The following is a 71,610-nucleotide window of genomic DNA, read 5'->3' as shown; positions in this document are numbered from 1 at the left end:
CTGTAAGGATGGGCAGCCAGGGGAATCTTATCTCAATTTGTTCCTCCAGGTAGCAAAGAAGAAACGGCTGTAATCACTAGAAAGAGAGGACAGTGGCCACCGCCCATCCTCCGGGGATTTCCAATAGAAAGTGTTTTCATGTGGCCTGCTTGGTACTTTCTTATCACTGGAGACGACCTGGCCAAGAAAGTTCAGAGGCCACAGTGGGAAAATCCTTATTTAGGGAATGTTGAATCCATTAACACCATATATTTTTTAAAGTGTCTCAGCTGGAGGAAAATATTTAAATAGAAGTCATTAGTGAGCACATTTTTTTGAAGCCAACAGTACCAAATAAGTCAAAATTGCTTTCCCTAAAAATGAAACCTATTAAAAATTTTCAACGCCTCCCCCAGCCCCGAAATGCTCAATTAGGGTGGAGGAAAAAAAAAAAAAAAAAAAACAATCCGTAGAGCTGCCTGAATTGAAGCTGTTGAAAAGCCAGAGTGCTTTCTGGTTAGGCGCCATCCAACCACAGTGATACAAATCGGGCCTTTAAGGTAATTTATGTCAGGGGCAAGAGTTTGGAAGCGGGTCCACTTGGAGCTAAAAGCATCGTAAATAAGCTGGGTTGGGAGACAGAGATGTGCTGGCCGTGGTGGGAATTAGCGTGGTCTGTGACTGCCCCCTCCAGAGGCACTGAGCCTACTCCCTCTGGGATCTCAAGGGCTGAGAAATGGCAGCACTTGCCCTTGCTGGTTCATACTCAAACTGTGTTCTGGTGGATGCTGAGCTTCAGAGAGGAGCAGAGCCCTGGCCATGCCCTGTGGCCCAGCAGCGGCACAGCCAGTATTAGGTCTTGCTTCCTCCATGATTACAGTGCCTACCAGTGTCGAAATGAGGTGCTGTGACTGCCTCTACCCTGAGGGCCCAGGACTTGAGTTGAGGAGGGAAAGACCATAAACAGAGAGCCCAAACCACTGTAGCAAGAAAAAAAAAAGTCACATACAGTAGTGTCAGGGTGAAATGAGCATATAAACAAAGGAGCATGTACATGCCTGTGTGCATACATGTGTGCAAGCCTGTGGGGTACATGTACTCATGTACCTTTGATACCATGCATGTGGGTATGTGTGTTAGCTTGTGTGCTCCTGTTCAACCACCAAACAGCTTCAACATGCATGTGTGTTGCTTATATATGCATGTGTGCACATGCCTGTATGCACATACAGGGTATGTGTGCATGTGTATGCATGATACAGCATGTGTGTGTACCTGTGTATACATACACTAACACCTCTACCTGATTAGACTGAAAATCTCAGTCTAGGTTTCAGCAAATTTAATGCAGGGCTGAGAGTCACGTCTTGAATAAAGGTAGCACAAACACTGGGTGTGAGTAAGGCTGTTCCAGAAAGGGACTATTATAAATGCCTACATACAAGATGAAGTCCTTTTTCTCCAATGTCTCCCTCTGGAACACTTCCTTCCCAGGTCTGTCATGTAACAAGCGGGGCGCTGTCTAGCCGGTTTCAGAAAGCGACACAGTGCTGTTTGGAGATAGATACTGCAGCCCGAAAAACCTCTCAATCTGTCAGTGAAAATAAAAGGCAACAAAGACATCGAACACAGATGGAGTAATTCATTATTCCTGGGAGTCTGACCCCATAATTGTTAGATGTTATTATAAGCAAGCTCTGTAAAGGTCATCTTTAAAAAAAAAAAAAAGAAGGAGAGTTATTTATTCCTAGGAGACTGAGCCTCAAGATGGGTAAAAGGGTATTTGAGGTTTGCCACAGAAAAGCCAGATGTTTTTATGGACAATGAAAGAGGATTCTGATGGGGCCTAAAGAAGTTCTGAAGATAGGAGACTGTGGCTGTATGGGGCAGCGGCAGTGGACAGGGAGGTGTTCCAGGAAACAGCTGAGCTGGTGGAGGAGGGTACAGCAGGGGCAAGCGAGAGGAAAGGGTGGTACAGACACAGAGTATGGACTTGAACCATAGTCTTGCTTGTCTCAGGCAGATCCTTTAGAGACACAGTGTCTCTGAAGTGCCTTTTTCACTAAGAGCAGCTCTGTCAGCCTGTAAATCAAGGTGACAGAGTCTTGATTTCACTTCTGTCACTTCTCATTTCCCTGCTCCTTACAGGGCAGATAGAACTGAGTAGAAGCTGGCTGGAGAGTCTGACCTTACACTGAAGCCCTGTCATTCCTGACCTGAACCAGGTGGGGCCTTGTGCCCATACCCCAGGGCTTTGTCTCTTGGATGTTGAAACTGTTCCTAACCCAAGGGACCCTCATAGGGAAAAGCAAGTGTCTCAGATATTGGTCCCAAACCCAGCCTGAGACTGTGAGAATCACTTTCATATAAAAGCGAAAGGTATTTCTTCATGTGCCCCACAACTGGTTGTCATGGCAACAGTCAGACAGGCCCAGGAATGATAGTCAGGACCCACCATCCTTCTCTTCTCCAGATCATGGCTCCTGTCCACTATCAAAAGACATGCTGAGGCTCTGGGCTCAGGGAAAAACTCAAATCCTCCAGTAGTCGGTCTCCAGACTGGCCCTGTCCTCCCCAGAGAACACAGTAATTTTCCCCATTTCTAACAGGCCCACACCTTCTCAAATCACTCTAAAATGTTATTCATGAACTAGGAAGATGGCCAGCAATAAGGATTCTTGCCACCAAGCTCCATGACTCGACTTAAATCCCCAGGACCTATGTGGTAGAAAGAGAGAACAGACTTCCACACATTACACATTATCTTCTAACACACACACACAGAGTGAGGGGGGGAGGGAGAGAGGGAGGAAGGGATGGAGGGAGACACACATGCCCACATACACACACAATAAAAATGCAAAAATTACATTTTCCAGACAGTTTTTACTGTAAATATTCTCGAAATCTGTTTTTCCTTTAAAATGTGTTTCCTTCTTTTCTGGGCTGCCCAGTCCAATGAAAGCAAGACTAGAAGGCTCTCCCGAATTACACAGACATGTTCTGTGTCCCCAGGTCCCTTGCCTGCCACTAGCTGTCGTCCACTATCAGTTCTATACCCAGCAAGTGCTCAAATCTCACAGCAGCACAAAGAACCCATTTCTACCTCATACATAATCCTGTGTGGGCAGAAATATAGAGAGGAGAGATCCCTGCAGCACCAGCTATGGATGGACATGCTTTCTCTGTGTCCCATCTATGCAGATGCAGCCCTAGGTTGCAAGGAAGCAGGTGCTGTGAACCCGGCAAGCCTCTTCTAGGAAGGCAGTCTAAAGTCAGAAGTAGATGTGAACTAGCAGGTTTCCAAATGAAAAGAGAGCCATGAAGTATGATAAAATGTTTACAAGAATAGAAATAAGTAAGGTCACACATGTTAGACTGGTGGTACAGTAAGTGCCAAGGACCTGACCAAGCTCCTTCCCTTTAATCTTTATGCTCCCTATCTTTCAGGTGAGGGGACCGAGCCTCTAGGAGAAGGGACGTGGTAGAGGACACACTGTCATATGATTCTGGAGTTGCAGAGTCACCTGGTCTGCTGTAACCCTAGGACAGCATTCAGCCACCTCCTCTCCATTCATCCTTACTGCCTTTCCCTTTTGTTCTGGGAAAAAGCAGGGAGAACACAGAGAAGTCAGAGGGGAAATGGAGGGGCAGGCTTCTCTTTTGGACAAGTATCTTTATGTCCATCTGTGAGGTAGCTTCTGATTGCCTGGGGTTGGGCACCTGGTGGATATGAAGCAGGGGCTGCATGCATGCTTTCCTTCAGCAGCTGCTCTCTCCTTCCCAGAGAGCATCTTGAGCAGAGAGCAGCTCAGTGACCACTGAGAGACCAGTAGCTCCCTCCTCCAGGTCCTCTGTACTCTGGCAGTGATATTGCCATGCCCTTGGTTAGTAAGAACTCAGCAGTCCTTTTCCCTTGAAGTTATTTCCCAATCTGAGAGATTGGTGGAGGGATGGGGAGGAATATGTTTGTGTTGTCTGGAAGCTAACTACACAGGGAATGAGCCCGAGCCTTCTCTGGAAGTTGCTACAAAGATCTTTGTGCCCCAGTGATGATGGGACTGGGTGTAAACGTGTGGATAAACATGGCAACTAAGGTTGAACACATAGGAAAGGGATCCTTTGGATTCAAATACACAAACGCTCTAGTCCTAGCATTTGTAGGCATAATGTTTTTGTGTCCTTACTTGGGAACTGGCTAAGTTTAAGAAAAACTGCCATTGTATTAATTTCCTGCATACGTTCATAATAACCTTAGTTGTTACACAGCATTGCTACTTTCTAGTTGTGCAGTTTTGGCTAGTCACTTAGCCCCTCTCCTATGAGATACAATTTTCTCGTCTGTACAAAGGAACTCAAACAGCATGCATTGCATAAAGCTTTAGGGAGAGTTAAATAAAATGATGTGAAAACACCTCTCATAGAACCCAGCAAGCCACAGATTTGCCCTAAGTAATAATACACTTCCTATCTTCATGGCTGAGGAGGAATCAGACAGTAAAGACCAGCGCCAACTACAACACACACAGAAACACATGTACACACACCTACTGAAAACATACAACACAGAGATACACACATACACCTCATTTCTCCTTGTTTTGATACCCGTGTCTCTCCATCTTGGTTTTTAGCCTAAGCATAAAACTATCAAAACCCCGACAGAGAGGCAGAGATTTAACGGCAGGTATAGAATCTTGGAGGTCTTATATATAAGATGGAGATAGAAATTTGTCCCAGGACCCTGAACAATGGAAATCTCAGAGATCAAGACAGTGCAGAAATGGGATTTCAGGAAGAAGGAACAGAGGGTTAAAGTGTGAGAAATGGATATCATGCATTGTGAACTGTTTGAAAGAAAATGAAAAAAGAACACAGCATTCTGTGGTCAGGAACTAAAGAGGATGAGTGTAACTTTAATTTTTTCAAATCCTATTTTTAATAATGGTTCTTAAATGCCCTAATCTTCTTTGTAGCCCACCATCCACCAGAGGTAGTGGAAAAGAAAGGATATGGGGGAAGTGGACCTGTTTAGAAAGGTTCTTTTGAGCAACTCCTGTGTGTGTTGTCTAGAAATCGGCAGTTCAGTTCACAGGTTAGCAGGGAGCGGCAGCTTGATCCACTAACAAACACTTCAGGGATACACCAGCAGTCCAGTTCGGTAGAATCCAGTTAGCAACATCGGTGACATGACCTAGCAGAGATAGCCACCCCTCAGCCTTGGCTCGAGTCAGCAGGCGGGACTCGGAGGGTCACCCGAAGTTCTCAGCTGTGCCTCTCTCAGGGAAGCGACAATCAGCAAAGAAGCAAGACCCACAAGCGTTGCACAGCTAACTGTACCAGCAAGCTAAACTCTGTCTCCATTACTCCATGGAGACCTATACAACACACCTCCAAACATCACGTGTCCTCCACATGCCTTGCCTCAGTACAGGTCTTGCCAAAGCATGTGCATCCTGTCAGTCCATGACTTGGAAGCAGCAACAAACTGCAGTACACCACCAGAAGATTTTTGATGTGTTCTCTCTATGACATACCAACAAAAGCATCTCAACTGTGCAATGTAAAGCAGGCTAATACATCCATATGATTAGCAAAGAATTTCTCATCATGTGTCTTTTCACATGCTTGTTTTAGCAGAACATCCTCTCTCCTGTGTCTGCTTCAGCGAAATACTTCTTCACGTGTCTGCCTTAGCCTTTCACATCTGTATCCACTTTAAGGAAATATTCCTTCATGTGTTTGCCCCAGCAAAACACCATCCAACAGACTTTCCAAAGAACCTTTAAGTCTCCATTTCAGATGAGCTGGGGCTGAAAGGCCTTGGATGCCCAGCCCTACAGGCTGAGCTTATCTGTGCACATTGAGAACACAAGGGTACTTGAGAACTGTCAAGTCCCCATCCATGTTGAGCAGGCAGCACCATAGAGAGAGTCTGAGAAGGTAATAGGTGTCTAAACAGGATTTAGGGGTGTGGGATGGATGGTGGATAGGTGAGAAGATGGGCAAAAGAAGAGGAAACATGGAAGCTTACACTTGGGAGTTTACTTCAGGCCATTGGAAGATGGTAGAGCCATGATTTCAGGGAAGGTATTCAGGGGATAGAAGAGGCTCTGGGACAGGAAAGAGAGGCTCACTGCAAGGTTAGTAATGAGAGGTATTAGATGCCAGTGAGCCTTCTAGAAGAGCTCCTGGGTAGACAGCTGTGGCTAAGGTTAGAGTTGAAGCAGAGAAGAGAATAGGTCTAGTGTAGACAAGCAAATAGAAAAGAGGGTCAGGGACAGAACTTTCAGGATCATCCTTATGGATGAGAAAGAGAAGGGAAACCTGTGAGTGAGACAGGGAACAAGTTGGGAGTGAAGGATATTGGAGCCTCATGTGGCTGCAGAGTAAGGAGTGACCCCCACCACAGAGTGTGGGGAGAGATAGGGAAGCCTCCCTGGACTGACATCAGGAAGGAGTGGCTTGCCTCTGGCTGACATTAGAGAAGAAGGGGACAACTTCTGTCATAGCCAATTAGATGTCTAAGGAAAGGACAGATAGGGACATCTCACTGGTCCACTAGGAGAAGTCGTCCACATAAAGGAGACTTCAGGAAGAAGTGTGCATGAAAGGAGGACTGGAGATACAAGTGGATACACAGAGAAAACAAGAACTCCCGTCACTGAGGAAATGAATGGATCTTTCCAGGGGCAGTGAAGGCTCAGAATTAGACATGGAGGCTGGGCTGAGCTGCTCTTTCCATCAAAAGGCCCCACCAGTACCCTTGGGTCACCTAAGATGTAGAGGAGACAGGGAAAGAATGAGTATCCCCACCCGTGTCCTGAAGATGCCTGGATGCATGAGGCATGGGGAATGAAGACATGGCCCTATATCCTGGCTATATCTCTTGATAATCTGCCAGTGGCACATTCAGAACTTGATATCTCCAGAATATTATTTCAACCTCCAGCCATCTGTCAGCCCTAATTCTGTTAGAACCTCTTCTGTGGAAGCATTTCTTTCCTGTTTTCCCTCAAGACATTGCCTAGCTCTCCCTGCCTGGAGCCAGGGCCTTATGTCCTAGGAGACAGTATCTATGGACACATGATGCCAGGAACTTCAACAACCACCTTAATTTGAGATACCCAGTGATTTGGAATAAGTTTGAAGGATATTCTGCTTAAACAGTGCTCTTGAGATTGTCAAGGTCATGCAAAGCCCAGGCACCATGAGAAACCATCAACAGAGGACACTGTGTAGACAAGACAGTTCATAGCATTCTGCAACCCTGAAAGGCACCCTGGGGCAGAAAAAGGATGTTAATGGGGAAACTGGTGATATCCAAATTAAGTTCTGAGTTTAGCTACCAGCCATGTACCAATGTCAGCCAAGGTCTCACTTCCGACAAAAGTAACCATAGAAATATAAGATGCTGGTCACCGAGAAAATGAATGGAGCTATGGGAGAACCCCATTCTCTGTGCAACTTGACTGTGAGCTTTAGCTTATTCGAAATTGAAACGTGGTCTTTTGTACCGGTGCTATATGTGAGCAGTATGCCAGTAGCTTAATTGAGATCATTTGAAGGTTCAAGACCTTTGGTGACAGACTTACAGAGAAATCTATAAAAGCCAGACAAAGCTGAGCTGCTGCTTCTTTAAGCATCAGTGTCTGATGGGTGCAGATGGGAAAGGCAGTGAGAGAGTAAAACAGGGTGGAGGCATTTGCACATCCTCCTGTAGCAGGGCTTGCTTGCTAGCCTTCCTCTTTCTAGCTGACAGCTGACACCATGGACTTCATGCCTACTCCAGCCCACGCTGGCACGTTGAGGTTCTTCATGGCTCTCTGTTCCTCTGACTCACCCAGTTTCTGCCTTTATATTAATGAAAGATGGAACCAGACATCTGTAACCTACTTCTAAGGACTCTCATTCTAGTACATGCTGTGCTGTTAGGTTCAGTGCTGGGACTGGGATTTAGAAGAATCATCAGAGGTCTCTTACTTCTGTACTCTTCTAGAAGCACAACCCAGGCATCAAATATTCTCCCATGTTGCAGCTTGCACCACAGTGTTGTAGTGTTTCTCCCACAGGAGAATTTCCTTCCAAAGCAGAGCGAACCCTCTGCCTGTCAGCCAAGGTGATGTGACATTCTAGACCCCTTGGTCATTTCAGTAGTGTTCACATTATGGTCACCAGAGCAGATTCCATCTGGAGAAACTGAGTTGGTCATCATGAGACTGGAGCAATTCTGCCCATCCTTGAGCTCCTTGTCCAGTTCTTGTTGCCTAACTTTGGCTTTTTTCCACCACAGCTACAGCTACTGATGTCTTGACCTCCTCAATATATAGATATAGAACAATATATAGATATAGAACAATATATAGATATAGAACAATATATAGATATAGAACAGCTTCTTCCAAACTCTAGCCAATGTTATATTCTGACCTCTTCTGTGAATCCTTAACATTATCAATAGGATCTAACATTCTCAATGGGATCTAGAACCACTAATCCTTTCTAGAAGGTTCTTGGTTGACTTTTCCTGGGTCCACCAGAGATAACACAAGCTGGAGCAGTCATAGCCTCAAAGAAAAGTATTCTTAAATAGTAAGGCCGAAAGTTGAAACTGCTCCTGGATCTTTGAGCTGCAGACTAGATGCTGTGCTGCTGGGAATGAAATTAAAACAAAACTAAGCTAAAACATTATCTCTGAGAGAAGCGATACGCTTTCCTCAGCTAGATACCAGGATCCGGAGGTGTGAGCTTGCACCAGGCATCAAAGCCTTCTCAGACCACACCACCAAAGAAGTCTTTTGCATTGTGCCCCTTGCCACCTCTGGATTTCTGTAACTTTCTAGGGTTTCTGGTCCATGTCTTGAGAATCCATCTTTTCTGAAGTCAGACCAGCACTCAGGAAGACTGCCTGATCCCAGACAGGCCCAGGCTTGCTACCCTGTTGTTGCACACACCCCCACAGCCCTGAGTTCTGCAGGCCCATCTCAGCAGGGGGTGCAATTGCCATCTGTGTGTAGCTAGTATCTTCACAGAGGCACATTTAAGTCACTGCTGCACTCGCAGGAGAAAGCAAATAAATACTTACAGCCCAGCGAAGTGTCGAAGCCAGCCTTGAGTCTCACTGTACATACAGCATGAAGCATTCATGGCACTGTGTGAAAAACTAGGAGGGAGAAAGGAAATTGTGTCTTCTCTTCGGAGATACTGTCAAAGGTTCTCTCCATCTTTGAAGGTCACATCCTAAGAAAATGTGCAGGAGAGAAAGGCAACCTTCACAGACTACTTGAGGACTAACAGCCCTCACATGACCTTAAAGGCCAGGGCAGTGAAGCAACGGCTGCATGGGTAAAGAAGGAAGCATTCAGACATGTATTTCGGCACAGTCTCCTCCCCAGCAGGTAGATGCCATAGAGTGAGCCTCCCCCTTTTCTCCAGGATCTCACTTGTGGTTAGTTGACTCTTGTGATTGGTCCCCAATCACAAGATGGCTGGGGACCAACAGAGATGTCTGCAATCAGAACAAGAGTAAGCACTTTCTTGAGTTCTTCAGAAGAAATACCGCATCCATTAGGGACCTTATCAGGGTTCCTGGAAAATGTCACATTATACACATTGAACCTCAGAAATTGATTATGTTTGAGGCAGGCATGGTGGCTTGTCTTGCTGCTAAGACAAAATATGGAACAAAAGCAACTCAAGGGGTTTATTTTGGCTCACAGTTTTGAGGCATACAGTTCTTCATGGTGAAGAAACTATGGCAGGAGGAACCTGAGGCAGATGGACACATTGTATCAATTTTAGTTAGCAGAGAACACTGAATACAGTGCTCAGATCACTTACTCCTTTCTATATATCTGTTCTGTCTGGTAGAATGGCATCACCCATATTCAGAGTGTGTCTTCTCATCTCAAGATCATCTTGATAATTGTTCACAGCCTGGTCCAGAGAATTACTCTAGATAACTCCTCACAGGTATGCCCAGAGATATCGATGGGTTATTCTAGAGCTTATCAAATTTACAGTGTTAACCATCAAACTGGTTCACACCTGTAACCTTTGCATAGTGGTTTTCAACATTCCGAGTGCTGTGACCCTTTAATATAGTTCCTCATGTTGTGGTGACCCCCAACTATAAAGCTATTTCGTTGCTGCTTCATAACTATAATTTTGCTACTGTTGTGAGTTGTAATGTAAATCTCTGACATGCAACCCCTGTGAAAGGGTCGTTCAACCCTCAAAGGTTGTGATCCACAGGTGGGGAACATGCTTCAGCACTTGGGAAGCTGTGGCAGGAGAATTGCTGGTGAGTTTAAGGCTAACTTAAAGGTGAGAGTTCCAAGCAAGTCTGGAATATGAAGTAAAACTGTCTCAGAAACCAGATGAATGAATGAATGAACAAATAAATAAATAAATAAATAAATATAAATAAATACATAAATAAGTCTTAATGAGTATTGAGCGAGCATGTGTATACACTACGGATTATGTATGGAATATCTATGTGAGAGAAATTCCCCCTGGCTATTTGGCGGCTCAGATCCTAGCTGTGGGACCTTTGAAAGTTTATTAAAGGATGATGAGCCAGCGAAGCCATAAAGTAAAGGTAGTGATCAATCTTGTAAGGACTGGGGAGTGGACAGTGAGCGGGTGCTGCAGCTGGACTTCCCTTGGCCTCCTGGGCAATGTGCCATTTGGAGGAGCAGACACTACAAATCAGGGGGTGGGGGTGGGGGGTTGAGGCAGATCTGAACAGCATGAGGCGTTTCTGGTCCTCAGGAAAAACCCCTGCATGGAATACTTACAAAAATAGATCACATGCGGTGTCTGGTGCTGTTTTATTTACACACATATTGGCCCAGATTTGGGGGTTGTTTCCTTGTCCAGCTGTTCATGCCGGATGCTTCTTTAGTGGACTGGCTCAATAGTGTCCAGTATTCAACAGGAATCTAACACAGGATGGGCGTCTCTCTTGGTGAGTAAAAGAAAGCACAGCATGAAAGGAGAAAGGAGGGGAGGGCAACCAAAGGAAAGGGAGGGAAGGGGAGGAGAGGAGAGAGGAGAGACACGGGGAATGGAGGACAGAAGAGGAGGGGAGGGGAGGGGACAGGAGGGAAGAGAAAGGGGGAATGGAGGAGGGGAGGGGAGGAGAGGGGAAGGGAGGGGAGGGGAAGGGAGGGGAGAGGAGGGGAGGGGAGAGGAGGAGAAAACCCCAGGAGCTGGCTTTAAGTTTGAAGGCAATAGATATACTTGGGATCTAATGATTGAAGTCCAGAAACAGGAGCAGATGGAGTAAACAGGCAGACACAGAGAGACTGGAGTAGTGCGAGCTGAGACTATTTTAATTCTCAGTCAGCCTTGCAGGGGAAGCAAGGGTGACTGCACTACTCAGGAGTAGCTGAATCTGTGTAAACACTGTGGCGAGACCACCATAGAAGTCCCTGAGGCATTAGGATGCCTTTGCCATATGGAAACAGGTGATATGGAGCCGACTACCAGTGGATCTGAGCCACGTGGCAAGGAGATCTAGGCACAGGGAGGGGCTTGGCATAGTTTGAAAGGGACGTTGTTATCAGGGCTATCCAAGGTGGCCTCTTGAACCTTTATCTGCAACCAGTGCTAAAGAGGAGGAGTTCATCCCAGCACAGAAATACTCCTGCCCATTTTGACACCCAAACTGCCTTTCCCATGCCCTTCTCAACTAACGACACTATGGGTTCCTCCGTGCACCTCCTTTCTTAGTGTCTCTTGTCAGAGTCAGCAGGCATACCTACCGGACTCCACACATGGAGACCAGGAGGTGCTTCCTGGAGTGCTGTGCATGGTGGGTGCAGTTGGACACTGAATTCTCCCCTTAACATCGCCTCCACCCTTCATGCACTTCACACAGACAACTCAGCTCAATGGCTCAGGTGGCTGCTGCTCTAGGTGGCATCTCCCAAGTAGCAGCAGCTGCAGGGGAGGGCCTGGAATCCCGAGGAGCTCACCTGGAGGTCCCCAAGGGCTGTCCTCGCTGCAACCCTTGGGTCACCATCTCCTTTTGCACATTAAGAACATCATCTTTGCAGTGGATGCATATAAAGGTAGTTTGCTGTAACTATTAAGTGGGACAAAGGATATACGAGGGCCATAGGTGACTTCATGGGCCTAAGGCCTGTGCAAGACACAAGAGTCTTTGTTTCCCAATGACCCTAAACTCTGTTTAAAAATTACACCTTTGTGTCTTGAAGTTCTAATATTTTTTTTTTAGCATAGAGCCCACATTTTCCTTTTGCACTGGACCTTATAAATTATGCAGTCAGTCCTGAAGAGGGTTCAAACACAAGACAACATTGTAAGAGGGCACAGCGAGTTACAGCTGAAAACAATGATTAAAGGCTATGGAGGGGGTTTGCAGGCCTGGAATGCTGAGCTAGCATAGAATCCTTCCCTCCTGCTCCTACCAAAACTCCCAAGGCTCCAGAGAGTTCATCAGCCTTCATCCCCAGACCCAAGACGCTTCAGTGTAAACTTCAACAAGCCCCTTTCCCCACCAGGATGCCTTGCCAGACCAGAAGCTTTCTACTGGTCCTCTACCAAGCCCCTCTGCTTCCCTGCACCTGTTGAAAGCCCACGTCTCTGAGTGGCTGAGCAGCTCTGCCCCTAGCGGAAGTTGGAAGTAAGAAACTTCCATTCAGGAAGTCGGTTAGAGCCACTGCCACCTGCTCCTGATGCCTCCTCTCATCCTGTTCCCCGCCTCCAGCAGCCTCCAGGAACATCTCGGCTGTCAGTCCTGGGTGAGAACTAGACCCACTGTTGTCCCTGGAAGAGCAGGGTAGATGCTGTGACTTGGGGGCTTTGAGAGGGGGAGCAGGGCTTCTCAGTGGGGTAAGCCTTTATTTAAAGAGGGGGTTGTATATAGACCTATGATCGTTCTCTCTCTCTCTCTCTCTCTCTCTCTCTCTCTCTCTCTCTCTCTCTCGGTGAGGTAATGTCCCTTTACACACTATATCAAGAAGGTCTGTCCCCGTGTGTCAGTGTGGGAAGGGTGATAAGCTGTTGGCAGAACCCCAGGTATATCAAGAGATGGTGTATCTTTGCCATTAGGGTTGTAATTCTGTGATACTGTCTCAAACTGTGTCTCTGTGTGTTTTTCTATCAAGTGCTTGTTTCCGAGTGGATGAGTGACACGGAGGGTTAGGTCAATGTGTCTAGCTCCCCCAGTATGGGACAGTAATCAAGTGTGTGTCTGGGTATTGACATTAGAATGGTACAAACTGCGTGGCTGTGTATGTGTGTGCACCTGCCCGTGTCCTACCTTGTTTCTGAGTGAGTGGAGCAGAGCCCACAGAGTGTGTGGAGCAGAGCCCACAGAGTGTGTGAGTGTGGGTGTCTGGTGATTCAGTGTGTATTTGTATCAGCCACTGTGCGTCTGCCACCACGTCTGCATCTGAGTGTGGCGGTGTACTGCTGCGAGTGGCGATGCCCAGTGTATTCCTGTGTGCGTCTGGTGTGAGCACCACGGTGCGTGCTAGAGCCAGCTAAGCTGCAGTGGTAGGCTGTGGCTGGGCGGGTGCAACAGAGCTTTGTCAGCGTCTTGTCTTGGCGGTGGCGAGTAGTGCGTGTCACCTGCGGTGTATGCGTTGTCTCGCAAGCCCGGACAGATCACCCACACACTTCCCGCTAAGAAGCCAAGCTGCGACCCTTCCTGGGAGCCTCGCAGTGTGGGGTGCGCGGAAGCCTCTAGGACCCGGCGGAGGCCGGCCGCTGTCCCCCGGCCGCGCGAGTGAGCATGTGCAGACCGGGCGCCCGCTAGCCCGCTCCGCGCCCGCCACTCGCTGCACTCCGCGCCCGCGGCTCAGCTCGGCGCCCGCCCGCTCCGCCACTGCTCAGCGCGGAAGTCCGCAGCCTCGGGGAGCAGCGCGACGCGGGCCTGGGAGCGCCGGTGCGCTTGCCACGGACGTCGGGAGCGTGCGGGCGTCTGAGCTTTGGGCACTGCGGGGCCGCGGGCTTGGCGCCCCAGAAGGCAGCTGCCCCAGCCGGCTGTGATCGCGGGGTGAGTCCTGTCTTCGGGGTCTCCCAGCCAGGACCCTACTACGGGCTGCGAGCTGAATCTACCCCCGCCGCGGGCAAACAAGTTTGTGTAGATGCGACTGCGAGCGCGCGGGGTTGCACCTGCTGGGGCGCAGGGCGCGCTGGCTAGGCGCCTTCCCGGGGCCGGCGCGCCAGGACCGTGGCGGTTGTGTGGGTAACATCTCACCACGTCTGGTCTTGGCTGGATGTGCACAGGCAGTTGCACCAGCCGCTTCTCCGCCAGGAGCCCGGGGACGCTCGGTCCGAGTCCCCGGTCAGGCTGAGGGCAGGATTTGGGGTGCGCACTGCCTCCCTTCTAGGTGGAGACATTCGCCAGAAGCTGCTCCCCCTCTCTCGTTACGTTCCCAAGCCAGGCTTCCGGTCAGCTAAGGGTTTTCTCCGGTCTCTTGATGAACTTGAACACAGGCAGAAGCAAAACCGAAACGTATGTATATTGTTGGGAGAATTACCCGGTGTCGCGCTTTACATCTTCCTAAGGTGTAGATGGAAACCCGTGGCTGGATGCTCTCTGTGGTGTTTTTCTTTGCTAGTCAGAAGCATCCCTGGCTGGGTCAGCTGCTTCAGAGTAGCCTGTCTTAACTGCTTTTCTGCGTGTCTGTGCCCCGCTGATGGTTTTAGTCCTACCAGCTAATACACAGGAAGTCAGAATGGGAAGAGGACCTCTGCCTCGTCTGCTTGCTGGCAGACTGGCAGTTTCTAGACCCCACAGCCCTACCTTGGGACCTGGCCCTCACTCTCCATCGCAGGCTATTTTCCAGACAGAATGGACAAACTCGAGACTCCACTGTACTTTTGTCACCTCTTCTCTCCTGTTGCGGGGACAGCATTCTTATGTCTAGGGAGACACCTGGGCTAGCTAGGAACCCATAGGTGGGATCAGGACCCCAGTGTCAGATGCAGGAAGTGAGGGCTGTAGGAATTGTAAGAATTAGAGGAGCTGGGCCGCGTGACTCTTTCTGTCCACAGTGTCCTCACTTGGTGGCTATCTAGCTGAATGGCTACAAGTTCTGGCCAGAGAGCCAGGGAGAACTTTCTTGTTATAGGAGCAGGTTTTGTTTCTTCTAAGCATGACCTCCAACCACACACATAATCTTAACTGAAATCCCCTAAGAAGATGCCTGTGAGGAGGGGCTGCCAAGCAAGCGCCCAGGTTCAGTGAAGAGCCAGGCATCTCCTTAGTATGGTTGAGGGCAGCTTGGCCAGCTGCCGACCCGGGGGTAGTGGAGACAACTGTCCCCTTATCTCCCTGACATCATGACCAACCTCAGCCATCCCAAAATTGTCCTCATAGATCTTTGGAAGAAGTTTATCTTGGGATGAGGGGATCCCTCTTTTCAATGGATGTTGAAGTCCTGGCATAGACATTACTGTCCTATATTCTGACCAGAAGTGGAGAGCAACCTGGATTTAGACAGAAGATGAGACCCCTGTCCTTTTCTCCTATCGCTCCCCCAGCAGGTGGCTCCTTCTGGGCCATCATTTAGCCTGCTGCTAAATGTGAGCCTCAGCCTGGCCAGTTCAACCCAAAGACTGCAGCACAGGTCAGTGAGTCTCACAGATGGTTCTTGTAGAGTCACTGAATAGAGCCTGGGAACCCACACAGCCTTCAGGTCCAGGCTGCACCATATGTGAGCAGGGTCTAATGGGAAAGATACACTTCTCTTTACAGACACTCCCATCTGGCTCCATCTCAGCCAGTCTTCTTGAGACTTGCTCTCTGTGAAATCAAGACCAAGTACTTAGAGGCAGCTCAGCATTTAAACCTTGGGGATCTATGTCCATACAACAGGAGTGGCAGTCATTGTCTCAGGGTGGTATCCAGGTATCTTACCCAGGCAGGTCTGGAGGTCAGCCTTGCTTATTTGGAGGACATGACCTAATCTTTCTCTGGACCTCATAATTTTGCTTTCTCCCTCTCTTCCCTAATTTCTCCACACCTTGACTTCAATAACCACCATATCAACCTGTATCTAAAACACAATCCCTGTGTGCCCCCTTGAAGGGCCATGGCCAGGGAGAAACTCTATGCATGTACTTCCTTCCAGAGGGAATAGAAGTGGATGGCAGTTAGGCTGGGTTAATTTTGTAAATCTTACAATGCTGGATACCTCTGTATCAAGGCTTCTCCTCTCTGCTGGGATGGGAGCTCCCTCCAAGAAGGAAGGACAGGGATGCACACGGTGTCTTGGGCCATCTCCCATAGCATGAGTCCCTGTCTTTGGGCAGGAATGGAGACAGAGAAAGATAGGGCTAACTGACTCACCTGTCCAGATTTATCCAAGTCCCTGAAATATGTTGTAACACCTATTTAACCTGTTGCATTCTGCACAAGGCCCAAGACCATGCTCCTGGCCCCACCATCAGCAAAAGCATGGAGGGAGATGAACAGATTAGAGTGCTGATTTGAAGGGGTTGTGTCATGTAGGATTGAGCCCTGGGCCAACCAAGTAGAGAGGGGGAAATCCCAGCTGCACATGGCACTCAGCACAATGCACAGAAGGGTCCCCAACTGACACTGGGGCCATGTGACAGGCAAGTGATGCCACACCCTTGGAATGGGAAAGCTGGAGTTCCAACTAGCACTAGCTGTTTATCTCTGTTCAAGTTAATTAGCCCCCAGTGTTTTACCTTTTGCCTCTATGTAACAGGGATAACGACTCATAAATTAACGTTATGAGCCTGTGGGAAGACCACTCATTCATTTGTTTATCTGCTTATCCATGTCACACACTTGGTAGTATGTGAAACCGCATATAACCTCTAATATGACTTCTGAAACTTTATTGTTCATAAGGACTTCAGCCTCGAGTCCACTGAAGGCTATGTACCCCATTTGCATTGAATGGAGTTTGACCTTATTAATGCTGTGCTATTTGTGATTGACAGATCATAATGCTATATTTTAACAGGCTACCCTGTGACATTGCACCTATGTATATAATATGAAATGATTAATCTAGTTAACTATTATGTTTTATACTTTTAAAGAAACCATGTGTATGGGTGTGGGGTATGTGTGTGTGCACATCTGTGCGTGCAAGCATCTGCAGAGGCCAGAAGTCAATGCCAGGCGGTCTTCTCTGTTGTTCTCCACATTATCGTTGTTTGGGTTTTGTTTGTTTTGTTTGAGACTGGGTTTGCTACAACACTGGCTGGTTGGAACTCATTTGGCAGACCAGGCTAGCCTCTGCCTCCAGAATGCTGAGATTAAAGGTGTGTGCCACCACATCTGGCCTCTATATTATTTTACAAGCCAGGTTGTCTCACAGAGCTTGTTGCTTCAGCTGTCCTGTCTGGTCTCAAGTCTCTGGGCTCTCCCTCTCTCCACCTCTCCAACACTCGAGTTATAGAAGCCATGCCTGGGGATCTGAACTCATGCTTTCCAGGACAGCACTTTGCTCACTGAGCTATCTCCCCAAACCCCTAGAAACATTTTTATTTGATTTTTTTTTCTTGAGTTCTGAAGTTCAAAGAGTTTTTGCCTCTTCAAAGATGGAGTCCTTACCCCATTTCAGCAAGGGTCTGCAGGTTTGTGTTTTGTGGGTATCTTACCTGCCCCCTACCTTTGCAGCCTCAGACCAGGAGTGGAGGGGACCCTGGAGTGAGGGCAGTATTCCCAGAAGCTTGAGAGATACTGACAGTGCCTGGGAGTGGCTTGCAGGCTGGGAGAGGATGTAGAGATATTAACAAATAGTCAGACTCAAAGTAAAACCCAAGCCCAGCCACAGGCCGCCATGCATCTAGCCCCTCCATCCATACTGGAGAACTACTTTGCTTCAGGGGTTGAGGAGGTTTTAAGGAAGACGTGTTATTGAGCTGAGCCTTGAGGGTGGGGAAGTATTTCAGGCCTGTGAGTTGGGCAGAGCATCCCTGGCTGGCTGAATAACACGCACCATAAGGAAGCTGGAAACATCTCATGCTGGCCAGGAACACTGGTTTGGACATAGGGTTCTGTAATGAGTAGTCTGAGGGAGGGGGCTGGGAGCGAGACCAAGACAGGACACTGAGTGACAGTGGAGGAGTTTGGACCAGTTCCTCCTTGCCCTGTGGCCCTGCAAGCTGTAGCATAACTGGTACTATGTACTAGGATAGATGCTTTCTTGAGATGCTGGGAGAACACAGCCCCTGGAAGAGAGATGGGCTTCAGATGGCAAGCGTTGAACAGAGCATTGGAGGATGGAGAAGGTGAAGTGAGGGCTGAGAGAACATTGTAGCCCAGACCCACTAAGAGCTTCTCTGAGGTCCCAAAGCATAGAGCTGCTAGCTTCTATGTGACCTGGGACTCTGAGCAGCTGGGGCATAGGTCCTTACCTTGCCTGACGAACAGCCTGCTGGACCTTGTGTTTTGTCTTTAGAATCCTCCTCTCTGTGCAAACAGGTTTGAGTCACCCTTGGTGGCCCACAGTGGCTGAGATCCATGTGGGGAGCACTGGTCATTTGCTCTCCCATTAATGCATTTCATCGATAGCCAGGAGGTAGAAGGGAGGTGGAGTCACATGACTGAACCCTAGGGGCCAGTCCTAGCTAGCCTTGGTGACCCCCTTCCCTCCTGTCTTTTTCTTTCCTCTTTCTGCTAACTCTCCTAGGACTCCCACCCCAACTTGGCCCAGAGGTAGGTGCTGTTTGCCTTTTTCCATAGCCCAGGTTTTCTGAGTCTCCCTTGCACTAGGAACTTGCTTTTCTTCTCTGAGACTCCTGAAGCCTCAGTTCAATTGTTCTCCTCTCATTCCTGAGCTATCTCAGGGACTCCTTCCCTAAGCCCTAAAATAATTCCAAAGATGTGGAGAACACTGAGCAGATGGACATTTGCTCAAGTGGAGGTTCTGGGACAGGGGGTACTCAACAGTCCCTCACTGAGGGTTCCAGATCAGGAAAGCAGAGGAAAGAGCTCAAAGGCAGCCTTAGAGCCCGCTTGTGACAGTGCCTCTTAGGTTTGACTGGAAAGGGCAGAACAGGAGGAGCTTCTGGCTGGCATGGTTTCAAATCAGTGATGGAGACACACTAAATTTTTAAGAATAAACCTTACCACATGCAGAGCCAGAACCCAAGCGGGGAAAGGGACAGGGAGATTTTTGGCCACAGAATGGCTCCAGGAGCAGATGGTCTGGATGCGAATACTGACTCTCTAGTCAGGTATGGGGACAGTTCTCAACTGACAGGAAGCAGGCCGTCTGCCTCCCATGAGGATCTAGGGGCCTGTGAGGTACACAGGCCATCTAATCTATTTATTCACACTGCAAGAGCCTAATAAATGGTGTCACTGAAAATTAAGCAGTTGCCAACAGCAGTTAGATCAACTTCAAGCAAGAGGAGGCTATTGGGCCCGTTCTGGGATTAGGAGGTCCAGGAGGAGGGAGACCGTTTCCTAGGAACACCTACTGTGGGTCTGTCCTCCAGCAGCTTCTGTGTGTCTCTTTGGCATTCATAACCAGTATGTGCCACAGTCCAGGCCACCAGAGTATGGCTGTACAACCATTCCCATTTACCCGTGCACAGACAAGAAGCCTGAGGTCCTGCCCTGGGATTAGGTTTGCTATAATGAAGGCCCAATGGCTTTGGGATACAGCGGGTCAGCCAATGGACTTCCACATCCAGTACAGATGAAAAGTGACCAAATTTCTGCCAGGTCTCAGCTGGCTCTGCTGTCTTCCACCTCTAGGCTTGTCTGTGAGCTCTAAGCTGGCAGTCCCTGGCTCGACTGCTTTCCTGGTAACAAATTCTTGCGGATGCTACTCAACTAGCTGTATGCTGGGATCTGGGGAGATAGAGATGGGCCAGATATGATCTGTGACCTGGAGAGGCCTCATCAGCCTAACAGATAAGCAGGAGTGAGCACTAGGTAAAGTGTGGTGGAGGATCAGGACTGGACAAGTTCCAGATGCTTTGAGTGTGTGGCCCCCTGCCGACCTGGGAATCAGCTTTGCCATTTTAAGACCTGAGAATGAAAGTCTGGCTCTGGGGATCTAGCATGTGGAACTCTGGCCTGTAAGTGATTGTCACTGCTACCCCGATTAGAAAACCCACTCCGGGAATGGGTCTAGGGGGTTCTTGGAGGACTTGGTGATTTTGAATCCTGATGGATTCATCTCTGATATCTGACGTCTCCCTCTCACATCCCACCCTACTTGTAGACAAAGAGGCTCCCCTACTGGTTTCACATATGCAGATCCAGCCTGTCACATATGATGGAAGTCACAGCACACGGCTACAGGGGTGGCACCATCACCTATATGTCTGTTCCACCTTACCAGAAGTTTTCTTTCCACAGCAGATGTGCTACCTTTTGCCTGTCATTTAGGTTGTAGGAGTTTACACTAGTAGGATCTCCTGCATCCAGAACCCTCCCATAAACACACCTGAGAACCTTCTTATAGAACAGAAAAGATCCAGTTTTTAGGGGTTTCTAATAATCCATGTGCATCTTACACATCAGCTCTGTGATGCTGAGACCGATGGTTGCTCAGCATCTGTCTAGTTCAGGCTTCTTCACAGCTATGAATGAATGGAGTTTGAAGTTTGGCTGCTCTCAGGCCGCTCAAGAACCTATCAGAGTTCTCCTGCCTACTTAGTCCCCACGCACTGGCAAAGACAATTGAGGTGTGACTTTGTGCCAGGCTTCATGCTGGCTGACAGTGACAGAAGTAAATAGGGGATGGCATCTACTTGAGTTGATCAGAGTCCTTTGGGGGAGCGAGAAGTAGATAGACAATGTTAATTGCACCAAAGTGGTGCATGCTGGGCTGTTGGGAGCCAGGGAGTCTCTCCTCTCTATGGGTGAATGTGATCAGGGAAAGCTTGGAGGAAGTGCCATTAATACTAAGCCTTAGGGGTCATATAGAGATTAACCAGACAGAGGGAGGAAGCAGAGGCTGAGGCACTAGATGCAGGAGGCCCTGCTGTAGTCTTAGAGTATGTATAGGCGTCCATGATGGAGATACCGAGCATAGAGAATGGGGCTCAGTGGGTTGGACCACAAGGAGACCTTCTGTGCCATGTTAAGGCGCTTGCAGTTGATCCCCAAGCTCTGGGGAGCTATTGAAAAGAGGTTTTAAGCAGAAGAACACCAGCCATGATCAGATTCGTGTGGTAAGGAGGCTCTCCCCGGCAGCCTGTGTGCTGTGGATTGGAGGAGCCCAAGCTGGGGGCAGACAGATCAGTCCGGATTTCGTGGGATTTTCTCTGTGGTTTTACAAATCTGAGGCTGGCAGGGGTGGGTCTGGCGACATACCAGCTTAGACAGAAAGGAAAAGCTCTGAGACCATCTGCAAAGGCTTCCCCACTCAGCTGGATTCCACTGTCGTTTTCTGATGAGGACCTGTGTAACCATACCCCTATCCTCCTGAAGGTTTCAGCCCCCTTAGCTCTCAGAACTTAATCCGGAAGGCTCAGGCTGGTCTGAGCCCCCTTGGATGGTCTGCTGGGCCCCCAGCCTCCTTCCAGTCTGAAATGCTGGGCCCCAGAGCCAAAACATTGTCTTTCTTCTCACACCCAGCAGGCCGTGTCTGTGCACAGAACAGCCATTGAAACGCTGCCCTCGCCATGTTAGTTACGGCCAGCGGCTTAGTCACGCTTCCAGGGTCCTTTCTTCTGGGACAAGCCTGTCCTTGTGCTCGGAGCCCTCCTCACACAGCAGCCCAGCTCGTGGCAGCTGCAGAGCCCCCACCAACCTTAATAGCTACTTTAGAGATGCTGCCAGTGGGGACCACAGCTTAACATTAACATGAGCACCGCGCAGGCCTGCCTCTGTCTCAGTGAGAGTCAACGACCAATGTCTGTAGAAGCTGCTCCCAGAATACGGATCACAGCTTCACCGCATCACAGGGAAGCAGGTTGCTGTGTGCGTTTATTGAGCACCTTCAGTATACACCTGCCTGTGTGGAGCACTTTTGTGTTCTAGAGTAAAACTATGTTTCAGGCTGCTGCGTTGTGTAGTAGTTGAGAAAACAGATCTGGAGAAAGACATTGGGATGTTGGCTCTTACGTTTGCCAGCTGTGGCATTTCAGGAAATTACTTTCTTTCTTTCTTTTTTTTTTTTTTCATCTGTATAGTTGGGACATTACAATATCTATCCCATTAGATTGTACAGATGAGAGTATGATGATATGACTTCATAACTCATTTTGATGAGTGCGTGGGATCACTGAGGACTCAATGGAAGCCATGGTCGCTTCCTTCTTCCTCCTTATTGCCATTATCATTAGTGGACCTTCATTGCCACTGTACAAACCAGTATCATTCTAACGTCACAGATGAGGGAGCTGAAGCCTAGAGAGGTTCAGTAATTTCTCTAGTGTCACATAGCTGGCCAGCAGCAGAAGTAGGATCTGAACTCTCTGTCCAGTGTTCCTGACACAGAGCTTACCACTTTGGTAAATCAGTCACAGGGTTGGGGAGTACCCTGGCTCAGGAAGAGGGCTATGGATCCTGTTGCATCTTAATGTTCTTTCTCCACTTTTCTAGGTTCCTGAGACTGATGAGGGCCAGGAGAGCTAAGGGATGGGGGAAATGGTGACCCCTGGGCAGAAGCTACCAACAAGGGGCTTGTGGCTGCTGGAGAGAAGTGATGGTGACATTTGAAACCCACAGGGACAGATCCCACAAGTGTGCTGACGGTGTTAAAAGCCAGGATGCTGGGATGAGGCCCTTGGAGGCCCTGGCGTCCCTCCTGCCCAGGTGCTAGGAGCCATCCCCAGGCTCCGGCTGGGAGCCCTGCTGCCCAGGGGCATGGCCAAACCTTTCTTCAGACTCCAGAAGTTTCTCCGAAGAACACAGTTCCTGCTGCTCTTCCTCACGGCCGCCTACCTGATGACCGGCAGCCTGCTGCTCCTGCAGCGGGCCAGAGTGGCCCTCCCACAGGCCCTCCGGGCTCCTGGCAGCCTGCAGGCCTTACCAGTGGCCACCATGGAACTGGGTGTGGGTCTGCTGGACAGCAGGAGCCTTCGTGATCCCCACAGTAGCCCTGGCCTACTACTTGATGTGGACACACTAAGGAGCCCTCTGGCCAGACTGCCACCTGGAATCCGCTGGCCCCGGAGGAACCGCAGCTCACTGCGGCGGCGTTGGCTCCACCACCTCACCAGTGACCCAAAGGGGCCACCCACCCTGGGCCCGGAGGCCTCTGGACCAGCCAACCATAACCGAGGTAGGTTTTCTGCTGCTGCCACAAGCCCTGCTCAGGGTTATATGTATTGTCCTTTTTCTTGTCCCTGTGGTAGCCAAGGGGTGTGATATTGTCCCCCAGAGCTGTGACTTTGATCTTGGTTCAGGCACAGCTTCCTGGGTGACTTTGATGATGTCACTTGTCTCTGGGTCCTCTCAGGTAGAGACAGAGACATTGATCCCAGGGTTATTATGCAAATGTATTGAGGTGGCTTGGAGCAGTGTATCACAGGGTGTCAAGGGTGGTCCCAGAGCAGCAGCAGCTGCTGCCTGTGGGAACTAGTGACCATACAGTCCCAGGTCCTTATACATTTAACAGAGCAGAATCTCCTACTTTGGTTGCCACCAGCAGTCCCTGTATCTACTCTCTGAGTCAGGGGTTCTCAACCCTCCTACTGCTGTGACCATTAAGACAGTTCCTCATGGTGTGGTGATCCCCAACCACAAAATCATTTCATTGCTACTTCATGACTATAATTTTGAAACTTTTATCAAGAATAATGTAAATATCTGATAGGCAGGGTATCTGATATTGAACCCCTGTGAAAGAGTCATTCAACCCTCAAAGGAGTCTCGAGCCATAGGTTGCAAACCACTGCTCTAGGTCATCCTGGAAACCCTGGCTGGGGAGTAGCAGGGGGACCAGGAAGGAAGGCAGCCAGGGGAGGTGTACCATGGAGCAGGAGCAGGCTGAGGGAGCCTGTTTGAGTGGGAGGGGGATGGAGGCAAAACAGAACATACATCTCAGGGCACCCTGGAGTGACAGGCCTGGGGGTGGGTGGTAATGGGATCTGTCTTCGTACTGCTGGGACTCCCAACTCAAGATGGTCTACTCTGGCCTGGTGCTCTTTGCACTGAGTTCTGTAGATTCTCTCTGCAGGGCCAGGGAACATGCTGGGTTCCAGGGAGCACACAGAACATGTTAAAGCTGTGCCGGGGTGGCTGAACTCAGTCTTCTCTGATCATCCTCTTACCAACTTATCTGGTCCTGTGCCCTGTCATTAGAGGTGGTGGTGCTCCTGTCCCTAAATGAAAGTGCATGGTTTACTAAACAGGGTATCGAGCAGAGTTGATAGGATGCCTATCATAAGTAATAAGCATAGTGCATAGTATACTTAGTGTAGAGTACTAAGCATAGTACACAGAGTACTAAGCATAGTGTACAGAGCTCTTAGCCTAGAGGGCTAAGTAGAAGACTGTAGGAGATGAAGCAAGTGGAACATCAGACCTAGGGTAGGAAAGGCACAGAAGAAAGTACCAGGCCTAAGATTTGGGATTGATTAGTTGGTTGACTGACTGATTGATTGATTGACTGATTGGCTGATCTGTGTGCTGCTGGAATTCAGATCTCAGGCCTTGGGATACTAGGCACATCCTCCACAGTTGAGTCACATCCCCAGTCCTTGATTTATTCTGAGAATAATGAACCCAAGCTTCTCTTGCCTTGGGGAAATGACTCAGTGGGCCCAACAAAGGAAAGACTAGAAGCCTGTGGGTTCTTGTTTCCAGGGAAGGATGCGTTTCAGACCAGACATCATCCAGCTGATTTTCCTCACAGTGAGTTCTTTAGCATGGCCTATATGTAACAAGACAAAGGAATTGGTGATATAGCTCAATTTTATATGTGTGTGCCTTCTGTAATCTCTCCAACACAGCAAGAAACTGGGTCTCTAAGCAGACATTACTAGGGTAATTAATTTAGACTAGAGTGCCAATGACCAGGAGAGGGCCCGTGGGTTTCCTGAGAGGAAGTTTTGTGAAGTGCATCCTTGCTGAAGACAGAGTTGAGTTCCTCTCTTGCTATTGCCACTTCATGGCTCTGTGACCTTGGACAAATTGACCTGGATGGAATCTTCTCTTCATTTCCCTCTATCCTCATTTATTGAAGACCATTAGTCTTCAATATGTGTTCACTATGCATTAGTCCCTATATGTGTTTTGCATTGGACCCTTGAGTGCTCTGTCTGGGGTAGAGTCAGTTATATTTCCAGATAACTACTGCACAGACTTCCTGAAGGATGATTAAGGCATGGCATGGAACTTGAGATAGAGAAGACCATTTATAGCTGATCTTCAGAGAAGGTGACGAAGTGGTCTGGTAGTCTGGTTCTGGCCATACATATATTATGTCCAAGAGAACCATTTAGTTACCTCCAGAGACACAGTAGTGAAGGAAGGGCTCCTAGAAAAGCAGGGGAAATCACAGTTAGATGTAAGCAGGACAGTAATCAACTGCTTTCCAACAATATAGTTTTGGGTATGAATAAAAATACCTATTGATTCTCCTTACCTGGTGATAGCACTTGTCCATGATTTCTGGAGTACTCCAGTTACCAAACAAGTAAAGGGTTAACTCTGGCCATACTGTTGTACAGTACAGCATCCAAGGTCCAGGCCCAGGGCTTGGCAGTGAGGACTTTGAATGGTCAATGGGCACTATCACTCCATGGGAGATTAAATATTTTTAATCTTCTTCAGGATTTTAAAGGTAAAGTTGGTCTCCCTACAGACTCTAAAGGAGCAACGTCTGAGGGAGATGTGATGACGTGCTGGAAGTCTTCAGAGGACCTAGAGGGAGGCAGAACGCTGGCCTTGGAACCCCTGTACCTTTCTCTTAGGGAACTCTATGGCCCTGCATGGTCAAGCAACCTCTTTGGTCTAGAGAGTGGCCCACAGTGTAGCCCTAGATCAGCTGCTAGGACTGTAGACAAAGTGAGCATCTCTTTGCAGCCCGGGCATCCCGCCATCCCCTGAAAGGGATCCTGCAAGCCACGGAAGCTGCAGGAGTCTCCATCAATCACTGCGCATTTCATTATACCTTGGACAACATCCATAATGGAATAAAATGTCAGTAAGTTTACTAGGGGAAAAATAGTAACTTCTCCATAGCCAGTTTGTTTTTTATTGATAGTAATTTCCAAAGACATTCCAATATCTCCAAAGCCATCGTTAATAGCCTCACGACTTGTCCATTCTGATGTGCAAATGAACAGATGCAGAGTCACAGGCGGTAATGCATCGCCTTCGTTTCAGCCCAAAGTAATAAATCCGCCTCAGGAGCGTCCCAGCACATCCCTGGAAAGTTCTTGCTTTTCTGCACATTCTTGCCTCTGTCAGGGATTTAGAAAAGTCATTTGTTATGTTAAGTGACAAACGGCTCCTCTGCTCCCCCACAACCCAGAGGGGCCATCTGTGTCTCAAGCCCTGGCTGCACCCCAAGATGGGGGCTGCTTGATGCTGGGGGTGAGGTGGGGGCTTCCTTTCCATGCTGGTCAGACACAGATGCTGGGTACTCAGCCACTTCTTTCAGCCTGGCTGTTGAAATCATTGCTTTCCTCTCTTCTATTAATGTGCTAATTATTCAGCTAATATTTACTGATCTATTGTCCCACTAGGTCCCAGGTTAGAATATAGGATCAGAATAATAATAGATGTTATTTATTTGAACATCTGTTATGTATGGAGCATCATTGTTTGTAGATGTCCATCTGTCATCTTGTTTAATTTAATCTTCAAAGAGCCTACTGATGTAAGCAGTGCTCTAACAAGGAAGGAAGGATGTGAGTTCCAGGGATTGTAAAGTTCTTCATTAGTAAAAAGTGAACTATTAAACATAAAACAGTCACTCCTGGTACCTGACACTCCCAGCCTTTTGTTCGATGTTGGACATGCGATATCTTGTGGAGTTCTCACAACCACCAGCTTCTGGAATTGGTACCGTGTCCCCATTTTGTAGATAGGGAGCCTGCATCTTAGAGTGGGGGACCTGCACAACTCAGGTCATACAGCCCTGTCCTGGAGGAGTGGGAATTTGAACCTCCACCATTCCATTCTCAGAAATGGGGATGCACCATCCCCCTTTGGCAAGTCTTGACCAGGTGCCTTTCGAGCTTTGTGCCTCCTTCTGTTTGGAATGTTTAGTTGTAAGCTATAATGGGCTTTTCTTTCTCTATCAACCAAAGCATCGGAATTTTTTTCAGACACTGCTTTTCTTTTGCAAAGTAGACGGGGGAAAATAATTGATGTCCACTGCTCTCAGTGGTTTTTTTCTGCAGCCATATATAATAGGTTCAGGGGTACTGAGGCTCATGGGAGAGAGAGAGAGAGTTTACAGAGATCCATGCCAGGGAAACAGTCCCCCACCTGAGAGCAGGTGACCTAATGAGGTGTGGAATTTAGAAAGGACCGTATGGAAGGAGGTGACTGTTGGCTTCCTCTTACTGGCAGTCTTCTGTCCTGAGATTCTCTGGAGCCCTGTGTGGTGCCGCTTCCTGTTCTCCTGGTTGTTATCTGTTTTAGGAATTCAGACCCCTGAGACCCGGATCTGGTGTGGCCAGCTGGCCCACCCTCCTTGTGCAGGGGTTCCTCTGCTCTTACACCCAAGGCCTTGGGACCACCAATATGGTTTGGTTTGTAGGACCTGTGACCCATTGTTTCCAGCTCAGTGATAACAATGACATTGTGTCTAACCCTGAAGAGTCACTCGGGGTAAAAATATTGTCCCTACCCTCTAGGAGGCTTCAGGTTTAGAAGATTTTTTTTTTTTTAGGAGATTTTTAACAGCAAGTTGATGGCTGGGATTTGGCTGACAATCCCAGTCATTAGCTTGCCTGTATTTTTAAGACAACATGTTAGAGTCCTGAGACCCTGGGGAGAGCTGAAGTGATAGGGGAAGGATCCTGGCCTTAGGATAGGTGAAAAGCTCTGGCTAGATGGAAAGAGGGAACTGATTCAGAGCAAAGGTGTGCATGTATCCACCTGACAGTTGGGGAGACTGAGGCATGACAATTGAGATGATTCAGCAGAGTCCAGAGTAGCCTTTACTATAGAAGCACTCACAGACAGAAGACCCCCCCACCCCCACCCCCACCACTATTCAGAAATGAATAGTGTGGCACTCTTCCCCTTGCTATGCAGCAGAAGCCGCTATTCCTTCTGAGGAATCATGACCTCACTCTTCTCTAGCCAGCCCTGTGAAGCCACGAGGCTGCTAGAGAGTCTGATCCATGTTCCTGGTATACACTCCAGGTACCCTTTCAGAGGTGCTGAGCAGCAGAGCACAGTCTCAGTGTGCACAGCATCAGCGCAGGTGTCCTCTCCAGTTCCCAACATAGCGGTTGTAGATGCGCCTTCCCAGTTCGCAGACCATGTGAGAGTGTGTTTGCAAATTCCCAAATGCCATTTCTTCAAAACAGTGATGCATGTGACATTTATGCGCTTGGGGCTGTGCTTGCATTCTCCAAGTTTCTCTCCAAGTCTGGGAGGCATCTTCTTTCTGTCCGTGACAGGAAGGGCTACCAGCAACTCCCACTGGTGTCTGCATGTTTGGATCAATAGTGACACTGCCCTCTGGACTCATTCCCAAGTGTCTCTGACTGGGGAAGTGCTGAGGGGATAGCAGAGGGCTTCATGGTCACTTGGCTGTATCAGTTCCCACGTGGACACCTGCCTCAAAACTGGCAGACTCTGTTTAGCTGTGCTAGAAAAACACGGCAGATTTGTTTTAAAGAGTCGCCTGCTTATGGAAACTCTCAGGTTAACTAATTCCAGACTTCCTGGGATTCCAAGCTCCCTGTAGCTTGTGTGCAAGTGGTAAAACCGTGTCTTGGGACCAGAGCAGAGGCAGAAGGCCTCCCTGTGCCTAGCAAGGGAAGGGAGAGTGAGCTCATTAAGCCAATGTTACAAGGACTCAAGTGTGTAAAAATGTCAACTACCATGATCTGATCATTCCACACATGAACTGAATCATCACACTATACCCCACCAATACATACAATGAATAATAAATTCTTTGTGAAAACTCAGATCCAAGTACAGGAAAGAGAGGTGCTGGAAAAAAGCTGCAGTCAGGCTGACTCTGGGTTCCTGGCACTACCTCTGGGTGCACAGTAGGCTGTTAACTATATACACAGTAGGCCATTAACTGAGCAAAGGAGCAAAAAGCTGCCCAGCTGCCCACTTGGCTCTTACGCTGAGTGGAAGTAGAAGAGCCTTCATCCCCTCCACTTTCTGGAGAGGTGCATGGTCCAGACAGGGCTTGAGATTCCAGCTTTTCCCCACTGGTGGCAGGTGGCAGACTTTCCCAGGGATGGAAGCCCATGGTTGGGGCCCTCCCTGACTCCTGGGTCTATGATCTCATCTGTCTTCCTCCTTGCAGGCAATTACCTGGGATGCTTCAGTGAGGAGGGCCAGGAGAGAACCCTGAAGGGGGCAGTGTTTTACGACTTGAGAAAGATGACCGTGTCGCACTGCCAGGATGCCTGTGCTGAGCGGTGAGTATTGAGCTAAGCTGTTGACTGCACTGGGATGAGGTTAGAAGGCAGTCTCAGAACCAAGGGACATCACGGTTGCTGGTTGGCCATTACACTTCCATTCTTCAGACTCTAATTTCCAGGAGAATGTGCATCAGCAGGCTAGCAGCTATCCTGGTTTCCATCCCTGCTGTAATAGGGACATGCCCTATGATCCATGGGAGTTCTTTGAACAGGCCTATTCCGATTTAAGGAAACTGAGGCTCAGAGGTAGCAAGTGATGACATTACCATTTCATCCTGTAGAGAGACAGCAGCTGGATGGGACTTTGTTACTCTGTGGTTTTCACTCTGGGCTCTTCCCATGGTCCACTTTCTGTAGCTGTGGCCTGTATGATACTCTATAAGTTCTGTTTCCTATGCTGTTCTATTATACTGTGGGGGAGGAGGAGGAGGAGAAGGGGGTTGCCAACAGGGCCCCACAGTATCACAACAGTAGAATCCGTTGTGTGGGCTTCAGGCCAGCGCTGTGCTAGCGCCTGTCTGGCATGCTTAGCTCTCCACCTGTGATCTGTGGTTAGGCAGCTTGAGGTCATCTGTGTGAGTCTTTACACCATAGCAATGGGCAAACACTGTACTTCAGAGCTCTGCACACCTACTGAGAACTACGTTCCCACACATCACCATATGATCCTTTGTAACCTGAGGCCATAGATGAAACTGAAATTCATTCTCCAAATTGATGAGACAGATCAATGACTATCAGCTAAATAGTTTATTCTAAAGAAAACATTATTCCCTACGCTTCGATGACCTTTAACTCTGGATGGAGTCTGATTCCCTAGGTCAGTGGTTCTCAACCTTCCTACTGCTGTGCACCTTTAATATAGTTCCTCATAAAATTATTTCATTGCTACGTCCTAACTGAAATTTTGCTGTTATGAATTGTGATATAAATATCTGATATGTAGGATACTTGATATGCAACCCCATAAAAGGGTTGTTTGACCCCAAAAGGGGTTACAACCCACAGGTTTGAGAACCGCTGCTCTAGGCCATGCTGATGGCCATGCCCCTGCCTGCTCACCCAGACCTCATCTCAACTTCAAGTCCATCCCTAAGACCCACCTGCCATCCCCTGACTCTGACCTCTCCATAGTTTGGATTCCAGCCTTAGCTCTGGGCCCAGCTTGGATTCACTCACACTCTGTGTCCCTGCAGGTCCTATATCTATGCTGGCTTGGAGGCTGGTGCAGAGTGCTACTGTGGGAACAGGCTGCCGGCCACACGTGTCAGCCTAAAGGAGTGCAATCAGGAGTGCAAGGGGGAGAAAGGCTCCGTGTGTGGGGCTGTTCGCCGGCTCTCCGTGTACAGCGTGGGGCTGCAGCAGCCAGGCTCCAAAAAGCGTGAGTGTGCCAGCCGTATTTCAATGTTCCATTCACCTAACCCACACCCCATAGGCCAGAATCTGTTCCCTCTTTCCTTGTCACCCACACCTGACTGTCCCATCGCATGCTGCAGAGAATGAAGGTCGTCCAAACCTAACTGCCTGGCTTTGTGACTAGGCACCTTTCCCTTGACCTTTGCAGAACTGAATAGGAAGGCTAGGCTTGCTGTGTGGCTGCAGAGGGCTCACTCCACTTCTCTTCTCTGGGTTCCAGTCTATTCTCTAACTCCTCTGGATAGAGCTAGACCACTAGCAATAGGGTGGCAGACTGGACCATCTGAAACTGGTTTGAGGAGACAAAAGACTTGAGACTGTCTGACGACAGCTCTGCATTTGCGAATAATTTGAGAGTTCATCTGCCTGGGTCTGCAAGCTCAACACAAAAGTTAGTCCTGGGGTTTAGGAGGTTCTTAGAGGAACAAAGTACAAAGTCTCTCTCAGGAGAGCTATACCAGCAAACATCGAAGGTTTTCATGATAAATTCTCACCAAAGATGAGCATACAATTCAAAATTATACAGCTTGAGAAGAACTAGCCCAGTCCCGAGGACCATGGTGGGCCATAGCCACTGTGAACAGGGCCAGAGTTCAGGGAGAGTGATTCATTCCTGACTGCTGTTCAGGTGCTTCCTTCCTCCAGCAGATGTAACCTGGGAGCCAAGAGGGCTGGATGAGGCAGTGCCCTGGAGAGAAGGCACTGACTATATGTACGAGCTCAAGGATTTGCTAGTGAAAATATTAACTCAACAGAAACCTACTGGTATCTAGCATGTGTCAGACATGAGGTTTACCCTGTCACTTGGACACCCGCACAGGCTTCCTGAGGACTGGACTGGCTTATGCTAGCTTCTCGGAGCTTTCATTTCTTTGATTTCAAATGATTAGCCTGATCCCTGATCCCTCACACCCAAGCCCCAGCAGGACCAGGCCGGAGGTAGACTCTGGGCCACCCTACCAGCTTCCCATTCTGCTCAGTCACTAACTTGGAGACAGCTGTTTTGCCTCTGCTTCTGATTGGCTGAAGGACAGGTGGTCTGGTCATCCGGGCCAGCCGTTGGTCTTGAGTGGGCTGGAACTGCTGTCGTGGTTCGTGTTGGCAGTGGTGTAGATGCCGTTTCTGCAGCCAGCTGTGTGGCTGACCTTTGCATTCTGCTCCCCTCTCCAGGAGCTCTGCTAACAGGCTGTCAGAGATGATCAGGTGACCACCCTTTGTAAACTGCAGCTTTGCAGCTGCTAGGACATACAAGCATTCCTTTACCTTCCAGTTGGGATCAGACTCAGTCCTCACACCTTAGCAGTGTCTTCCATGGACAGTATTATTCTGCCCTAAATGACCCCAAGGCTCTCACCTGGGGACATAGAGCCAGGGCTATAGAATACTTTACACTTAATGGCAGTATCCACGAACGGTCATATCAGTGATGAGCACAGACCACTTCTGTGACCTCTCAAGCTCATGGGTTGCTTCCCTGTTGTAGGTCATGCTGAACCCCATCATCCCATTCCTTCACTCATTCAGCACCCCTTGGCACCGCTGTGTTTCAGTGTTTAGGCTGCATGCAGAGAGCCAAGGAGATCACACACAGCCTCTTTCTGAAGAGTTCTATTCTGGAGTCTCATGGCCCCCATTGTCCTGCCACCCTTCCATGGCCTAGACTCCCTGGGACACTTGTTACTCTCCTTCTCTGTGCTTTGTCTGCCCTGATGGCCCTCCCTTCCCACATGCCTCTCAGTGTCTATCCCATGCCAGCAGTTTAGCTCTGTGGCCTGAATGAAGCCTTTGTTCTTTGTGGCCTGACCTTGGCACAGGATGGCACAGAGTCTCGGGGGCAGGATGCTGTTGCTCTTGCCTGGTGCATCAGTCCTGAGCAGGTGTGTGAGTATGAGGAGATACAGCTGTTAGCAGATGGCACTAGGATACACAGTGTCTCCATAACAGTCCTCGGAGATTTGAGGATATAGGTGATGAAGGATCCTTTAGTCCGTAACAGGGCTAGTGACAGACTGGACAGCCCAGGTTCTGAAGACTCAAAGCTAGCTGTTTGCTCTGCAACATGCCGTCTTCCTAATTCTACACACTGATTCCCAAACCACTGGTTCTATGGTCAATCAAGATGAGCTTCCATGTCCAGGTCTTACCTACACTTAAATGTTTATAAGGAAAAATTATTCCCACACTGACCAAGGCTAGGAAGAGTTTGTGCTGCTGCCTAGGAGATGTGACAGGTAGAACAAGTTTGAGAGAAGATGCCAAGCCTCAGGAGACCTTATATGAAGAGGAGTGTGGGATGAGAATCAGATGCCATCTCAAGAAACTTATCCCCAAACAGTTGGTGCTGGAACATTCCAGAAGGTTTGCTCAGTACCAAGGGAACCAACAAGCGAGCTGAGCTTTTCCACCAGAAGGTTGAAGAACAACTTGGCAAGAAGATTCCTTTGTGACACAGGATTGCAGAGTATTCCTAGAATCCCGGCAGGAGTTCGAGGTGGGAGTGAGGGCAGCCATGCTGGGAGGCCCAGGAGGGCTCTGTCTGCTGCAGCACAGTAAGAGGCAACGGGCAGTCCAGATACACAGCTCCACTTTTTTCTTCACGCATATTCTCGTGAGTCCTAGAACTTTCTAGACTATCGGCCTGTCAGATCACCTACTGTGGAAACTAGCATGAAGTAAAATGTAAAATAAAGGAAAGAAAAACAGCTATTCACCCCTGCCTTCACCCCTGCAACCAGAGATATGATAGGAAAAGCAAGCCCTTAATTCAGCATTACAGCCTCTTGGCCTTGGTCAGAGACCCTGGTGATCATGGTTCCCATGTGGGTTTTTCTCAGAGGCTTCCTCAATCCCATTCGAACCCTTTACTCTCCTCTCTCTTGTGTGATCTCTGCCCCTCCTGAGTATAGTCACATGGGTCGCAAGACCCAAAGCCAAGCACAGATGCCACTTCTCATCAACACCCTGTTTCCTTCCCTGCAGGGCGCACTGCCACCTACCGAGGGTGCTTCCCACTGCCAGAGAATGTCACCCACACCTTCTCCTCCTCCATGACACAGGCCAACATGACTGTGGAGACATGTTCTGGATTTTGTTCCCAGAAAGTAAGAACTACTAACTTAACGTTGTGTGATACTTCAGCTATACAGTGTGCATGGTGGTCTTCAGAGTAGGGGTAGGGCCCATGCTGGACCACACACATCCACTCTGATTGCCCAGGTGGGAGGCAATGAGTGGAGAGCAGGGCCAGGCCATATATCTAGTGTTACAGAGAGTGTTGGGTAGTTCTCAGTAGCACACACTGTGGTCTGAGGCTGGATAAGGAAGGTTGCAAAGCTGGAAAGAATGTGTCTGTGTGGCTTTCTGCATGGAAGCTCTTGGCACAAGCGTCACATGTTGAATTCGCCTTATTTGAACTCCAGGAGATGTCAGCTCAACCCTTAAGGACAGCTGATGGATTTTCTATTGTCTGTGCTGAGGGCTACGCTGACTGAAGGGTCCATACCACTCCGGTGGTTCAATCCAGGCTCAGAATGGAGTGGAACTCTGCTAGGTCTGGCCTGGGCAGGGCACCACAGTCCCCACTCTATGTTCTCACTCTGTGGTAGGATGAGGAGTTGTCAAAGGCAGGCGAGGTTTGCAAAGTTCAAAGTCGGGAGTGTGTGAAGTGTGGTAGGGAGCTCTGTGGCCACAGAGCCCAGGGGATTCAGTCATCTCCAAACTATGGTGGATGCTGTGTTTTTGCAAGTGACTATAGGTAACAGTGGGCTGGGAGCTGGGGCTGATTCAGTTGTGCTGGGGCCCAGGGGCCTTGATGCTCTGTGGGTTTTGACAGTATGACAGAACAGAGCTAAGGGGAGGAGAGGGCATTGCCTGTGATGACAGTGACAGTGACTGAACAGAAACAGCCGTTCACTGATTGTACGTACCATGCTCGGCACGACTTTAAGCACCTTACCTGTGTTAACTCATTCCATCTTCCTAAGGCCTGATGGGATGGGTGTGGTAACCATCTGTGTTTGGCAGATGAAGAAACTGAGGCAGCTAAGGCATAGCACCCAAGCTGCCTGCACGGACTCAGGTAGTAGTGGTGGAGCTGGGACTTGACAGCTGCATGGCCCACTATGTGTGTGTGTGTGTGTGTGTGTGTGTGTGTGTGTGTGTGTGTATGGGAGTAGGGGTTGGGGGTGGATGGAGCAGAAGCAGCTGCAGTGAACTGAAGTGGTCATATCCTCTCACCCTGCACCCCTGCAACCTCACTGGGTGCTGCCCTCTTCCTGCTTCCTCAGCTGTCTGGAAATGCTTCCCTTGCAAGGTGGAGAAGAACAAAGCTTTTATAGGCTGTCTCCTCTTTCCTGAGTACACCATTGACGTACTTCTGTTTGTGTCGCCAGCATTTTCAAAGCCACTGCCATCAGGAGTCCATAGGTCACAGTACAGTCACCCCAGAAGTCAGTTTATACATCTAGCCTAGGAAAACACTTTCTCTTCTGGTATTTATGGTGGGAATAGAATTCAGTGGGGGAGGGAATAAGGACACCCACACAACTGCCAGCCCTGCCTGCGGCTAGAAGAAACAAATGCACCTGAAATGTTGAGCCATTCCCCCAGAGGATCCCTAACCCCAGCTTCCTCCAGAATGTACAATGCCACTGGGTTAGAGCAGGGGGAAAGTAGAGGTTAGCTGCTTTGGAGGGGCCAGAGGCTTTCCAGAGACTGTCTGCTTTAATCTTCTCAGCAAGGGACCTCCTCACCTCCCAGGTAGCTGTGGGAGACAGCTTAAGTTTGCAGAGGGATAAGCTTGTACACAGGCACAGCTAGGACTCCTGAATCTACCATCTGTGCTCTCACACACTGCAACCTCTCCTTGCCACAGAAGGTGAGGGAGAAATGACCAAAAAAAACTGGAAAAAGGGAAAGTTCAGTCACCGTGACTGCAGGCTTAGACACCCCCGGGGGGAGGGGGGGTTAGCTTGATTAACTTGTTTGTGTAGGACACAGGAAAGAGATACCAAGGCAAGTGGGCTCTCTCCTGCCTCTCTTCCACCCAGCCTTCTCCCTGGGAGGCAGCTCTTTGCCCTGGCTTCCCACAGCCGCTTCCAGAAACTGAATATTCAAACAGTTGCATCCTAGACAGGTCTATTACAAACCCCAGGGCTGCTGATCACACAATGCCTGCTCTCGGCTGAACTGGCCCTGTTCTACCAGACCATTCCTTAGAGATCATTCCATATGGGTGTAGAAAGTGAATTCCAGTCTTTCCCAGCCTCACAGATGTCCTATAATTTATTTAACCAAACCCCTACTGTTCAGCTTTTAGATTGTGTCTAGTCATTTGTTTTTACAAACAGTGCTGCAAAGACTATGTTTTAGGTCATTTTGTATGAGTGAATCTGTAAGGGAAAAAAAAAAACGAAACACAAAAAAACCAAAACAAAACCAAAACACTCTCCCAGGCAATGCTGGGTTCAGGAGGTAGCTTTGTTATTTAGTCTCAGCTGCCAGATTGCCCTTGGCAAAGGTTGTACTAACTTTACACCTCTTCCAGAGATGTAGGGGGATGTAGCGACTCTTGGAGGGTTCTCCTCCTTTAGGGAAGGGTGTCCCAGGAAAGTGTTCCAGTATTCTGGATGTGTCTCCCCCTGGGCAGCCCTCTAGAACCCAGAGAGCCCTGCCTGGTGGTTACAGACAATAATTTAAAGATGAGAAACTCCTTGCTATTTTCAGCTCTCCTTCATATTTACTGGCACAAATCCACATCGCTACACTTTTACAGTGAAGTGTGCCAGAAGATCCCTGCAGGCTCCCGGTATCATAAGCCGTTTTGCACCTTAGCACCTTGTCTGACTCCCCTGCAGATGCATCTCAAGGGCGAGTTACTGGCTTAGCTCTAGCGTTTCCTGAAGGCATGGCTTATCAGAGCCACATGGAAAGGGGGCCTGAAGTTCTCAGATGTGGCCGTGTCTTCAGAGCATCAGGCGTGGGAATCAGCCCACTCATCTCTTGCCCCAGCCCCCAGTCAGATAGAGCAGGAAGGGACATTTCCTTGAGTCTCATTGTTGAGAGCTGCAGGGGTTTGCAGCTGTGGTAGAGTCACCTTTTACTGCATTCAAGTTGAAAATGGCTTTTAGCAACCCACGTTTAGCAGTATTTGGCCAAATTGCCTAGGCTGATGTTTACAGTGATGAAATCATGTGCTGGGTGTCAGAGTGAGGCACAGCTAGGTAGAGAGAGCCTATGGCTGGGGAGGAGCCAGGGTGCATGATTGAGAGGCTAGTGGCTGAAGGAGATGGAGATACCTTAAAGAGGAGGAGGACCACAACTTCTGGGGAGGACCTGGAGCACCTACGGCAATATAAGCAGATAGGTGTTCAGTGGGTTGTTTGGTTTGATTTTGTTTTGCTTTTAATTTTCCACAACAGGAAACAGGAAGCTGCTGGTGGTATAGTAGGGGGTGGGGTGCTAGGAGTCGCTTGACACTCTATCTGTAGACAGGATGTTTTGGACCAGAGAGGCGGGTAGGGCTGAAGGAGGAGGGGTGAGTGGTGCTGCACCCGCCAAATCCCCTTGAGAGGGTCACCTGGAGGAGTGATGAGTTCTGTGTGGGTAGAGAGTAGATCTGACCAGGGGAGTCCTCCATAGATCCTCCTCCGAGGCAGCATTCTTCAGGGTCAGCCTCAGAGACACTTGGCAAAGCTGCCGCAATGGTCAGGCTGTGATGTGGCTTTTAAGTAAGGGATTTCAGCTGTGGCCAGAACAGAGGCAGTAAAACACCGCTGATGCGTGATTTAGAGTTCCACCTCTGCTCTCCAGGATGCCAGCCTGTCACCTTTGTCTCCCTCTCACACCCTGGTATAATGGGACCCAAGACCCCAGCCTTGAGGTTTGGAGAATTCATTGTTTCAGGAACTCTGCATGACAGGATGTTTAGCAAGGACCCCAGCTTCCAACCACGGAGTGCCAACAGCAGCTTTCCCTTCAAGGGTCACAACTCAAACTTCACACATTGACCAAGATCTGTGGAGGTAAAACCCTCAGCCCTGAAGAGCCAGTTTGAATGTACAGCAGTGCCCTGCATTCCCAATGGCACCGAATCCCACTTTCAGCATGGAGGCCTGGGGTAGGGAATGCACTAGAAATTGGCCTGACCATGGCTGCTACAGGGAGTCATTTCCCAACTTCTCTCCTGTACAGGGTGGTAGTACAGCAGCCATGGAACCCTCGGCTGTACTGAGTACTTCCTTCCCTAGACAGTCTAGTGGCAATGGCACAGCATGGCTGTCCAGCACCAACCTCATCACCTCTTCACTGGGCCAGAAAATAAGTTCAGATGCCACGCGCAGTGGGAATGGACAGACTCTACCAGAACCATACGGTACACTGTGTTACAGCCATTGAAAATGTGTCCAGACACTTGTGGGAGCGAGCTGGGGTGGGGATGCTCACAGCAGAGTGTTCAACAGGGCAGAGCTAAGCCTGAGGGTGTCAGCCCATTGTAGTAGATGTGAGAGATGGTGCTTGGAGACAGAAGAGCGAGGCCCTCCCTGCAGCCTGCAGCACCCCACTTCTGAGCTATCCAGTAAGGCGTCTTTATGATAAAGATCCCTAGTTTTGCACTAGGTAGCTAACATGGATTGAAGAAGCTTCTGGAAGATGACTGTATTCTATGAAGAATATTTGAGAGCAAAGCCAGCCTCTTCATGATCCATTTTTACTAGCATATGTCAATGATAATAATGGATTCCATTCCCCATTTTCCCAGTACAAAGAGTGTATTTTTATCAAATGCACCCCATCACCTTCTGTTTCCCTCCTATTCCTGTTGATCCCCTTTTCTCATGCCACCTAGCATCTCTTCTGCTTTCACATCTTCATTTATGTTGATGACCTAGTGAATTTCATTAGGGTCCTTTACAGTGTCCTGAGCAAGGTACTGTTTATGGTAGCGTGGCTCCTTACCAGTGGCTATATCACAGATGAAAGTAATGTATTTTTTTAAAATTATGTGTGTATGAGTCAGGTCTGTGCTATGAGTGCAGTGCCTACAGAAGCCAGAAGAGGGCATCAGATCCCTGCTGTACTTAACAGACAATAGTGAGCCACACCCTGTGGATGCTGGGAACTGAACCTGGGATCTCTGGAACCTCAGCAAGGGCTCTATGCTACTCAGCCATCTCTCCACCCTCTCCAAATAATGCATTTTTAAAGCCCTGCAAAGTGGTCTTGTCGAATTTGTGATATTCGTGTTGGATAGAAGGAAGCCACTCCATACAGAGTGGGAAGCAGCATGGATGGGGGGTAGATAACTGTGCATTGGCTCCGTCTAGGATAATTAATTTGAAGACTGATATTTGTGAGCGAGAGCAGAGACTGTAGTGGGAGTGGGAATTCTAAAATGAGAAGCAATGAAGTCTGACACCGTCTGCAGCAGGTTACTAAGGTGTGACTGTCCCCAAATCACAATGCCTGGGGAACTGGAAAGGTAGGCATGACCCTGCCCCTGTTTCTACCCAGTTTACCTGCTCTGACTAAATCCCCCTGAGTCTCAGTAGCTGAGAGGGGTCTGGCCCAGGGAGACCCCAGCAACCGTGCAGCACTTTGTCTTTGCCAATGTTGGCATCTGTGGGAGTCTGGGATCTGTGAGCCTTGACAGAAAGGAGTTTCTTTTGCTGGGTTGTATATGTACTTTCCAGGAGCTGCTTGGGAATGGTGCTTTAGGCCAGGACAGGGTGATACACACCTGAAATCCGAGCACTCAAGAGGCACAGGGACTGGTTGATTGTGAGTTTAATACTAGTCTGGGTTACACAGTAAGTCTGAGGGTGTGAGTCTCTTAGAGAGCCCTTGCTTAGCATGTAGAAGACCCTGGTTCCATCCCTAGGACTGCACATAGCAGAGTCATCTAAAAGTCTATACAAAACCTGTGATCTTGAACCATCTGTGTGATTTTAAAACACTCATTATTTTAGAGGGTTGCAAAGGTAAAAGGGTATCTGTTACAGAAAAAGTTGAAGATGCAAAAAATAGAAATAAATCTTATTTATAACTTTATTGCATCAGAAAAAAAAACCAGCTAAAGACATAAGCAGTCTTTTGACCTTGTTCTAGGTATGTGTGCAAGCACTTTGTTTCCTAATGTAATAGTTGGGCCACTGCGTCTTACATCCATCCTCTTCTTTAATGTGGCCTGTGCATTTCTGTCGCCATGCTATGATTTTTGTGGCTGTCTGGCTTAAAATCCTTCTTTTCCCTCTCTTCTCTTTGCCTTTCTCCCTCTTTCCCTTATTTCTCCCCCTCCCCATCCATTCTCTCCTTTCTTTTGTCTTGTATATATGGGTATGTGCATGCACTTACACACACACACACACACACACACACACACGAGCTCACGTGTGCATATGTGACCTGGAGGCCAAGTATCATCTCTCAGAAGCCATCTACCTTGGGTTTTATTAAGACAGTGTCTAAGACAGTGTCTCTCACTAGCCTGGAACTTGCTAAGTAAGCTACGTCTGCTGGCCCGCAAGCCCCAGGGATCAACCTGACTGTACCTCCCCAGTTCTGGAATCACAAGTGTGCACCACCCCACTTGCCCCTTTGAAATGTGGGTTCTGGAACTCATGTCCTCATGCTTGCCAGGCAAGCACTTTATGGATGGCGCTATCTCAGACCCACTTCCTTATTTCTTTTTTATTCTTTCTTTTCTTACCTGTGAGCACATTCACAGGTGTCTCCTGGAACTCTGCTAACAAGGGAGCTGAGGATTTTGTATGTACACATGGAAGACTCTTGTTATCCTTCCCAACTGCGCTTTGTCCTCTCAAGTTGGTCCTGAGAAGACTTGAACTTGGGATCGTTTGAGTCCTAGACCTGCCAGCTACATACTCATTTATGATGCTGGCTGGTCCTGTCACCCACATCCATCACCTTTTGTGTGGAATGGGGTGAGAATGTCTACTCAAAGATGACAAGGATCGATCCAATGATGTCATGATTTATGTTTGCGGTGCCTCTTGAGTAACTCATTATGCAGACAGTTATTGTGGTGATGGTGATTCCTCTGCTTGCCCTGGCTTCTTACATGATGGAACATTCGAGAAGCTGACTCGGAAGAAGCCAGGTCTTGCCTTGGTAGATGGATACCAGGCCCCTGGGCTCCTGGTGGTTGGGTGGGTCTTCACTGGCTCTCTATTTGATGGTGTTTGGCTTTCATGGAAGGTATTCTCTGGGAGTTGCTTTGTCTATCTCCTATGGACACAGGCCTTCCGAAAGCCATGCCACTCTACTGATACTCATAGGTCCCCTGGGGACACTCTGACTTCTTCTCAAGTCATCATGCTTAGACTTATCTGTGTGCATAGGAAGGAGTTTAATGTGAGTCGCCAGCATGTTGAGATTGGATGTGTGGAAAGGGCATGTTAAGTAAGGGCTTTGCACTGAGAAGGGGCTGGAGATCTTGCATCTGAAGCCTCTGGCACTGTTCTTTGGGCCTTACCTGCACGTCCACCATCACAATTGTCAAGTACTCTATGAAAGGCACCTAGAGATCATTCAGCCCCTAGACCCCTCTCTAGTGAATGAAGATTTCTACAGCCAGTAGCCAGTCCTTTGCCCATGGCTCCTTGCAAGCCACAGAGCTGTATTCTGTCTCAAGACCTGGTCCTTGCCTGATGCCTATTCCTACTGAGTCCCCGTCCCAGATACCTTAACTCATGCCCAGAGGTGCAGAATCATCCTGTGTCCCGGATGCAGGCCTAACTGGCTCTCCCAACTCTGCTTGATTCCAACAGCCCCACACAGCTCTGGCTTTTCTGCTTGCTTTTGCTGCCTGGCTTTTTTCACACACACACACACACTCCACCCCCCACCGCCCCATGACACCATCCCTCTGTCTTTTTCTCTCATTGAAGGTTGGAGTGGGGGAGGGGCATGGGAGAGCTGGGAAGTTGGCAGAAAGATAAGATTCATCAATATTTAATTTTTATGGAAATCGTGTCCTCGAAATCCCACGGGGCTGAAAATTGTTCTGTGTTTTCAGAATCCAGTGATGTCGCCGAGGCGGTTATGTTGTAAATAAAACTGCATTACTGTCTGCAGCTCTCCCGTTGCTCTGCACACACCCGGAAAGTTGACAGTTTAATCCACTCAGGGAAGCAGAAAGGTTTGCGTCACTAGTGGGGGCAGCGATGGGCATATGAGATGGTCAGCCCTGGGATATGAGAATGGAAGTGAACAGCAGCACCAGTGTCACGGGGGAGGTCCAGGGGCCCATTGGCCTCAGCAGAATACTTAGGCCAAGGAGACTGCTGGCCTCAGCAGGAATCCCAGATAGCAGAGTCCTGGGCTTGGGAGGGTTTGGGAGGGTTTTCTCCTCTGATGCTCTTGACCTTGAAGGAGTATGGCATGGTTTGTTGCCAAGAGCTTTCAATGCTGGTGAAATCTAGAAAGGATGTCCATTCATTCATTCATTCATTCATTCATTCATTAGTTCATATATAAAACATTTACTAACTCCTGCCACACACTAGATGCTGTTTTAGACCCTGAGGATCTGGCCACACATAGGACACGTCTCCCTTCCCTGTTTACACTCTCACAAATGGGGCAGACAACAAGCCAGGAAAAGAAGTAAAGTATGCAGTGTGCTATGATATGCTGTGTGGTGGTGAGCACATCAGTGAAGAGCAAGGCAGGAAGGGCAGGTGTGTGCACGTGAGATCTTCATCCTTAGATGTCCCAAAGCAGCTTAACTCACAGTGGCTAAAAACGGGAACAGCTCAGACATCCATCAAAAAGTGAGTTAGTCAACACACAGTCCATCCACATGTGGAATTCTATGGTCTAGGGAGAAGGACGTGTAAAGCAATGAGGCCAGACTAGATAAATGGTTTTCTAGATAAATAGTGATTCTATTTATACGGCACTCTAGAATAGATACCGCTGATCTGTGGTGATCGAAAGCAGAACAGTTGCTTAGGTTGAAGGAGAGAAAGATGCTGGAGAAAGGACAGTAGAACCTCGAAGTGGATGGAAGTGCTGCCTGTCTCCCAGGTCTGTTCGTCAAAGCTGACCAAGCTGTGCTTTTGGAGTGAGAGCATTTCACCAGGAATTCATGCACAGCAAGGAAGAAGGTGGGAGGGGACTGCAGTTTGGTAAGGGGTAGGCAGAGGAGGCCTCACTGAGATGGTGGCTATGAGAAAGCGAGAAAGGGTGTGTGAGATGGAACATTCCAGGCAGTTGGGATAGCAGGTGCGGTGGCCCTGAGGTGGGAGACTGACTCAGTAGCCAGGGAACAGAGTCTTAGCTGATTCAGGCTGCTGCATCAGCACCATTGGCCAGGCAGATTAAACAACACATATTAACCTTAACCTAGCTCTGGACTCTAAAACTGGAACGAAAAGGTGGTGGTACCCATAGTGTTGGTTTCTCCTAAAGCCTCTCTCCCTTGCTTCTGTCTCTTACCATCCATAGATGCTTGCCTTTAGGTTTTGTCTTTGCTGAGCTTTGACCTGTGAGAACACCCATCATAATGAAGGGCCATCCCAACCTAATGGCTTCATTTTAATTAACTCTATAAGGAGTCTTGCTCTGAAACTCCACCCTCACAGCCTATGTGTGCTGGGAGGAGACACCACCACACTACTGTGTGCTCCCAAATGGCAACATGAGGGCCTGGGAGACCCCGCTGGGATGAAGGCACTACTAAGGGATGAGGCAGGACACTGGTGTGCTGAAAGGGGACAGTGGAAACGTCAGAGACCACACCACTTTCGTCAGTTCACATCCACAGGGAAGCTTGCTTCCAGAAAAGCTGGCTGAGTTGTGGTGAGAATCTGGCCACCAAAGGGGCTTATCTATAAAGCAGTGTGGAGTCCACGTGTAGAATCTACATAAGAGACATGATTGAAACTGTCAGCCCCATATGCCAGCAGGTACAGTGTCATCTTGGTATGAAGAAGGATGGGGTTGGGGGTCAGGGGTTGCTGGGTTCAGAGGAGAGAGTCTACTCGACCATGAGGGTCAACAATCAGCATTTCTTCTTGGCTGTGTCCCCTAGGCTCTGCCTCACCTCCCCTGGCTGCAACACTCTCTCTTGTCTAACACGAACGCACAGCTCGTCAGCTTTACCAAGCCACGCACGGAAAACGCTATTGATTTTCCTTATTTATTTATGAGATTTCTTGCTGCGGGCAAAAAATAAAAAGGTTTGTGCAGCGCTGGCTCCCTTCTCAGCAAACACCATCCTACACCCACCCACTGCCTCCCTCTGTTATGTAGGCTCGGAGCCTAAGAGGCCTGCCACTCCCCTTGGGATACAAGGGGGTGGGGCTGAGTGTCCCACCTGCTTCCTGGCACATAGTGGGTGCTCACAGACATGTGTGAGGGAAGTGGGTGCACTTCTTTTTTTTAATAAGCTGTGGTTAACACTCAAATGGATAAAGAAGCCGAAAATGGTCCATTCCTATATGGCATGCCTACTGGATGCTGGGCACTGCACTGAGCCACTTGGCCCAGATCCTCTAGCCATCAGCCTACCTGTTACATTTCATTAGTCTTTATCTGTGGTGAGATTCTGAGTGGTTAAGCATCTTGTCCACTGTTGCCCACCAAGTGAGCCAGAATTCACATCCAGGTCTTCAGAATGTTCTCTCTGCTGTATGATGCAGACACTCCAAAGAGGATCAAGAACCCACTTGAGAGCTCCCTGGGGCCTCAAAAGGATGTGTTTCCAGTCCCTTCACCTGGTGAAGGCTTTCCATTTTCAGAAAGCCCCCATCATGTGAACATGTCAAGAAGGAACAAGATTTGTATTTCTCTACCATCTTTGGAAAAAAAGACTATAGGGCTCTGTCCCCCCACTCAGCAGTGGGACCTGTAGGCCAAGGGGCTCGAGGTCTGTTTGACAGTGTGGTACATCACAGCCTGAGCTGCCCTGTAGCAGCAGAGCTGGCTTCCTGTCCTCACAAGTTCAGGCATGCATGGTGGTCTCTTCTCTGAGATCCTCACCCACCCTACCTCTCCTGTCAGATGACTAGCCACGTCTGGGACTCAGTTCTATGACCTGCCAAGCTTGCTGCACTTTGCTCACCTCCTCCCATGATGTGTCTCATGCAGTGTGGCTGTTGGCTTGTCACTGTCCACTCTGAGCTCCTGCAGGGTAGAAGTCACATCTCACTGCTCTGACTGTCCCTGGTTTGAATACAGAGCCTAGTGGTCATCCCCCCTGACCCTGTATGAGTGGCAGCACCTCCACAGGGTCTATCTCACACCTGAGCTACAGGCACAGGCCACTCCTTCACCTTACACTCCTCCTCTCCTTCTACACAGGAGTTTCCTCTGGCCATCCTCCGAGGCTGGGATTGCTACTGTGCCTACCCTACCCCCCAGTTCAGCCTGCGGGATGCTGTGGATGGAGCAATGTGCAGCCAGTCCCCGGAGGCACAAGGGCTACCTGGCTACTGTGAGGTCTACCAGACACCTGTGCAAGGTGAGCTCTGAACACTTCCTGAACTGTACCATTGATATGAGGCCATAGAGCTCCTAAGGCGAGAAAGGCTAGGTATGCCTGACTATGCAACCACAAGAGTATAGGGTATGTAGAGTTTCCAGTGTCTCTTCTCAGTGGGCAGATGAGAGAAAAGGTGGGGTGAGATCAGGCTCCTTTTGAAAATATGAAACTTTGGTAATGGTATCGAAAGAAGCAGAGAGGAAGAACAGAGAGAGGGGGGGGGAGCTCTGGAGAATAATGTAAGGGCTAAGACTCACAGACACTGGAAGAACAATGCTTAGGTTTCAGAAGCCCCCATATGCTAGCCTTCCCCAAGGTGAGCATCATCACATCACATGTGCTGGTCATAGGGATTGATGGGGAGGACTACCTGATAGGGAGAAGCATCCAGGAGAAGCACCCACACTGTTGTTCAGTGCCTCCAGGGATCATCTCCCAGCAACTTGTATTTCTGCCAGCAGCCCTGGGGAGGGAACACAAGAAGCACACTTGTTGGCCTCAAATTAGCCCATCTTCAGTTCATTGCCCTGCATGAACTAGGTCCAGACACAGCCCTGTCCACCTCCCCAGCAGAATCTGGAGTCCTCAGTGTTATGTCAAGAGGTTTTGGCTGTCCCAGAGAGACAGAGTGGGGCAAGGATCCCCAGAGCACCTGATTCTCAGCCATCAGGGATGGGAGGCCTTATCACATCACTAGCCACTGACCTGCCAAACAGGGTGTAGGTGGCAGGTCCCATAATCAACAGTTCCTATCCAAAGGACTCTAACAATGGATCTGAGATCACAGTGCTTGAGACTTCATGGTGACTTGTGGACTTTCAGACACCCGCTGCACAGACAGGAAATTCCTGCCCAACAAGTCTAAGGTGTTTGTGGCTCTGTCAAGCTTCCCGGGAGCTGGAAACACATGGGCAAGGCACCTGATCGAGCATGCTACTGGCTTCTACACGGGAAGCTACTACTTCGATGGAACTCTGTACAACAAGGGTAAGCCAGACTTGCAGTGGTGGGGGCGGGGACAACCCATACCCCTCTCACAAGCCAGCCCACCTTGGAGCACTAGAATTTTGCCATAAGCCCCCAGTCATTAAGGGTGAAAGTTAATCTGTTCATTCTTCTTTTTCCTAAGCAAAGGGGTAGCTCATCATCATTAAACAAACAAACAAACAAACAGTTATTTAAATTGGTCCAGAAATGGTCAAGAACTGTATGTTTTCTAATTTTTCCCTTGGAGAAATAAGAGGCCTCATTATACTGAGTAAATTAAGTTAAATGGCCCAAGTCTGCATGCTGCTCGAGAAGGAAGACCCTCAGACAAGTCAAGTGGCATCTAAATTTGGCAAAATGTATTTCTCGGTTGTCAAGTGGCACAACATTTGCTCTGGGTTTCTTAGCCGGAGTTTGGTTTGCTAAACCGCCAACACTATCAGAAACAAAAACAACCCAGAGGGACAGATGTCTGTGTTTGGCAGCAAGCTCTCAAACTGATCCTGCATATGTATAACTCAGCTCCATCTTCTAGAGATGCTAAGGGTGCCTACAGATGGGGCGAGGGCGGGAGTAATTGCCACCTTAGCACATTGCCCTACTTTCTCTTGCTGGCCCCTGTGACCAGGCTGCAGTGACCTACAGTGTTTGCCTAGAAGGCCTGTACCAGCTGCCTGGATATACATGTAGATGGGGACCAAAGAGTGGAATAGCCAGCTTCAGTGCTGCCAGGAGACACCTGGGCTGTGGGCTTTCAGACGACAACCTGACATTCATAATCATAGTTGGCATCCTAACCTGTTTGGTAAGGTCAGTCAAGGCAAAGATTTCTGGTATTTGGCCCATGGCAGTAGCAAGTTTTAGTGGGTAATCTTCACTTCTGGTTCGAGAGTTTTATTTTCCAGGCACTAGGAAGCCCTGCAGAAATGGGTGTTTTGTGACCACTGCCAAAGGGAGGCATCTGGACTCTTGTTTCCAAAACTCCAAGACAAGCGTATGGAGATTTGTGGAGCCTGTTCTCTCCACTGGGTGTCCTGGGCAAGGCTGACCTATGGGATAGGGACTCCAGGCAACATCTCTCCAGAAAGACCTTCCGTAGCATCCCACTCTGTGATCTCTTCCATCCTCTTCCCTTGAGCCCCTGTGAGCCACACCACCTTCTATGCCATAGCCTCTAAATCAGGGTCTGCTTTTATTCATTTATTGCTTCTGTATTTATCTTGCCGTTGTTGGGACGATGTACCCTGGCGAAAGTGACTCAAGAGAGTGAGGGCTTATTTGGCGGACAGTTTTAGACAGAGTCCGTCAGGGTAGTACAGGGAGCAGGAGACTGAAGTGGCTGGTTACATTGTATCCATCCATGGTCAGGAAGAACAAAAGCATCAGTGCTGGTACTCAACCAGTTTCCTCCTCTTATGGGGTCCAGGACCCCAGTTCAGGGAATGGTTTCACCTTCTTATAAAGTGGGTCTTCCTCCCTCAGTTAACCCAATAAAGATAATCCCCCACAGACATGGCCAGGGTCTAAATCCCTCACAGGTGTTCCTCTCCCACCACCCTCAGGTTTGTCTCCTAGCCAAGTCTAAGCTTACTGAGTTGACAGTATCAACCATCAAATGACCCAAAGTCCAGCACAAGGAGCCATAAGAAATGATGGAATCCTGTGTCTCTGAGTGCCAATGAGTACAATCTGGTCTTTTCAACCAGTTGTCACTCGGGTTCTGAGTGCACAGTGCTTTACCAAAGAGCCAAGGGAGGATGTATGTGGGTAGCAGAGATGCTGGTCTGGGGACAGCTCTCCATTCATGGAAATTGGGTTGTGGGTCTTCAAATGCTGAGGGTAAGCCTTCAATAGAATTGCCCTGGAACCTGTAGTAGGGAATCTCTAATCATGATAATCCAGGTACCTGTGGTAGGATATGCCATGAGGACAGCCACTGACTGATGATGGCTGACTTGTCTCTAATGGGAGGTGGCTAGAAGATAGGGGCTTTACAAGGACACCCGAGGACATACGAACAGAGCTCTACAGCTGTCAGGATACTGTGTTATATTGTGCAATATCACAATCTGGGCCTCAATCTTCATCTGGGACAAAATTCTTTTTTTAAGATGTCTTTTTATGTATAGTTTATATTTATGTTCATTGGTATTTTGTCTGTAAATCTATCTGTGTGAGGGTATCAGAAGCCCTGGAACTGAATTACAGACAGTTGTGAGCTGCCATTTGGGTGCTGAAAATTGAATTCATTTTCTCTAGAAAAGCAACCAGAGCTCTTAATGGCAGAGCCATCTTTTCAGTCCTGGGACAAAATTCTTTACAATACTCCTCTAAAACTATCTCCCTGGAAAGTCGAACATGTGTGTCACCCTCTGGATCTATGGTCGGGACCTTGCCCTTTGACTCCTGGGAACTGCAGGAAGTAATTTGCCTCATGCTGATATGAACATCTTTCTCACTGATAGACACCTCCTGTGCATACTTTCCCTGAGACAAGAATCACTCCTATGGAGGCCTCTCCTGTCCCTATCCTGTCCCCCAGAGCCTCAGATGTCGTCAGTCCTTGTGTAACTGTAGAGATAGGATCACCCCACATGAGAGCGAGGGTTATTCTCTCCACAGAAATCCTCTCATTCCTCCTGCGCAGGGTTCAAGGGTGAGAAGGACCATTGGCGGAGCCGGCGCACCATCTGTGTGAAGACACACGAGAGTGGCCGGAGGGAGATTGAGATGTTTGACTCGGCCATCCTGCTGATCCGGAACCCCTATCGGTCCCTAGTTGCTGAATTCAACAGGAAATGCGCTGGACACCTGGGCTATGCCCCTGACCGCAACTGGAAGAGCAAAGGTGAGGGATGGATGGCCTGAGAAGGGGACTAACATGTGGCAGAGTGATACAGGATCAGTATAAACATTCCTGGCTTTGGAAGGCCTGGCTGCTCTCACTTCCTCCCCATTTCCTCCAAGCTTGCTATGTCCACACAGTGTGGGTTTTTTTATGACTGCTGTGCTGATAGCAGGCCAAAAATCTCCTCTATCCACCCTCAGGTGTGTGATGAGGTCGTGTATACCTAAAGCTTGCACAGAGCTGAGACAGCTCTAGACGCACATGGCCCTGACTGCCCCTCTGCCTGAATCAACTAGACCCTCCTTTAAGACAAGGAAGCCATACCCTCATGTCATTCAGAAATGGGAAGCTGATGAATGTGCCTGCTCTGTGTTCAGGGCTAAACACAACAGTCCTTCAAAGGCTGAAGGGGAATCACTGCAAATCCACAGAACTTTTCAGAGAAGCCCAGAATAGCTTGATTTGACCAAGGTGCCTGGGTGGTGGTTGGCAATGCTGGATCTCAAGTCCTGCTTCCTAGTCAGCTTGGCCTACTGTAACAAGGCACCATAGATAGGGGCACATAAATAATAGTTCTTTATTCTTCATGGTTCTAGAAGCAGCATGATTGTCTGGTGAAGCCTTTCTCCAGCTTTCAGGCAGCACGCCATGGCCTGTGGCAGAGATGCTCTCCTTGTAGGGACACTAATCCCATCTCAAGGTCTTCACACTCATGACTTCATCGAACCTACATTGCCTTCCAAAAGCCTCTTCTATATGTATATTGGGGTCTGGGGACTTCAGTATGCATTACAAACATTCAGTTATATCACCCTGATTTGAGGTGGATTATATATCCTGCTATATCTATTATATAACCTGATTTGAGATGGATTGCTTGGGTTGGCATCTGATTTTGGTCCTTTTATCCTGCTGATATCAGTCCCAGGGTCCCACAGGCTTACCCAGACTCCTCACTGTCCAGGAAAGTCCCAAAAGGTAACAGCGTACAGGAGAGAGCCAGTTCTCACTTGTCACATGGCAGACTGTATTTATCTGAACTTGGCACCCAAGGTCACTGTTTTCCAGGCATACTTAGGACTCGTCCAAGTCTAACCTGATACGAACCCTGGGTTCACACTGGATTCCCAAATGGGTCAGCTGTGGGCAGTGAGAAGTCTAAAACCGGCAGCAGCCCGCTCCCATCAGGCCCTAGCCAGTAGCCATTAGATGAGAGGCAGTCCTGACTCATACTTCTCTCCCCTCTCCAGAATGGCCAGACTTTGTGAATAGCTATGCCTCCTGGTGGTCCTCACATGTTCTAGACTGGCTCAAGTATGGGAAGCGGCTGCTGGTTGTGCACTATGAGGAGCTGCGGCACAGCCTGGTACCCACACTTCGGGAGATGGTGGCCTTCCTCAACGTGTCCGTGAGCGAGGAGCGGCTTCTCTGTGTTGAGAACAACAAAGAGGGGAGCTTCAGGCGGCGTGGCCGGCGCCCTCATGACCAGGAGCCCTTCACCCCTGAGATGAAGGACTTGATCAACGGCTATATCAGGACAGTGGACCAGGCCCTGCGTGACCACAACTGGGCTGGGCTGCCCAGGGAGTATGTGCCCAGATGATAGGCCCACCCTGATTTCCTGCTCCCGCTGAGATGCAGTTACACTAATGGGCTGAACACTGCTCTAGTGCATTGATCCATGGACCCCCTGGGATGCATGGGGGCTGGCACACAGTCAGCAGAGTGTTCTCACAGGCGTTGCTTTGTGTGCAGGGGCTCCTGGGCAGTACAAGGTTCACCCAGAGAGATGTGCATCACAGGACACTCCTTGCTGGACACTTAAACATCCTCAGACACACTTAGACATCACCCCATTCTCACAGTGACCATTTTAATGTGCCTAAGCCACTTGAGTGGGGTGGGTCAGACACTCCAAACTTTGCACATACAGCCAGAAATGGACACACACATGCACACACACACATGTTCCTGGGTGTATACATGCAGAAACTGGCTATCTGCCTCACACATACACATGTGCACACACTCAAGACTTTGGACATCCCTAGGTTTCCTGGCTTCAGTTGGGCACAAAATGGCTTTTGGGGGCCCTTGGCTCTGGAATATTGTGCTGGGGAGGCACTGTTGATCTGAGTAGTGCACTGGGGGCTGGAGGTGCACACAGACTGTTACTGATGGGTACCGTATGACCCTGGCTGCTTGTCTGATGTCCCATAAATGTGTGTGCTATGACATCTTGGCACTGCAAGCACTGTGTCTCGGCCTCTCTCTTCTCCATGGATGGTGACTGGCCACATTATGGCAGCATGGAGCCCACTGCTGCCCCTCATGTCCCAACAAGCACACATGCTGACTTTAGGACACCTACTACTATTCAGCTTAGCTCGGTTACTCTCTTTCAACTAACAACATCAGTGTAGCTCAGAGCAGGCCACTTGCTTCTTTGTCCAACTGTTCTGGAAAACTGAGGCATCAAACTGTGCCCATAAGGAGTGAGGGCTTATGGGGGCTTGGGCTCCAGGAGATCTCCAGACTCAAGGGAGACCATATGCAGCACCAGGGGTTTGTGGTGGACATGGGAGACCCAAGATGTCTCAAGGATCACTAAGACCTGTTGCCCCACATGTTATCATGCCCTGCCTTGTGAAGGCCACACAGAAAGTTCTATGAAAACCAACCATAGAGACACCCACCTACGTGCTCAGCACTTGAGAGGTGGAAGCAATATAATCATGTGTTCACAGTCATCTTCAACTATGTAGTGGATTTGAGGCTAGCTGGACTGCACAAAAAAATAATAAATGCAAAGTGCTAGGCGTCCCTTGGAGAGGCTTGGCATACTGCTGCTTCTCCCAAGGTGACAGAGCTCTCCCTGATACTGCATTCAATCTGGTATTGCTACCATGTCACTGCTTCTGCCACACTCTGTCTCTTATCTTTGTGGCCAGCCTTGCTTCCCATCTTTGGTCCTTCTCTTTCACCAAAGGATAGTAAAATGCTGATACAGCCTTTCTCAGTCACCTCCGCTCTACCCTCTGTGCTTCTTAAGGGAAGAAGTTGGATGTGGCAACTCCAACGTGGCCCCTTCCTGCCCCTCTCACCAGCTGTGGGGTTGTCCCAATGGGAAACCCATCACAGAGGAATGTATGTGTTTTGTGGTCTCAGAAAGGCTGAGCTACATTCCTGGGATCATCAGCGAATGCTTCGCGACAGTCTTGAGGTGTTTTGAATGTGAATGATGTCTGTTAAGAAGAGAAGAACAGTTGGGCGGAGAGTAACAGGTGCCAGTGTACAGAGGTTCAGAGGCCTAGAGACCCTGGTGTGCATGTAAAGTGGTGGGATAGCCCTAAAGGGCAGATGAGGACAGAGGAGGGACATAAACATGGATTCCATTCTCAGCCTTTTACTGTTCAGCCCAGCCTGCCAGCCTGAGACCAAATAACCGCTTATGTCCATCGCCGTCTTGTGTCACCTTTGCTGCATGTCTTGGGCTCAGAGAGGGGTGGGAGTAAGTAGAAGGGATTGGTGAGTCCTGGCAAAGGTGAAGAGCAGAGTGGGCCTGAACTCTGGAGGGCTTCTCTATGTAAGGTGACCCTGGCAGGGTGGAGTGTCCTAGGAAGGCACCAGGGAAGCATCCCCCAACCCAAGCAAAGCCGTATAGAAGGAAAGGCAGTGTAGACACTTGAGAGGATGGTCATGGGAAGACCCAATCCTGCTCCCTGGCTGGGCCATGGGGTCTGGAGTTCCTATCTGGGGCTATAGGGCGGGGGTATTGCCAGTGAGCTGCCTTGCCCAGCTGCATATCTGCTCCTAAGCTTCCACGTCCTTCCTGAAGAATCTATTCTTTTTAAATCACTCCCCACCGCATGCCTGTAAGTCCTGTTACTATATCCCTGTCTTTTTATCTTGTTTTGTAACCCACTAAGTTTAATCAGGGCCATCTGTGAAACCACAGGCTTGAAACTATTTGTGGGGGCGTGATAAGCTCATAAGTAACTACACAACTAAAGACAATATCTGACCTAGCCTAAGAACCCATCAGAATCCCATTGTTCATCATGAAGGAGTAGAGCCATTTGAGACACACCCACCTATGATTGACTTGTTAACATGCTTTATACTGCCCCATTGTAAGCCACTATGCAGCCTGAGATCATGATTCCATTGTCTGTGTCATGGCAGAAGACAGCATTTCAGAGCTCTATAGTTCCTCTACCCATCTTGCAGTTTCTATAGTCTTACCACATCCTCTTCTGAATTGTTCTTTGAACCTTAGAGATGGTAGGTAGTTTGGACACCTTCCTTAGGGCTGAGTGCATGACCATCATGTATTCTCACTATCTTGAGCAGCCATGAGATTCTTTATTCATCACCTTTCAAAGTAGTTTTCCCAGTCAAAACTGAGAGTAGCATTTGTCTATGATTATAAACACATTTAGAGAGCAGTACGATCCTGCATCATCCTAACTAAACAACACTAATAAGTTCTCCCTACAGCCTAGGACCTCCCTAGTCATGGGTTTTTAATGTACCAGGCATGGATTCCCTTTTATGAAGTGGACTCAAAACTATGCTTAGAGTGTTTGGTTGTCCCCATAACAGCAACACCATTATTGCACCAGTAGGCACGTATTGTCTGGCAGGTTGATACTACAGTTTGTAGAGTTCTCAGGTAAAGTCATCAATGTCTGTCCTAGTTTGCTTTCCTGTCACTATGGTAAACACCATGACCAAAAGCAACTTGAGGTAGAAAGAGTTTATTTTTGTCTTATAGATTACAGTCTATCCTTGAGGGGAAACTAAGCAGGAGCTGACATAGAGACCATTAAGGAATACTGCTTGCTGGCTTACTTTCCCAGTCTTTCTCAGTTACCTCTCTTAAACAGCCCAGGCCCACCTGCCTAGGGATAGTACCACCTACCATGGCCTGAGCCCTTCCGCATCAATTAGTGATCAAGAAAATGCTCCGTAGATGTGGCCATAGGCTTATGGGAGAAACTCAATCGCAGTTCCCTCTTCCTAGAAGTGTCAAGTGGACAACTGAACCTAACTGTGACAAAGTCTTTTCTCCCCTGGTAGTTTACCTTGTACCTTGCAGTACTGTGAAAGCTGGCCATTGAGAAGAGGCTGCCAGTTCAATTACAGTTTCATTCTCTCTGCATATTGTACCCACAATGTGTGATATCTTCAGCAATAGTGTTTTTTCAACTAGTTCTGTGGCCACCCAAGACAAATGGCATATATTGTTTTGGTTTCTTGTTACTTTGGGGCCTCCATGACTGTCCTAGTTAGTCTTTTTGTCAGCTTGACACAGCTAGAGTCAATTTGGAAGAGAGGATCTCAACTGAGAAAATGCCCCAATCAGATTTTTCTGTAGGCAAGTCTTTAGTGCATTTTCTTGATTAGTGATTGTTGTTAGTGGACCCATGTTACTAAGGGCAGTGCTGTCCCTGGACATGTGGTCCTATGTAGTATAAGAAAACAGGCTAGAAAGCCATGAAGAACAAGACAATAAGTAGCACTCCTTTGTGGCTTCTGTTCCAGTTCCTGACTCCTGGTTGTTGCTCTAAGTTTCTGCCCTCACTTCCCTAAGTGATGGACTTGCAAATTGAAAGGTGAAATAAACCCTTTCCTCCCTCCAAGTTGCTTTTGTCATTGTGTTTTATCAAACCAATAGAAATCCTAACTGAGAAGGCCAACAATTCATAAGAAGGTATGCCATACCTGGCACTAGAATTTTTGTTTAAGAACCACTGGATATGAAGAGAAGTCCATTATTTGGAGAAGTCCATTATTCAGCCATGCAGGCTATCACCCTTGGTCTCACTGCAGTAATATAAGCAATATAAGAGTTAAGACAATATGTCCCCAGCAAGAATTGCCAAGCTTATAATTATCACCCCCTAATGAGGACAACTTAGGGAGGGGAAAACCCACAGGACACAGAGTCCCATGGGTCACTTAAACACGTGTCCAAAAGTTTTAAACTAGGGACTGGAGACATGGCTTGGCAGTTAAGAGCACTGATTGCTCTTCTGGAGGTCCTGAGTTCAATTCTCAACAACTACATGGTGGCTCTCAGCCGTCTGTAATGGGATCTGATGCCCTCTTCTGGTGTGTCTGAAGACAGTGACCGTGTGCTCTCAGACATTAAATAAATAAATCTAAAAATAAAATTTAAACTAGACACAGATAAACACCTGAATGAACTCAAAAGAATATAAGAATAAGACATTTGAGGCGTGGAAAAAGAATAAGCCACTGAATGAAATGACAATATAGGATATGAAAGAAAAATTCAATGAATGGGTAGAAATTCTAAAGAAAATTCAAACTGAAATCAAACTGGAAATGAAAGAAAATCAATAAATCAAATACGAAGCTCAGGGGAAAGCTTCACCAACAAAGTCACAGAAGACAGAGTTTAGGGTTTTGAAGACAAAGTAGAGAAATAAATTACTCAGAATTTTTTTTTTAATCACACAAATGGAATGTTCAGGATCTTTGAGGCACCATGCAAAGACTAAATCTGAGGAACTATGCTTGGCCTTCCCTCAGGATCACTCAGCTCAACATAAATTTGGAAAGGCTGGGTCTCCATCAATATGTACTGGCTCAGGATAACTCCATGGTCCACTCTGAAGAAGCAGTTGAGGCCTGCTCTAGGATTGTCTATGATGCCTTGAAGGGGAAACACCTGCATTCCAGAGTGTCAAATAAGTAGCAGACAATGATGTCAGACTTCAGAGAGCAGGCAGTTAGCTTCCTCATGAGATGACACAGGGCCTACTGGCTGATCACCCAATAGGTCCCCAAAGGAAGGCCAAGAAGGGCAAAGTGTGGAGGGAGACCTGACAGTGTCTGCTACCACATATGATTTCCCTACCACCCCAGGAGTCTGGGAGACTGGCAGCCCCAGAGAGTTTAACTGGGTAGTTGGGGTGATATGTAACCCAACTTGAGTACTTAGGACTACTAGGTACCCAAGAGCCTCACTTCTTTACAGACAGAACACCACCAGCCTACACAGCCTTGAGGTTCACTGTGTTGGATGAATAAAGGAGTACACAGGCTCTGTGGTAGTGGCTGACCTTCAGTAGTACCCCAATAGGCAGGCCTATCTGCCCACCCTTTTGGAGAAGTCCATTTGACTCATCTGCAGCTCTCAACTTCTCCACAGAAGATGGTGCCATACCCACTAGCCAATCATAAAAGCCAGTCTATCTGGAAGGCGGACATTGTGACAACTGCATCAGAACCAAATTAGAACAAAACCCTAACCATCTACAGATTCCAACTCTAGTAGCAAGGCTATGAAGTGGCACAAACCTGTGTTTAAAACATGTAATTTTCATGGATTTTATCTCCTGTTGTGGATCAATTTGGAAAAACCAAAATATATAATTTTAAAGAACTAAAACACATTCTGATAATCTCAGTGATGTGTAAATGAGGGAGAAGAATAGACAGGCTCCCGGGCCCTGGGAAGAAAACTGCTTAATTATGTGAACATCTTATAATGAAGCTTCTTGCAGCTAAAATTAGATTTTGAGTGCATGAATATGCGAGCATGTTTGCACATCAGAAGGCAGTTTTTTCTCTTAAAAGTAGCAAGAGCTCCTTGGTTCTCATGGAGGCCCCGAGAGCAGGGAGAGGAAGAAGTGAAGGTTACCCTTATGGCTGCAAAAGTCCTTAGAGCTTAACTTTCCCTTAGACTCAGAATCCAGGATGTTAAAATCCAATCTATCCAAAGCAGTCCATAGAGAGCTAAGGAGGAGCAATTGCTCTGGCCTCGTGTTACTTGTCATTGGTTGTTGGGTGTGTTGATCTTAACAAGACATGTGTAGAAAGATATTTAAATAATGGGGAGCATGATGGTTGGGCTGATCTGTGGACTTTCTGTCTCTGGTCTCAGTCTCTCCAAAAAAACATGAGAGGTATGGTGGAGATGACTTTATTTCCAATGTCTGCTCAACTCTTTTTCTGTCCCCACAGCCCTTCATTTTTTTTCCTGGACTATCATATAATCTGACTCTTGCTGTACTAGCTGGTTGTGTGTATATCAACTTGACACAAGCTACAGCCATCACAGAGAAGAGAGCAGCTGTTGAGGAAATGCCTACATGAGATCCAAGTACAACTTTTTTCTCAATTAATGATCAATGGGGGAGGGTACAGCTCATGGTAGTTGTGTCATCCCTGACTTGATAGTCCTGAATTCTATAGGAAGGCAGGCTGAACAAGCCAGGGGAAGCAAGCCAGTAAGCAGCACCTCTCCATGGCCTTTGCATCAGCTCCTGCCTCCAGGTTCCAGACATGCTTGAGTTCCTGTCCTGACTTCCTCTAGTCATGGATTGTGATCTGGAAGTGTAATCCAAATAAACCCTTTCCTCCTCAACTCTCTTTTTGGCCAAGGTGTTTCACTGGAGCAATAAAACCCCAACAAAGACACTTACCATCGTTGGGGTAGAGCACTTGGCCTGGGCTTTTATCAACAATATTGTCCATGTCTCTGGCTACAGAGACTGGCCTTTGTGCAACCATGTGAGCTAAATTCATAGACTTTTCTGGGAATGTTGAGTAGCACTTATCAGCCTCGACTAGATGTGTAAGAAGAGGCAGGTAACCCTGGGTGTCCAGGGTGGCCAGGTGATTTGATAGACTCACTCTTCCTAAGGGAAGAAAGAAAATTGCTCGGATTGGAGGATCACTTTCTTCAGGGTGAGGTTGGGTGTGAAAGACTTAGTGGATGCTGTGCCAAGATGGACGTCATGCATAAGTCAATGCATGAAGGTGACCTGAATATCCTTAGGAGAGAATTCCCACTTGGCCTAGACCGTCCATTGTCTCAGTTAGCCCTCACCAACCCTTTTGATGTAGTTACTACCTGATTACTATCTCTGCTTGACAGATAAGAAGACCAGGATAACAACTGTAATGACAGTAAAAGCCTGGCCCTGTTGTGTTTCACATAATAATTTTTGTGGAGAAAATCATGTGGTATTAGAGAGTGTTCTTTGTAATCGACTTAGATTGCAGGTGAGGCCCACTTCAGGAAATAACGGATGACAGTGACTTCGTGGGCCACAATCTGCCTTCCGAAGGAAGGTAGGTGTGATGGTTAATACTGACTCTCAAGTTGACAGGATCTATAATCACCATGGAGACAAATTTTAGGGTGTGTCTAAGAGGAGGTTTCTAGGTTGGATTCATTGGGGTGGGAAGACCCGGCCTGACTATGAGCAGTACCATTCCATGGGCTAGGATCTCAGACTGAGTGGAGAGCAAGCTGAGCACCAGCATTCATCTTTCTTTACTTCCTAACTGCTCTGTAATGTGACCAGCTGCCTCATACTCCAGCTGCTATTCTTTCAGTGATAGCCTGTGTCTTCCAACTGTGAACCGAAGGGCACACTCCCTTCCTTAAATTACTTTTGACAGGTTTGTTGTCACAGTAAATGCAAATAACCAATATAGCACATGGTGAACCATCAAGCTCTAGATTTTTTGCCGAATGGAATATGGAAATTGGATCGAGCAGAAGTGGTGTTACTGGAGGAGAGCTGGAGTGAAGCCACCAGAGCCCTCTCTTCTGCCATGCCCCCTGTAACCCCATTGTGAACTAAAACTCAGAGGGACAAACAAAGTGATAGCTCGTTCCTTCCTTTGAGCTCTTCAGAATGTCTGAATGACCACAGTATGCCAGAGGAGAGGTCTTTTGGATGTTCAGAGAAAGGGAAAAGATCAGGAGGTCAATGTGAGTATGTTTGTTCATAGTTACCCCTTTGCCATTAAAGCTAGATTTCCCAGACCCTTCTGAGACTACCCATTTTAAAGAAACGTTGTAGAAACCCCAGACCCTACCATGGGAATATGAGAAAATCTACCCTAAATTATAAATGTGTTTGCTTCTATAAAATGAAGATTCTTGTTATCAAACAAAAATGATGATAACTCTAACTGAGGCTGTAAGCATAACATGAGCTGAATGAATTTTCCCCTTAGTTCCTGAGATCTCTTTTTATTCAGGTTCAGATATCAATGATGACATTGATTTGAAGGTAGATTTATGGATGATAATGACATCAGTGGTCTTATGAGTCACCAAGTTCTCGCTGTTTCTGAGAGAGATAGACATTATTTCCTTATGGGGAAAGAGAAACTCTTGATTCTGAGATTGAAGTTTAGCCTGTTTATCTTACAGATGAGAAAATCGCGGTTCAGAATGGGTGTCCTATAAGGTGAAGCTGTGGGGATGTGAGTCTCAGTGAGGACTGGAAGGTAGTTCTGTCACTAGACTACCCCATCACCTCCACACTACATCTCAGACACTGTTTCAAGAAATTAATGGAGGTCCAGTAAGATGGTTTCATGGGTGAAGGTTCTTACTGCCAAGCCTGACAATATAAGTTCGATCCCTGGAACTCACATGGTAGAAGGAGAAAACCAACTCCCAAGGGTTGTCCTCTGCCACACATGTGTGCACGTGCATACACACACACACACACACACACACACATCAATGGAAAATAAATAAATGTGCCTATTGGCTCATTTGGAAGTGACAGTTTTTTTCACTGCTAATCCATTGCCAAGATACTTTACAGTGAGTCCTTGATTCCATTCTTAAGGCCATTGATCAAGCATCCCCACTACTTGGAAAGCTGCTCCAGGCAAGTGTTCTGGGCCACCTCCAGACACGGGCTAGATGTGTGCCCTTCCTTCCGAAGTGGGAGTAAACCACTGTATCATGTGGGGATGGCAGCTCTGTCTGCTGGAGGAAGAATGATCAAGTGAGCCAGTGCCAAAGCCCGAGTGACTCTTGGAATGAAGCATGCGCTTTCTTGACCTAGTATCATATATCTCATTATATATATATGAAATACTTGGTGATTAATCTATTGCCAGGCCTAAGATATGGGTCTTTGAAGCTCTCAGAAATGCTAGGCGCCTCATACAGATGCTGACTCACACTGAGAAGACCTGAGCTCCCATCTGGGGGGATAATTTACTTGTTACATGGCCTTGAGCAAGTATCTCCCCTCTTTGAATTTCTTCTTTTAAAAATAATTAAAGTTTAAGAATCATCTAAATCCTCATCCAGCTTATTGATTCCAAATTGATTTGGCTTAACTCATCAACATAATCATGTGAAAAAGAGTAATTCTTGTAGCCCCCTCAAAACATAGGACCCCACCAATGACTTCGCAGCAGATGGACTTCCATTTGCTTGGCTTCTTAATTTTGATCAGATTTCCCCAAATGGAAAGTGTCCTGAGCAAAACAAAATACTAATGATAATTTTTCTTTATTCCTTCCATTTTTCTGCTTGTTTAATAAACATATTCTCCAACACTTCTCATTCACTTGAAAAACTGTATTCATATATTTTCATAGTTGGAGTTTTAAGCCACCAGAGACAAGGGCAGTATGGTATTTTTGTATTTATCTTTGTAACCTCAGCTACTAGCACAAGACCTGATTTACACAGGAGGCCAAGAAAATGCAGGTAGAATAAAAAAGGAACTATAGGAGTCCAATGTCACTTGGGTATTAGGATTTTTTTAAGATAATAATATTGTCCTGAGGAATACAACCATGTGTTTGCTGTTCGGAAGATGCTTCGGACAACAGTTGATGGAGTGTGGCCATCAGCAGTTTGTTAAATAGTTCAGAGACAGATCAGAGCTGTAACTGCTCAGAGCAGCAGGTGTGAATAGGAGAGAAATATGGCATACACCAAATTGTATTGGAACATGGTTTTGAGCCACCACGCTAGTTTGTGCCCAACCATCTGTTCCTAACTCTTGGAAAAGAACAGGACACAAACTGGCAAAACCCCTGTCCATGGATGTCCAGAAAGACAGTCTAATGGCAGCCTATATGGCTTGGCTTTACATCAGAGCCTTGCTATGGTTGTTTTCCTCGAGACAAGGGAGGATCTGCTGTTTCCCTACCTCTCATGGTTCTACAGTTCCTTACCTAAAACCAGCCACTAAATTTACAACAGAACATTTTTCTTTTGATAAAAGACTCCTTTATGGGGTTTGGGATGTAGTTAGGTTGGTTAAAACTGCTTAGCATACTCAAATCCCTGGGTTTAATCCATAACACTTAGAGGCAGCGAGCAAGCCACAAGCTACCACCTTCTGCAGCCAGTTCTTGGAAATGCCATCATATTGCTTGGATTATTACTGTACCTCTCAAAAGCAAGTCATCCAGCCCAGTCCAGGAGTACAGAGGAATGCAGACCTCCAGGGGGATTCAACATCAAGACCTACTGTTTGCCCACTGAGGGTGCCTGAAGTCATGGCCCAGCCTTATACACCCTTCAGCATCCTCTGCTGAGGTTCTACAGACAAGTAATGTAGCTAGGCTCCTGCCTTAATCATTATTGGAAATGAGGGATAGTTTTCTACAGCCTCATTCCTTACAACTATGAGAGAGAGAGAGAGAGAGAGAGAGAGAGAGAGAGAGAGAGAGAGAGAGAGAGAGAGAGAGAGAGAGAGAGAGAGAGAAAACACAAAAACAGGCATAGCAGTGCATAAAGATCAGAAGACAACTTGAATATCGGTCTTCACCTTCAACCTATTTCAGACATAGCCTCTTAACACTTGCTACTGTGCAGCTAGCTGCCCTGACAGTTTCCATTGCCTCTGGCTCCTACCTCTCAGTCAAGAATGGTGGGATTACAAGTATGCTACTATGCATGTCGATACAGAGGTTCTGGGGCTCTAAACTCACAGGTTCTCAGACTTGTACAGCAATCACATTTCCCACTGAGCTATCCTTTCAACACTACCATCACTTCTTCCATGGTCTCCACCTCAACGTGTTAGGGAACCAACAAGAAAGATTCACTCTGGCTAGACACTCTAGTGGATGGCCCATGCTACTTGCCCACCGAGAAACCCATTCTTAACAAAATCCATTAGTCCCTTGTATGCCGAGGTTTCCCCCATATCATAGGCACATTAACCTCCATCAGATAATTAAGGGCTTGGCTTACCATGAGAGACCTCAAATGTCACCTTTCTGCCACCCAATACATCTTTAAATGACATGGACTCTAATGAGATGTTCAAATATAGAAAACTGAATGACTCCCTGCTTTCATGTGACATTTATTCAGCCAGAGTGACTGGCCTCCATCACTACATTACTTCTGATTTCTACCTGACCTTGGGTGGTGGAGGGTAATCTTTAAGGAAACTATCCATTTAATCTCTCTCGCCTTATTAGCATTTAATTGCTCCGACAAATTTCCAAATGTACAAAGGATGTTAAGATTATAATTCAATTTTCCTCTCAAACAGCCCAGTAGCCAAGGGCAGTAGGGCCATCTCTGACACAGCTGAGTTCGGATTAGGGTAGCATCCTGGACCTGGTGCTGGCTTCTGCTCCTCTAAGTATCCTGAGCGATGATACCAGTATTTACTCCACAGGTACCACCAGGGAGGGTCCCCTCCATGCCCACCCTCCTCCTTTCTCAATGGACTGACTTGGCTATTCACTTCAGAGTGATGAGCTACAGGAAGATCCATGTGTTTTTATGTAGGACTAGGAGGAGAACAAATTGTGCTTGGGATGCCAGAGAGCAAACCTTCTAGCTTGAAGACTATGTTGGCCCAGAGATGCCATATGCAAATTTGTGAATATTTTCAATTGTAGAAGAACAATAGATGGAAATGAGCCAGTGACATCATGCATCGACCCATCCTCCTGTGCTGGTATGACTAGGGCAGTATGTGGCTCTTACTTGTCCTATTCCTAGCTAGGGCAGAGGCAACATCTATGCCTACACTTGCTCCTACCCTTATACTGGGCAAAGGGTCCCCATCTCGGTAGCCCTTTGTTCTGTTAGGGCAGCATAGCTTAGTAATATGAAACAAGGTTCCACTCCTTGTACCAATTTCTGTCCTCATTTGTTTTCCATTGCTCTGATAAACACCATCACTAAAAGCAACTTGGGGAAAAAGGGTTTATACTTATTATACACCTTAATCACAATCCATCATCAAGGAAAGTCAGGGCAGGAACTGAAGCATGAGCAGAAGAGGGAACCATAGAGGGATGGTGCTTACCGGCTTCCTTTCAATGTATTGCTCAGCTTTCTTCTTATATGGCCCAAGACCACCCACGACCAAGTAGATGCCACTTGCTTCAGCCTAGTTATAAGGCTCCAATGGTCCAAAGAACCCTTGGCAGGGAGACAAGTCATGAGGTTAAATTCAGGGTCCGTTCACAACCATCTTAGGGTTCAGCCAGAGTGACTGGCCTCCACTACATTACTTCTGATTGCTACCTGACCGTGGATAGTAGAGGGTAATCTTTAAGGAAACTATCTATTTAATCTCCTTCACCTTATTAGCATTTAATTGCTCTGATAAACTTCCAAATTTCCCAGGGGTAGCCTCACCCTGAGACTTCCCATATCTATAACTAATTAAACTGTCCCACAGATGTGACCACAGGCTAATCTGTTAGAGTTTGTTCCTCAACTGAACGTCCCTTTTCCCAGATGATTTTTTGGTATGGAGTTGAGAAAAACTAGCCAGTACAGAAACTATCACCTACTCTTATTCATTAAAAACTACATTTACCCTGTGGGTTAATCTCTCATTTTCCCAGAGATGCCTCATGACAATTCCTCTTGTTTACCCTGATCTCATCAATCAACGAGCAAACTTTTCTCGGAGTCATCAGCCCTGGGAGGTAGAAGATGAAGCAACTCCAATGAGTGGGAGAATCTCCCACTTGGGTTTTATAACTGATTTTATCACTAATTGTCCGGGCACCTTTGGGAGACACCCTCTCCTTTCCTTAGCACAACTCTAACATGGTTGTGAGCAGACACTGGATTTGAACTTGTGACTTGTCTCCATGTCCAGCATTCATTGGACCACTGGAGTCCTGTAACCTAGGCTGAAGCAACTGGAGTCTACTTTTGGTGACTTGGGCTTGGACATGAGTGACCCTGGCCTGTTTTTTGACTGTGTGAAATGAATATGTCTGAATGTCGGGCCCATGGAGCCCACCATGGTCCTTCTGAGCTCTCTGTGGGGTAAATAGTGTCACTGTGCTGTAAGGAGACATACTTATAATTCTAAAATGACAATCTGAACACAAGAGAAACACTGTCACCTCATCAGGTCAGGTCTGTCATTAATTCATTTTGGTTTTGATTCCTTTTCATGCTAACTTATTTTTATCTGGATGAGCTAAAGTGACCCATAGATGTTTTGTTTTGTTTTGGTTCGTTTTTTTTTTTTTTTGTTTTGTGACATGGTCAAAGTCTGAAGATCAGGCTGGTCTTGGATGCACTGTATATGTAGCCTAGGCTGGTCTTGGATTCATTGTTTATGTAGCCCAGGTTGGCCTTGAACATGAAAATCATATTGCTTTAGCCTCCCAAGTGCTGGGATTATAGGCATGAGCCTGTCTATTCATAGCTTCTAAGTCTTTTCATTTAGCACCTTTCATTAATATTTCTCTTTTTAATTACCTTTTGAAATCTTTCCCCCAATCTGTCTTTTCCAACTTTCCTATTTAGCATCCTGATAGAGTGAGCAGTTATAACATTCACCCCCATTCTCTACATTCATATGAACTCACATAACACACGAGTGATAACCAGCTTCCCTAAGTCTGCATCTACTTCTAGCTATGAATACAGGTAGAACTTAGGGAGATAGTACTTTTTTTAAAAATATGATCATACAATGCACATATTTATTTTTTCTCCTGAATCGTGAGTTCTCAGCCCTTTACAGTGTAGCATGATCTCCTGCAGGCGAGGCTTCTGATACGGTGGCTCCAACCCACTGGCACGAGGTGGAACACAGTCAAACTCGGATCCTTATTTATTTTTAACTCAACTCTTTAACATTTATGGTTTGTGTTTGTTCATCCTGCACGTAAGAGATACCACAGATGCAAACATCTGTCTTCTGGAGGAGTACTCTCATCAAATGGCAGTCAGCACGTGCTGGCTTGAGACCATTAGTCTGCAGAATCAGCAGACGATTTAGTCACCTGCCTCCTCTGTCTGGGTTCGAATCCAGGCTGCTCCTTGATGTTGAAATGAGACCCTTTACAATAGAGGCCACAGCCAACCCCACTCCACAGGGCTGTTACATACTGGAGTCTTCAAAGTAAACTGCATGTTCAAAGGGCATATGCTGTTTTCATATTAATAAAAATGTGGCCTATTACCCAAGATGTCTGTAACAATTCATATTTCTGCCATCAGTGGAGATATGGATTCCAATGACATTCAGAGCCCCACACAGACCTCTTGGCTCTTCCTCCTTTAACCCTGGCCTGTGCAGCGGGAGGGTGATGAAGTGGATCCTATTTGAGAGAATCTTTAAAAGCATCCTCACCTGGACAAGATAACTTTCAAAACCCTTCTAGCACTGGTGGAGATGATCTTCCCATCCACTCTCAGGGATCACCTGTTAGCAGCGTGCATTCATTCTCCGCTCTACCGGCTGTTTTGTGAGTCCCAGAGACATCTTGGGAAAAACTGACAGAAACTAACAAGCCAAAGACCAGAATAAAAGTCGAATTTTGATCCAGAAGATGATTTTGCCAATACTGTTCGGCTTGTAAAAACCATCCAGGCAGGACAAGTAAGATTTCACCCAGAACAAGTAAGAAAAAGCAAGGTGTCATATTTCAATGCAAGTGCATTCATAGGAAATATTTTAAGATCAATGGCTGCAAAAGATGCTGTTTTCCTCCGAGGTTCACTTTTCAAATGGTTCTGTATTAAAAGTGCTATCTCAATAAATATTCATGGAGAGAGTGGTTGATGTGTTTTTACCCATTTATAGCTCATACTTCAAAGATCCAAAGGAGGAAAAAGACACACGATATGCTTCTTGGCCGCCTATCCAAAGTGCTGAAGGATACAAGATATGCCGTGGCCTCCTCAGGCTGTAAGCTCCTGGTAGGGGGCTGCCCTCTTCACTTCCACTCTCCTGTAGCACATCCTGCAGTCAGACATGTCCTGCTCAGAGCACAGCTGAGGGAGAACGACTTCAGCGGGATTGGAAGACATGTGTGACCAGTCTTTGTAATAGCCTGCCATTTACTGAGGATTTGCTGTGTGCCCAGCATCCAGATGGAAATGTCCTGTAGCTCTGTGAGACTGTCGCCAGCGTTAGTCTCTCTTGACAGATGAGGGAATTGGGCTTCAAAAAAAAAAAGTGAAGCTGTTTGTCCCCAATGTGACAAAAGGAGCTGTACAGCAGGAAGAGGACTGAGGCATTGGGCCATGTGGCTGTAACTTCTAGGAGTCACCTTGTGTGCCTCAATTTCCTACCTGTAATTTCCCCCTCAGAGGTCATCAGAGGTGTGGAAATCAGAAAAAGGAATCTCGAATGGTGCTAAATTCTTTCTTCTTTATGGTCCTCAGTAAGCTCAAGCTGGCTGCTTGCTCTGGACATGAGAGTTCCACTATTGCTGTAATGCCATCCTTCTTGACCCTTAGCAAACAAACAACCTGTACATCCAAAGAACTGAAAAGCTAGCCTCTTAATCATGCTAATATTTCTCAGTGTTAAGTACATGTATTTATTTTTACAATGACAGATTTCACCATTGGCAATGACCAGCACCCCTTGCTTACCATGGTAGAACCACATCCACGACCTGTGGAAGGAAACAGAGAGGCCCACTTGGCTTGACACTGGAGACCTGGAACATGCCCACATAGCCCTCCTTTCCATGAGTATAATTTCTCATGTATGCCTCAGTCAGGCTAGATGGAAGCTCTCCAATCTGCCTCCAATGTCTTTCTTTTCCCTCTTGGACAATTCAACTCTTAAACACCCTTCGCTGCCTGAACTGAATGGACTTGCCTCCCCTGGGAGACTCTTCTCTTTGAGGCAGAATTGAAGGGTCGCTCCTGCGGCATCGCCACAGTCTCATTTCCATCATTCTGCCTCTGGCTCCATATCTGCCTTGGCAACTAGACTGTGAATTCCTCATGGGCAGGACCCATGCTGTGCACCCCCACTATCACGCCGTAACAGTGACAGTATCAAAGTCAGTAATGACAGATGGCATTTATGGAGTTAGGATGTGATTGTCATCAGTCCTCAGCACAATACCATGAGGCAGATAGCATAATGACTTGGATTTAACTGGTGAGGAGTGGAGTTCCCCAGTGAAAATGGCAGCTCTCATAGTAACTAGTGGCTTCATTTGGTGCCATTAACTGTTTGATGAATAAAGACACATGTTAACTTTCAAATAAGTCATAAGACAAAAGTAACCCACTAGAGAAGCTGTCCATTCCACTGACTATAATGAGATATTTCCTAGAATCCAAGCAATGAAAGGAAGTAGTATCAGTTCCGCCAAGGCACTTATTGAAACAGCCACAACAGTAAGTGTCACTTTAAAGACATGCCAAGGGGATTTCATCCTTTAGGGCCTAGAACAAACTCTTACTATCCTCAGGAGGGTGGATTGTAGAGTTGTGCCCAGCTCCAGCACAGATGAGTTACCTGGGCTCCTTCACGCTATGCTACACTATCCTCCAGGACAAACTTTCCCCGAAGCTGATAGATATACAATGTCATAGGATAGACAGTACAGTCAGCAAGCCAATAGCATGCAGAGGGTAAGAGAAAGGGTGGATGGATGATGAGCTGGCCTCCCAGCAGTAGAGACCATAGATGCTGCAGGAAGCATTGATACAACAATTAGGGAGACAAAACTGTGACAACAGTCTGTAGAACTGTAAGTCCTGCAGAAAACTACAGCAGACACACACTTAGATCCCGGAGAGGACATAGGACTTATGGCTCATCCAGAGGCAACACAAAGACAAGGGCCAGGCTCCTGATACAGAGGAAGGGCTCAAGAGCATTCCCTATGTGACCTGTGCCAGACTTGCCCTGCACAAGGAGAATTGTGATGACATAGTAATGAAGAAACACTGAGGACATCATAAAGACACACACCTTCAAAAACACACACATGCATATAAAACCTTTAGTCTCACACACAAACTTACAAAGTTCACACACAGTCATGTACAAATACAGACCGTGCATATACACTAGTATGTGGACATGTGCACACATACAGAGATACATGCACACAATTACCGCCTCACTTAGACATGTACTCACATACATACAGTTACATTTAAGACACATCTTCATATGCACACACATGTTCACAGGTGTCTGCACATATACCTTTACCTCACAGAAAGAGAGGAGGAAAGGGAGAAAGAGAGTAGGAAGAGGCATCTAAGCATTTCAGAGCATTAGAATGGACAGATACCATTTCTAGAATGAAGTTAGCACACTGCCAAGGCAGTGACTTGGGCTCTTCCCTATGAAGGGCTGCCAATTAGCAACTCCGTCCCCTTATCCTCATTGGTTTGCTGGCCTTGTACATGATGGAAAAATATATCTTGAGTCCAGCAGTCCTCCCTCTCTCTGTGTCTGTCTGTCTGCCATCTGCCTGTCTCCCTCTCTCAAACACACACAGTTTATGTGGAGAATCTAATTTTCAGCTAGTGATATAGAAATCATTTCTTGAGGTGTTTTTGGAAACACATGAAAGCATCTTGTTGTTGTTGCTGTTCTGAACATGAAAGGCTGTCAACTAGCCCCCCAGGGTGCTCAACCATTGGGATCTCTTTCTAGATGAGTTGAGAAGCAGTGCTCCTAAGTCTGAAGTCTCTGCCAGAATCTCAAGGGGTAGGATTGGAGATGGCTCATCCAGTCCAACTGGATCCATGTAGCCAGCATGTAACTTCATTCATTCACTCGCCAGTCTTTGATCCTTCAGTCATACAGTTAACATTTCATCATCCCTGCCTTCAGCTGAGCCTGTGGTTCCAGGTCTCCTGGAAGGACTTCCAGAGGCATCAGGGTTATCATAAAAGCAGAGAATTTGTGGCGTACGGCTGTTTACTAGTTCAAATGAAAGCCAAGGGCTAAAGGCTTTCAGGTGTGCAACTTCTCTGGCTTGCGAACAGTGTGGTAGTGAGTGCTCGGCTTGCCCCAGGTACCGGGCTCTGATTCAGGATAACGGGAGCCACCTGTTCAAATGCCCTTGCTGAACCTGTACTCTCAGTCTTTGAAAGTCCTTGATGATGGAAAGGAGGCTGAACAATTATGTAAGAGTGCTTTCTGCGTTGCATTTATGGGTGTATTCTGAAGGAAGCAAACATATGCCTATTAAGCATGGGGAGAATTATCAGTGAATGTTTTTAAATGACCAATAAAAATGAAATTATCATTGCTCATTGTTTTTATGGATCATAATGTCTTTTTTTTTCTTATGGAAATATCTAACAAACTCCCTTCCTAGACGAGGCCGCTAATTATGTAGTTAGCACACAGTAATCCATGCAAGTGTGTTCTCGCCTGTCATAATTTATCTTCATAAATGTAATTGGCCCAATGAAAGAGACCACAAAATAATTCTGCAAAGAGTTGGATTCAATAAACATGGCTTCTTCCTTCTCTTTTCCAAAAGTACAAGCTTGAGATAAGAGTGTTTTCCCAACTGCCCCTCTACCCCAATTTGGCAGTGAAATATTTACTGGTTCATTAAAAATTTGTTCAATTTGAATCACTGGCTAAATTCTGGAGTTAAATCAAACTTCAAAACAAATCCCAACTCATGGACCTGGACATCCATTGAGCAAGGGAACAGGTAAGCAGCAGGCAGAGATGACAGTGCCACAGGCTGAGCGTAACCAGTGCCCTAGAAGAGGCAGAGATGAGCAGTGTGTTCATAGGAAGGAGCTGCTTCCTGGTGGGAACTCTGAGAAGCTCTCTGTACAGAGTAGCACTGAGCTGACCCTTGAATGATGGAGGAGGTGGGGCTAGAGATAGGCTCATTCAGACTAACGTGGGAGTGACTTCAAAGTGTGGTGGCAGATGAAGGGGGATGAGAGACAGGCAAGTCTGAAGTCCTGACCAGGACAAAGAAAGCACAGATTAAATTTGTAGCCCAAGGTCATACTTGCCTTCCTCTCTACACAGGTAATGAAGAGACATCAGTTCAGCATACCAGCCTGCCAGATCCTGTGAGAGATCCTTGTGAGAGACCTAGATGATGCAGGCTCACATCTGCACCTAGGAGGTGCAGATGTCACACAAGCCAACAGTAGATTAAACTTGTATGGACATTATAATTCAGGTTGGAAGTGGGTGTCACTGTTTCCATGTGGCAATTGATCCAAATGAGTTCACTATATCCCACCTTACAGCACACACTGTCAGCAGAGCCCTGGTTGCTTCCAAGGCAAAGGTGCTGGGACCACTGACTGCCAAGTGCATCTTTTCTTTCATTTGGTCACCAATAGTTTCCTTCTTGAAAATCTGAATGAGCCTAGAAAAGCTGCTGAGAAGAAATGTGCAGGGAGACAGAAGGGAAACACAGATATGGACCAAGAGGCAGGATTCAAAAACATGGAGGTATTTCAGAAAGCGGCTGGCTGACAGTGTCACAGATTACAGATAATTAAAACCTAAGTGAGCCTGGTGGGCATTGACGAAAAATATCTTGGTTGGATGGCGTGATCTAGGGCTGGGGCAGCAGCAGGGGAACTATCATCAGGAGGGGTGAGCTGGTCCAGGGGAGACAGAGTCTCAGAGCTGGGGCAGGTATCTCGTCAGTGTCCAACATCAACACCGACATCTGCTCTCGCTCTCCTCAACAGAACTACTGGCTCGGGAAGTTTTAAGTCTGAAGTTTTTAATGTGCAGTTTTTGTTTCTGCAGCAGTTTTGTGTTGAGGGATCTTTGTGATGGTTTAGGCTGGGTCTACTGGGGGGAAGATCTTATCTTTTCATGATATGAAGACCCCTAACTCAGTAACATATAACCTAGATGGAGCTTCCATATCTCCCCTCTCTCCCCACCTTCAACACCTCTTTATTCTCTCTGCCATCTCAGTTTTCTACACCCTGCTCTCTATATCTCTGGAGGTTCCTTTGTGGTAGATTTCCATTCTTTTCTGCTTCTGTATTTGGGGGTAGTGATAGCTGTGGTCAATGTTTAGTGTCTTCCTCAGTCACTCTCAACCTTCTTTGTTTGAGACAAGGTCTTTCACTGAATCTGACACTCATAGCTTTTCTTAGGCTGGCTGATTAGCAAGCCCCAGGGATCCTCTCCATCTCCTTCCAACATGACAAGTATCTGGTGCCCCACTGGCTCAGATCTAACTCAGATTTTCATGTTTGGATGACAAACACTCTACCGAGTGAGCCATCTCCCCAGCCTCTTCTCTGTCTCGTGGAGTTTTACTCCTGCACTGGATCCATGGTCTACAGAACAGTCTTTTCTGGCTTGACTTTCACAGGGTCTGTACAGCTTGTTTACAC

The 71,610-nt window shown here is 47.5% G+C and overlaps 1 protein-coding gene across 3 annotated transcripts; it reads left to right on the top strand.

Moving 5' to 3' along the window:
- Nucleotides 1–13,417: 13,417 nt before the first annotated feature.
- Nucleotides 13,418–51,492, top strand: Wscd1 (WSC domain containing 1). 3 transcript variants are annotated; one of them, XM_028787261.1, is made up of 9 exons: nt 13,418–13,479; nt 22,511–23,192; nt 29,367–29,481; nt 30,681–30,865; nt 33,880–34,001; nt 45,226–45,385; nt 46,229–46,393; nt 49,041–49,241; nt 50,492–51,492. In XM_028787261.1, exons 2-9 carry the CDS (start codon nt 22,775–22,777, stop codon nt 50,842–50,844), a joined length of 1,719 nt encoding a protein of 572 aa, XP_028643094.1. In that variant the 5' UTR covers nt 13,418–13,479; nt 22,511–22,774; the 3' UTR covers nt 50,845–51,492. The 3 variants fall into 3 exon arrangements, with proteins under 3 accessions (XP_028643094.1, XP_028643093.1, XP_028643095.1); XM_028787260.1 differs by lacking the exon at nt 13,418–13,479 and adding an exon at nt 13,780–14,011; XM_028787262.1 differs by lacking the exon at nt 13,418–13,479 and adding an exon at nt 14,438–14,473.
- The last annotated feature ends 20,118 nt before the right edge of the window (nt 51,493–71,610 follow it).

Source organism: Grammomys surdaster, unplaced genomic scaffold (assembly GCF_004785775.1).
Source record: "Grammomys surdaster isolate TR1022 unplaced genomic scaffold, NIH_TR_1.0 125621, whole genome shotgun sequence".
Lineage (NCBI taxonomy): Eukaryota > Metazoa > Chordata > Mammalia > Rodentia > Muridae > Grammomys > Grammomys surdaster.
The sequence above is the reverse complement of the archived record's forward strand: the minus strand, read 5'-3'. Positions and strand labels throughout refer to the sequence as shown.

What these genes read in the sequence shown, in the direction of transcription:
- Wscd1 (XM_028787261.1), top strand. Translation starts at nt 22,775, where the DNA reads ATGGCCAAACCTTTCTTCAGACTCCAGAAGTTTCTCCGAAGAACACAG. An exon ending in GCAGCCAGGCTCCAAAAAGC is followed by an intron (nt 30,866 to 33,879) that starts GTGAGTGTGCCA and finishes CCTTCCCTGCAG; the next exon opens with GGCGCACTGCCACCTACCGA. An exon ending in CCGCAACTGGAAGAGCAAAG is followed by an intron (nt 49,242 to 50,491) that starts GTGAGGGATGGA and finishes TCCCCTCTCCAG; the next exon opens with AATGGCCAGACTTTGTGAAT.